General features: G+C 44.3%; 1 protein-coding gene across 1 annotated transcript; it reads right to left on the bottom strand.

Annotated features, from left to right (window-relative positions):
- Positions 1-31512: 31512 nt before the first annotated feature.
- MAT2B (methionine adenosyltransferase 2B) lies at positions 31513-45155 on the bottom strand. The gene is made up of 7 exons (XM_034779590.1): positions 44951-45155; positions 39503-39697; positions 38417-38531; positions 37788-37940; positions 36041-36234; positions 33933-34046; positions 31513-31857 (listed from the first exon to the last, which is right to left on the bottom strand). The coding sequence occupies exons 1-7, from the start codon at positions 45011-45013 to the stop codon at positions 31687-31689; spliced, it is 1005 nt and encodes a 334-aa protein (XP_034635481.1). The 5' UTR covers positions 45014-45155; the 3' UTR covers positions 31513-31686.
- Between the last annotated feature and the right edge of the window lie 26934 nt (positions 45156-72089).

Here is a 72089-nt window from a genome sequence, read left to right as displayed (position 1 = left end):
ACAACATGGTTTTACGAAGGGCAGATCGTGCCAAACGAATCTGATCTCCTTCTTTGAGAAAGTAACGGATTTATTAGATAAGGGAAATGCGGTGGACCTAATATACCTGGATTTCAGTAAAGCGTTTGATACTGTACCCCATGAGGAATTATTGGTTAAACTGAAAAACATGGGGATCGATATGAAAATCCAGAGGTGGATAGGAAATTGGTTAATGGGGAGAATGCAGCGGGTCGTATTAAAGGGTGAACTGTCAGGTTGGAGGGAGGTTACTAGTGGAGTGCCTCAAGGTTCGGTTTTGGGACCCATTTTATTTAATCTATTTATAACTGACCTCGGAACCGATTGCAGGAGTGGGCTGATAAAGTTTGCGGATGATACGAAGGTGGGAGGCGTTGTAAATTCGGAGGAGGATAGGGATATCCTGCAGGGAGACTTGAACGAGCTTGTGAATTGGAGTATCAGGAATAGGATGAAATTTAATAGTAAAAAGTGTAAGGTGATGCATTTGGGGATAACTAATAAAAATTTTAGTTACAAGATGGGGATGCATTGGTTAGAAGTAACGGAAGAGGAGAAGGACCTAGGGGTCCTAGTAGACCGCAGGATGACTATGAGTCGACAATGCAACGTGGCGGTGAAAAAAGCCAATGCTGTCTTGGGATGCATTAGGCGAGGTATATCTAGTAGGGATAAGGAGGTCCTGCTTCCATTGTACAAGGCGCTGGTGAGACCTCATTTGGAGTACTGTGTGCAGTTCTGGTCTCCCATGTTTAAAAAAGATGAACTCAAACTGGAACGGGTGCAGAGAAGGGCCACTAGGATGATCAGAGGAATGGAAAACCTGTCGTATGAAAAGAGACTAGAGGAGCTTGGGTTGTTTAGTCTGACAAAGCGAAGGCTGAGGGGGGATATGATTGCTATCTTTAAATATATTAGAGGGATTAATACGAGGGAGGGAGAAGAATTATTCCAGCTTAGTACTAATGTGGATACGAGAACGAATGGATATAAACTGGCCGTGGGGAGGTTCAGGCTTGAAATTAGACGAAGGTTTCTGACCGTCAGAGGGGTGAAATATTGGAACGGCCTTCCGAGGGAAACGGTGGGGGCGACGGACCTGTCTGGTTTTAAGATTAAGTTAGATAAATTTATGGAGGGAATGGTTTAATGGTAAAACATAGTAGTCAAGGAAAACCAAGAAATGGTAGGTAAATTGTATAATGGCTGACAGGGGTCAGGCTGGAGACTCTTGCCTATATGCTCGGGGTCTTACTGATCGCCATATTTGGGGTCGGGAAGGAATTTTCCTCCAGGGCAGATTGGCTGAGCCTCTGGAGGTTTTTCGCCTTCCTCCGCAGCATAGGGCAGGGATCTCTAGCAGGAGGGTTTCTGCCGATTGAAGTCACCTAAAACAGGATTGGGGACTTCAACAGCAGAGTCCAGGGAAGGGGTAGGGATGGTTTTATGGCCTGCAGCATGCAGGGGGTCAGACTAGATGATCATAATGGTCCCTTCTGACCTTAAAGTCTATGAGTCTATGAGTCTATGAGACAGATTAGTAATGTGTCTAAATATTTCGAATATATGATAAACCCCATCTCTGATGTAGTGCTTTCCAGCCACTGATCTCAAAGCACTTTACAAAGAAAGCTAAATATCACTCTCCCCCTTTTAATGATGGCAAAACAAAGAAATGAAGTGACTTGCTCAAGGTCCCACAATATGGCAGTGCCAAGAATAGAACCCACATCTTCTGACTCCCAGTCCAGTGCCTATCTACTAGGCCACACTAGCTCCCAAGACCAGTGTATAGTTTTTGTAAAAGGCATATGGATTATTATAAAGTCTCCTGCATCTCTCCTTCACAGCTGAATAATGCATATCCAGATTCAATGCCGCAAGAACCTGAGATATGAATGACAGGACTTATTAAATGGTGTCAAGCTTATATATATTATCTTGGTGACATTTCCCACTAACAGCTACATATTCCACAAGCATCATATCAAAGGGGAGATGAACATTCTACTCAGATTGTTAGCATGTGTCTATCAAGCCAGCAAATGAAGATAAATCGGCTACTCTGCCACTTCTATCAATATAAATACACAAAGAAATAATATACAATATAAATTTTTAACTATCTGTCTGGTTCTACCTGCAAACATCAAATTCCCTTGCGCTTCCATAAACAAAAAATACACTCAATGAAGTCTAACAAATGTGCCATCTGTTCTGGAGTAGCTGAGAAAACAAAACAGCTTGTCATGGGGCAACACTGGCCCCTGGTGGCACAAATAAAGAGTAACACCCTAGAATTGATAGGGAGCAGCAAAAGTTTGATTTTGAAAACTTGAGGCATTTCCATAAATATTATTATTTATTTGGATGTTCATGGTGCTTATGATCCCAGTCACAGACCATAGACCCACCATATCTGGCACTGTATAAACACAAAATACTGTATTTACAATCAGAAAACTTAACTTTAAGCAAATGCCACGTGAGTTGCTGTAAAAGTGAAATTGGCACAGACACAGCTTGTCGGTTTGTTCATTCATGATGCCTTCCTTCTATTTAATACAACCAACAAGGGTGGATTAGAGCATGGCACCTGTACTATATGGGTATTGTAGTGCTTGAGCCCAGATTCATCCCAGTGCAGAGACAAAGAAAGAGATGGGAAGTTGATGTGTCTCCCTACTCAGAGACTGCAGGAGTCCAGTGCAGAGTAGAGCGGCCCTTGAGGCTGGTCTAACTTGTGCACCTGTAACACTAGCACCTCTACAGCAAACCATGGGGTTCAGGTTCTCCCTAGCTACACTCCCCTCCTACTCACACTCCTCTAAGCTACTCCCAGCCCACTCCTGAATGCCTTTGCACCAGGGACTCCTGTGGTGCCAGCTCAGCCCCATGGCAAAGAGATGCTAGGGGAATAATGACTCTGGCCCATGGATCCCAGGAGTGGTGGCTGATCAGGTACAGAAAAGCTCATGGTGGTTTAGGCTGACTAAAAGATTCAAATTCTTATCGTGAAGAGGGCATTACAGGAACTTACAAACATATAACTAGAGCACTGCAGGAATTCCCGTGGCCTGGGAGTCATGGAAGTTACCCCAGGGCAATAGTGAGTGTATGTCTAGATTTTAAATTTTACTCCTCCAAAATCAAATGGTCATTAAATCTGGGAGTGTCGCTGGAAATCAGGAATAGTCATGGGTCAGGAAAGAGCCCTCAGGGCTTTTACTTGTAAGCATAGGATTTTTTAACTACCTTCTATTTCAATGTTTGGAGCCCATTTTCCCCATGCTAAAGCAATTTACCATAGAGGAGGAAAAGGCAGAGGCGTGGGGAAGGGGGCAGAAAACCCTTGGAAAGGTTAACCCAGGAAGGGACTGAAACTGTATGTGACCCCAGCTGCATAGAGAAGTAAAGGGGAAAAACCTGTTGCTGAGTTCCTGGTTCCTTCAGCATTGCACTCTTCCATGCGCAGTGCAAAGAAATGAAAAGCCAGGTTCCTGCAGGCTTGGTAACACTCCCGTATCCTCCTGGGTGGAGGAGCACTGAACACCTGGCAGAAACCTACTCACTGGTGCCATTTTGAACCCTGTGACTGAGTCTGGGAGGGTGAGGAGTTCAGCTCATTTATAAATGCACACAACCCCACCTGGTGGCAGAGGTATTGCACTGCTATCTTCCATTAGAACCAGGACCGGCTCTAGGCACCAGCAAAACAAACTGGTGCTTGGGGCGGCACATTTTTAGGGGCGGCATGGCCGGCGCCAGAATGCCGCCCCTGCCACCCCTAAAAATGTGCCCCGGCCGCCCTAGCTCACCTCCGCTGCTGCCGCCGCTCGCGCACCGATTCGCGCGCCGCTGCTCCCCCTCCCTCCCAGGCTCTCAAACCTGGAAGGGAGGGGGAGATCCCGAGCGGCCGCGGCATGCGAAACAGCTGATTCGCGTGCCGCTGCTCACCCTCCCTCCCAGGCTTGAGAGCCTGAGGGGAGGAGGCAGGGCTGGGGATTTGGGGAAGGGGCGGAGTTGAGGCGGGGCCGGGGGGTGGGGTAAGAAAAAACAGGGGAGGGTGGGGGCGGCCAAAATTGATTTTGCTTAGGGCGGCAAAAATCCTAGAGCCGGCCCTAATTAGAACAGAACAGAAGGTGCAAATCCAAGTTCTTTTTTTTCTTTTAGGGTTGCCAACTTTCTAATCACACAAAACTGAACACCCTTGCTGCACCCCCATGCCCCACCCCTTCTCCGATGCCCTGCCCCTTCTCTGAGGCTCTGCCCCCGCTCACTCCATCCCCCTCCCTCTGTCACTCACTCACTTTCACTGGGCTAGGGTAGGGGGTGCAGTGTGTGGGGGGGGTGAGGATTCTGGCTGGGGGTGAGGGCTCTGGGGAAGGGCCAGGGATGAGGGGTTTGGGGTGCATGAGAGGGCTCCAGGCTGGGGTACAGGGGGGTTGAGGATTCTGGCTGGGGGTGGAGCTGGGAATGAGGTCTTTGGAGTGCTTAGCCAGGGGTTTGGGGTGCAGTGGCATGCACTTACCGCAACTCTAAGGAAGCAGCCGCCAGGTCCCTGCGGCCCCTAGGTGCATGGGTGGCCAGGCAGCTCTGCGCAGTGCATACTGCCTTCACGCCCACAGGTACCACCCCCACAGCTCCCATTAGTTGCGGTTCCCAGCCAATGGGAGCTACAGAGCCAGTACTCAGGGCGGGGGCAGTATGCCAGTCCCTGGCTATCCCAGTGCCTAGGGACCGCAGGGACATGGTGGTCACTTCCGGGAGCAGAGCCACCCAGAGGATTCAGGGGGCCTGGGGTCTTCAGCGGCGGGGGCCCCCGCCGCCGAAGACCTGGAGCGGAAGAAGCTCCGGGGCCCCCGGAGTGAGTGAAGGACCCCGCTCCAGGGACCCCGAAAAACTCTCCTGGGGGCCCCTGTGGGGCCCGGGGCCTGGGGCAAATTGCCCCACTTTCCCCATCCCCACTGGGCGGCCTATCCGGGAGCAGCACAGAGCTAGGGCAGGTAGGGAGCCTGCCTTAGTCCCGGATCCCACTGCGCCACCAACCGGACTTTTAGCGCCCCAGTCAGCAGTGCCAACCGGAGCCCCCAGTGTCACTTTTCAACTGGGTGTTCTGGTCAAAAGCCGGATGCCTGGCAACCCTACTATCTTTCGTTTCATGCTTTGTTGTTTTGCTTTCTTTTTACTTGTTGAAGGTGTCGGTGCCCCCTGATGGCTAAGGGAGCATAGTGTTTATAATGGGAAATAAAAGTTGCAGCATTCTGATTACTTTAACCCACTACACTTCAAGTACTATCTGCTGCATTGAAATGTCATAAGAATTTAAGGGGATATTGTCTAGCAGATTAGGCCACGAATGCAGGGGCTAATCTATAGAAAAAAGACAGGCAGATGCATGTGGAGACAGAGCTCTAAAATCCAGTTTGAATAGAAATTTAATTTATTAAATTGAAAATACATACAAGAAAAAGCAGGTGCTGTTTGTGTTATTTAAACGTTCCCTTGCAATGCAGGAAGCCCAAATCAAACAGCACTGTTAGTGTGTGAGAACTAGAAAATGAGACTGTCTATATTCAAGAAGTTAATCTAACCAGTTTAATTTCCCTATCTCAGCTGGGAGATATTCAGGTTGTAAACAAGCCATGCAGTGCAAAAGGAAATCAAGTTTGTTGAAGTATGTCAGTCTAGTGGTCCTTCTCTCCCTCCACAGTAGCTCCGACTGAAGTCAAATTAGTTTGCCTTATGATGGAGACAGCATTGCTCGTGCTTAGGTCAGTAAACTCTTTAAGGTGGGGACCACCTTTTGTGTTCTGTGTTTGTACAGTCCCTAGCACAACGGGGTCGTGGTCCATGACTGCGGTCCTACATGCTATCACGCTACCAATAAATAGAATAATAATAAAAATTAATAACAGTGATAAGTAGGGTATGACCCAGAACCACTTATGCATATGCTTAACCTTATGCATTTGTGTAGTCCAGTTACTTAAATGGGACTACTCATATGCGTGTGTGTGTGTGTGCGTGTGTCATTTGGATAGTGACTGGAGTAATCCCAGGACAATACTGAAGTTATTTATATCCTGTGAAAAGGAGAACATGACTTCACAGTGGTGTTAGTAAGGCATATGGGACCAGATGCTCAGCTGATGTAAATCAGCATAGCTCCTTTAGAGTCTGGCCCAAAGGTGGTTTTGTTTGTTGGTGGGTTTTGCCCAGGTCCCTTTAAACATTTTCCACAATTCATATCAGGCATGTTGGTAATGCTATTGTTACATTGGGTTCTCATCGTCTCTACTTCTGTTAATCTCTTTGTAACTCATATTTATGGACTTTGAAAATTAGTCACATTTTGGTTGGCCTGGATAAAGAGATATTCCCCCCTTCCTCTGGTAATCCAGATAAATTATATCTACTCTCTCTGTCCTGTCTACTTCAAGAAACTAAGCACATTTATCTGGCCTAATCTTCCTTTCTGCACTGACTCCCCCTTAAGCAATTACATATATCTAAATGTTGTGTGTGCATAATTGCTCTCCAGGTATTTTCCACAGCTGAGATCAGATTTATGAGCATGCGGTGTTCTCAATCTTCCTTAGTCATTCTGCTATTAGATGCCCTACAGTGCCTGGTGCATTTCTTTGTTCCCTTAGTAAATTGTCAGTAAAATCAAAAATAAATTACTAAAAACTGAAAGCAGCCAGCCCCAACTACAGCAGAGGGCTCAGGCAGTAAAGCTGTCCAAATTCACTGCCCCCCCTGGACTCAGAGGGACCCACATGGGCACCAGGCCTAACAGTTTCTCTTCCACTCCATAGGAGGACCAGCAAGGAGGGTGGACTTTGGAGCACTCTAGTCCCTCCGAGCACTTCTGCAAAGCATTCAGCATCCCAGCTATGACCCAAGGGCTAAGTCAGGGTCTTTTACCACCCCTGCAGCCCCATTGGACCTTTCACAGCTTCCTGACATCATCATTCACTCAACTCTGAAGCCCGGATGCTGGATCTTTTGTCCTCTCTGTTTGTTGTATTGCCATGTTGTGGTTCTTCCTTCATCCCGCACCTCTCCAACCTTTTCTCACCACTCCTCTCCCATACCCACTGAGTATGCCTTCCCCAAACCAACACAACAAATAAAAACCCCAAATCCAGATCTCCATTTTAATAATAGAACTAAAAGAATGACGAAAAGCTGAGAGGAACATCCTGCTGGCCTTCCCACTGGCCCAACCAGCCCTGAGGGCCTAATGATTAAAGGGTCCTTGCTGGGTGCAGTTGGTGACTAGCCCAGGGGCAACTCCTGATATGTGTCTCCATTTGAGTCGGTAGGTGCCAAGAGACTCCTGAACTTTTTAGTGAAGACCTAGATATAGGCTCCAGGCCCTCCAAGCTCAGGTTCTCCTTTTGTGTGGACTGTGTGTTTATAACAAACTCCTGTCTTGTATGGATCTCTGCTACCACAGTGATGGACATCAACCTGCTAGTGTGAGGCCTGAAGACAGAGCTTCTAGATCTGTGAGCTGTGCTTGCACTTATCAGTAAAACCTCTTGGGTCTCATTGGGAAGCATCAGCTACCAAGCCAGGTTGTGGGAGCTGAGGAAATGCTATTATTTCTTCTTGCTGAAATAAGAGATATTTGTTCTCAGCAGCAGGCTGGCACCCAGTGTGTTCCCAGTTTTTAGGAGAATGCGGCACCGTGTAAAAACCCACCACTAATTGATTATCCTGTTTCTAATGAACAGATGAAACTATTAAGAAGGGGGGAGATTTTCAAAGGTACAAAGAGGTATTAGGCTTACAGCTCCCATTGACATCTGGGTGTTGGGTGCATAATTCTCCTTTGCACCTTTGAGAATCTCCTTTGAGATTCATGCTGGGTTACAATTAGCAGGAAGCATCACTGCCTGAAGCCACTGCTTCCCCCCTGTGGCATAGGCAGTTCTGCACAATACCTGTTGACTACAATTTGAGAATTAGCCTGATAGACACTCCAGCACTTGTTTCTACTGCCACCTTTGACTGTGCACATATTGACTATTCTTTGCATGTAGCAATTGTAGGACTGTTAATTTACTATTTATATGAATTAACTTTGATCGAAGGCAAGAGATCTCTTTTTGCTCTTATGTAGACAGATCCCCCACTTCTTCTCAATCCCCCATGAAATTAGAGCAAATAAAAGACCCCTCCATATTGGGACCCCTTTTAAAAAAAAATGTTTCTGTCCTTGCTCCACCAATCCTACCTCTGCATTGCCTACCTCTGGTTTCACAAAGCATGTGCTACCCAGAACATTTCCTTCCCTATTCCCATTAGAACAGTGACATTTGTCACTGTATCTTGTCAACTTTGTACCTTGTCAGCTTTTAATAGTTCTAATTGTCTGTCTGCCCCAGCATAATCATAAAACCTTTTAACATCTCACTCAATTTGGTTCCCAGAATTTGACTTTCTTCAGCCTGGCTCATGAATAATGGGCCAAACACATTCATTCATTCTGGCTTTTGGCAACATCAGCATCATCCATCTTCATCTTTCCCCAATGACTTCTCTCTAGCTGTTTGCTGCTTATAGATTTAAATTACCTTTCACTTCTTTCTTGATTTCCTTGGCTCTTTTAACTCTCCCCTCTCCACTGAGCACATCCATATCTCTAAAAAAGATCCCATTTTCTCCTTTCCCCATCAACATCTCAGTAGACCACCAGTGTCATGGTCATTATCCGCCCAGATATAGAGAAAGTGTTGGGGTCTTGCTGCTGAGCTGACCAATGCACGGCCAATACTATTGAGTCAACCTCCATTCCCTTGAGAGTGAGTTGCACTACTTTTGTGGCACTCGTACCCCCGCAGAACTAAGTGGCTATCACTGATAACAGAACCCAACTCTCCTTTTTAGCTTCTGCTTTTCCTTGGTTTCTAATAGACCCCTCCATATTGGGGTCTGAACTCCCTAATTCAGGACTTTTGAAAACTCTGGCCTGGCTTTCAAAGGTGCTGACCATTCTCAACATCCACTAAAGTCCCTGTTAGATGATGTTCAGCACCTCTGAAAATGAGGTCATATATTAGTTGGCTCCAAAAACGACCACAACAAAGTACAAAACAATCACGTAGTTGAGTCAACAGCAGAAACTGAACCTGGGACCTTCAGCTTCAAAGTACAGGTCTCATTTGTTTGGCTGAAGGAGAAATCCCCTGTACTAATAGCAGTAGTAGGAGCTTATCATTTACATGGATCAGCCACAAGAAGGAAAGAAAAACCTACTTAGCTAGCTTCTGGATGTGACACTGGCAGACCAGATGCCAGCTCTTACCCAGGCTGCAGGTAGCAGCTAAGAACTGACCGACTCAGAGCTGGACACCAGACCAGTATGTTAGTTTTGCTCAGAATAGGTATTAGTCTTATGATGTATTTAGAGTTTAGACTCTGTGAAATGCTTGTAAATTGCTGCATTCATTAATCTCACTTGTAATGTCTGTATTCCATGTTGTAAAAAAATATGTAAATTTTGCTTTATAACTTTGGAAATATTTGGAAACATTTGTTCTGAACTTGTGAGTCCAGACATGGGAATCATCCCCCTCCACCCATCCAGAAGGACTATCAAAATCAGATGGGCCATCAAGGAACATAGCAATACAAAGGGTTGGTTAATGGCCCTAGTGCACCTGGGAAATGCTACGTGCAAAGAAGCTCATCCTGTAGACTTGGAAGCTGAATGAAGGAAATCAAACAAAGTCACAGGAAAGTTTTCCATCTCTTTGCTATTTGAACTCTGACAGGGCTAGAGACACCAAACTGAAGCCAGAGTTTCCAGGGGTTACACTGAGAGACACTCTGAATTGACTCAGACTCAGGAGGAACAATCAAGATCATCTATAGCTACAACCCTGTCCGTCTTAGGCTTTAGATGGTAATTCATTTGTTTGTATATGTTTATTGTTTTAACCTATAAATAATTCTCTTATTTCTTTTTCTAAGTTAATAAACCTTTAGATAGTTTATTACAAGACTGGCTACTGGCATTGTCTTTGGTGTAAAAAATCTAGGGTACCAAATGATCTGAGAGAAGTGACTGGTCTCTTGGGACTGGAAGCAACCTGAATATGGTGTGATTCTTGGTGCAAGTGACCATTTGGCATAAAGTCCAGTTTGTCTGGGTGGCGAGATAGATTGGAGAGTCTGAGGGGAGACTGTCTGTGACTCCATGGTAAGACTGGTATAGTGATGCAGAAGTTCATAATGTTACTGGCTTTGTAAAATCAAACTATAGAACACACCAGCAGTTTGGGGGTGTCTGCCTTGTTTGGACAGTCGGCCCTGAGGTAGGCACTCACAGTTGTGAGTCACTCCAGACAGCGTGACACATCAGGTCCACAGCAATTCAAATTCTCTTTGATGAGCTAAATGAGGGGAAGGGGTTGGGAGAGGCTTTCTAATGGTGATCTGTACAGGGGTTTAAACTGCTGCAGACCTCGGAGAATTAGGGTGAACTCCTGGGGACAGAGAAAATGTGTAATACCTAGACCCAGGGTGTCTTTTTTCTCCTGTAGTGACTGACACACATGAAGGGATAAGTGTCTACTATTACCAGCAACTGGCTAAATGAGTTACTCCTTAGCTGAAATGGTAAAGGTCTGTGCTTTGGAGATTGGTAGATCACTTCCCCCTCACTGTATCCCCTGCTTCCTCACCCCAGTGATTTTTTTAAAGCCTGTGTGAGCACCTGCCTTTCCCAGGCTGCTCTACAACAAAGCCCACACCTCGGGTACAGTCAAGAACTCACCCCTTCCCACGACTTGTTTCATTAACAAAGAAATGAACTGTAATGTGAAATGCAGCTCAAGTCTTCTCAACAGGCTGCTCTTACTGCTGCTATTGCAGAATTGCTCAGCCCATGCCTAGATTCTCTTAACAGACCCACTCACCTTTGTTATATCAGGTGAGGTTGCCACCAGCTTCCCTGACACCACAATGCAAAGATATGGAAACTCCTCCTCCTCTTTTATCCCAATGTAAACCCTACTGAGTCCCATAGAACTACACTATTAAAACCCAATCTGAGAGAAGAATCAGGACCAATATTCATAGTCTTGCTCCTTCTCAAGAAACTTTCATGTTCTGATGAGACAAAAATTTATGCACATGCTTAACTGTATGCACAGTGAGTAATCTCAGTTAAATCAATGTAAAGGTAAGCACGTGCATAGTCTTTGCAGGATTGGGGACTAACACATTATTGAAATACAATAACTAAGTCCTGGAGCTACATGCTTTCTCTTTTCACAGTTCCCAAGTACAATTTCTGATGCTGACAAATCACCTGAAGCCTTACACAACAGTAATTATTTTGGGATGTTATTGTCATAAAACCACCAAATACTCCTCCAGAGCCCTTTCTTGGGTTATAAAGAAGCCAACTCAGGCAGAATTCTTTTCTCCAAGGTTTTTATTAAAAGCAAATTTAGGCAAATGTAAGTTGCAAAGTAAACACAACACTGAAAAGCCACAAGTTCCTCAGCCCAAGGCTACAACTCAGTGTCCCTCAAGAGTGTTAAACCTATCATTTGCTCTAGCTGTGAACTCCAAAATCTCATCAAAAACAGTAGACATAGTACCAGGCTGCATAGTGCCATCCTATTATGGTTGTGATCTCAACTTCTGTTACAATCAAATCCCTAGTGGTTCAAATGCATTTGTATGTTGTAGTGGTTGACGGTCAACTGAACACATTCATCCAAGACAGGGCCTAACTAAAAAATATGCCCAGTAAAAAAAATCACAGCCTTTGCTGTGATGCCAACAAAAACTCAAAAATTGTTAGGCAGCTGGTAAGCAAATACCAGAGCTGATCATACTGACTAATATTGTCTCATTGTTTCCTTCTACTCTTTGACATGTCTATCTGTATCCATTACTGTCTCTTGTCTTATACTTAGGGTATGTCTACACTACGAGAGTAGTTCGATTCTACTTAAATCGAATTTGTGGAACCGATATTACAAAGTCGAACGTGTGTATCCACACTAAGAACAGTAATTCGACTTTGTGAGTCCACACTAACGGGGCAAGCATTGACATTGGAATCGGTGCACTGTGGGCAGCTATCCCACAGTTCCCGCAGTCCCCACTGCCCATTGGAATTCTGGGTCGAGCCCCCAATGCCTGCTGGGGCAAAAAATGTGTCGAGGGTGGTTTTGGGTAACTGTCGTCATTCAACAGTCACTCCTGCCCTCCCTCCCTGAAAGCGCCGGCGGGCAATCAGTTCGCACACTTTTCTGGTGAGTGACAGCGCGGACGCCACAGCACTGTGAGCATGGAGCCCGCTGCGATCATCGCTGCAGTTATGGCCGTTGTCAACGCCTCGCACCTTATCGTCCACCTTTTTCAGAGTCAGATGCTGAGAAATCGGGCGAGGAGGCTACGGCGGCGTGGTGAGGACATTAAGTCTGAGAGGGGCACAGACCTCTCACAAAGCACGGGACCCCGCGCCGTGAACATCATGGTGGCAATGGGTCATGTTGATGCTGTGGAACGGCGATTCTGGGCCCGGGAAACAAGCACGGACTGGTGGGACCGCATAGTGCTGCAGATCAGGGATGAATCACAGTGGCTGCGAAACTTTAGGATGCATAAGGGAACTTTCCTGGAACTTTGTGAGTTGCTGTCCCCTGCCCTGAAGCGCAAGGACACCCGGATGCGAGCAGCCCTGACTGTCCAGAAGTAAGTGGCCATAGCCCTCTGGAAGCTTGCAATGCCAGACAGCTACCGGTCAGTTGCGAACCACCTTGGCATGGGCAAATCTACCGCGGTGGTTGCTGGGATGCAAGTAGCCAACGCAATCATTGAGCTACTGCTGTCAAAGGTAGTGACCCTGGGAAACATGCAGGTCATCATAGATGGGATTCCCAAACTGCAGTGGGGCTATAGATGGAACTCACATCCCTATCCTGGGACCGGACCACCAGGCCAGCCAGTACATTAACAGAAAGGGCTACTTTTCAATGGTGCTGCAAGCACTGGTGGACCATAGGGGACGTTTTACAAACATCAATGTCGGATGGCCGGGCAAGGTTCATGACGCTCGTGTTTTCAGGAACTCTGGTCTGTTTAGATGGCTGCAGGAAGGCATTTACTTCCTGGACCACAAAATAACTGTTGGGAATGTGGAGATGCCTATAGTGATCCTCGGGGACCCAGCCTACCCGCTAATGCCCTGGCTCATGAAGCCCTATACAGGCACCCTGGACAGTGAAAAGGAACTCTTCAACTACCATCTGAGCAAGTGCAGAATGGTGGTGGAGTGTGCTTTTGGACATCTCAAGGGGAGATGGAGAAGCTTACTGACTCGCTCTGATCTCAGCGAAACCAATATCCCCATTGTTATTGCAGCTTGCTGTGTGCTCCACAATCTCTGTGAGAGCAAGGGGGAGACCTTTATGGGAGGGTGGGACGTTGAGGCAAATAGCCTGGCTGCTGATTACGCCCAGCCAGACAGCCGTGCGATTAGAAGAGCCCAGCAGGATGCGCTGTGGATCCGGGAGGCTTTGAAAGCTAGGTTCCTCAGCGAGCAGGGTAACCTGTGACTATTACGTTTGTTTAAAGAGAAGCTGAACGTGCCCCCCGTTTCTTTACCCAGGTAATGTTGACTATCCTCTCCAGCTACATACCCCGTTCACCCCGTTCTCCACCTTCCAACACATGTTTAAAAATAAAATAAATGGAACTTTGTTAATGAACACCTTTTCTTTATTGCAGATTTCGCGGTAAAGTGTTGAAACTGGCAGACTGTGGTGGGGAGCGGGCGTAGTGGTGGAAAGAACGCTTCTAAACTTGAGGAATGACAGGCTCCTGCTCCTAGAGCGGTCCGCAGTGGTGGACTGGTTGTTTCAACGGAGCCTGCCACCCCTCCTTTTTGGGACTCTGTGTGTGGGGGCTATGTGACTTTGTGGCGGGGGAGGACGGTTACAGATCACCTGCTGCGTGGCTCTGTGATCCAGGCTAAGGACCACTGCATAAGATCTCTAACCGCCCTCCCCCGCCACAAAGTGACATAGCCCCCCCCCACACAGAACATGAAAACCATCTCCCAGACTGACCAGGGTGCCTAGTGACTGCAATGTGTGTGTGATCTTCTGCTGAACCTGCCCCCATGTCTGTACCCTGGTAAAGGTGACTGTCCTCTCCAATTACCAACCCCCTCCCCTCCTTCAAACACACTCTCCTCTAAAAGAACATGACGGAAACAGTAATGAACAGAAACGTATTTTTTATTAGCAACTACACAGTTAGGGGATGAAACTGGGACGGGGGCTTGGGTGAGGTGGGAAGGAAAGGACTTATCAAATTTTTGGGAATGAGAGCCTTCTGGTACTTGAGCAGTCTGCAGGGGTGGAGTGACAGTTTTCACGGCCCCTGCCGCCCCTCCTTCTTGGGACTTTGGGTGAGGGGGGTATGGGACTTTGTGGCGGGGGAGGGCGGTTAGAGATAGACTGCAGCGGGGCTCTGTCCTCCTGCCTCCGGTCCTGCAGAACAACCACAAGGCGCCGGAGTGTGTCCGTTTGCTCCCTCATTAGTCCAATCAGCGTTTGAGTCGCCTGCTGGTCTTCCTGCCGCCACCTCTCCTCCCGTTCACTGTGTGATCACTGGTATTGCGACATGTTCTCCCTCCACTGGGTCTGCTGGGCCGCCTTGGCTCGGGAGCAGCCCGTAAGTTCTGAGAACATGTCGTCCCGTGTCCTTTTCTTTCTCTGCCTAATCTGCGCCAGCCTCTGGGAGGGGGATGCCGCGGTAGGTTGTGAGACAGTCGCAGCTGTGAGGTGGGAAAAAGGGAGTGAATTCCTCACAAAGATACATTTTTGTGAACAATGAACATAGTCTTTCTCTGAACAAGACCATGCACAGCACCTATCACATGCGCACTCAGGACAAGGTCGAATTTTCTGCCTTCGCATTTAGTGCCTGGGGTCTTGCAGTGGAGATCAGACAAGTGGGGCAGGACAGCGGAATTCGGGTAGCAGGCTGACATGGTAAGCTGTAGACTTTTGGCTGCTTAAAACTTAAATTATAGCAGTGCCCTCCTTTCACGTTCAAAGCAATGCTCCTAGCATTGGCCAGTTCCTGCTGCCGGCAATCCCGCAAGCATGAACTCTGCCCCTGTCCCACCCCTCGCGGCCATCCCTGGGAAAGATCCCTGTATGCTGCCCCTCTCCCGCCTCCACCGCGTGGCTGTAAACCGCCAGTTACAGCTATGTAAAGGAACAAGCAAGCAGTCCCAATACTAACATTCCCCTAATTCAAAGCAGGTCACCATGAGCGACATCACTCTAATGAGGATTTCTGACACAGAGAAAGACAGCATGCTGCGTGAAAGCCAACAAAAACCAGGGCCATATGCCGCCATGCTCTGCAAGGCAATGACCCCAGAGTACTTGATGATAGCCTGGCGCGGAAAAGTTTCCTACCACGTAGGATGCAATAAGGCCACTCTCCCCAGGAACCTCATGCAAAGGCTTTCCAATTGTCCAGGAGAGCTTCGTGGAGATGTCCCATGAGGATTTCAGCTCTATCCCCGGACATATAAACTTTATTTTCCAGTAGCTGCACTGGAAAGGACTAAAAAGTAGAGCGCCTAGGGCAAACTAATCATGATAAACCGGACATTGTTAGATTCTTTTGCAGTAGTTGCACTGCCAAGGACTAAAACGTTAAGCGCCTAGGGCAAACTAATCATGAAAAACCCATTGTTGATATTCCTGTTCTGTTCAAAATACATATTTACATGTTTAAAACACTTACCGACTAATCCTTCCCCTGATTCAGGGTCCGGGTTAAAGCCTGGGGAGGTTTGGTAGGGGATCTCCGTGAGGGTGATGAAGAGATCCTGTCTGTTGGGGAAATCAGCATTGTAAGCGCTGTCAACTGCCTCGTCCTCCTCATCTCCTTCCTCATCTTCCCCGTCCGCTAACATCTCCGAGGAAGCGGCCATCGACAGTATCCCATCCTCAGAGTCCACGGTCAGTGGTGGGGTAGTGGTGGCGGCCGCACCTAGAATGGAATGCAGTGCCTCGTAGAAACGGCATGTCTGGGGCTGGGATCCGGAGCGTCTGTTTGACTCTTTGGTCTTCTGGTACCCTTGTCTCAGCTCCTTGATTTTCACATGGCACTGCATTGCATCCCGGCTGTATCCTCTTTCTGTCATGGCTTTTGAGATCTTCTCGTAGTTCTTCACATTCCGTTTCTTGCAGCGCAGCTCCAAAAGCACGGACTCATCACCCCACACAGCGATCAGATCCAAGACTTCCCGATCAGTCCATGCTGGGGCCCTCTTTTTATTCTGAGATTGCATGGTCACCTCTGCTGGAGAGCTCTGCATCGGTGCCAGTGCTGCTGAGCTCGCCACGATGTCCAAACAGGAAATGAGATTCAAACTGGCCAGACAGGAAAAGGAATTCAAATTTTTCCGGGGCTTTTCCTGTGTGGCTGGTCAGAGCATCCGAGCTCGGACTGCTGTCCAGAGCGTCAACAGAGTGGTGCACTGTGGGATAGCTCCTGGAGCTATTAGCGTCGAATTCCATCCATACCTACCCTAATTCGACATGGCCATGTCGAATTTAGTGCTACTCCCCTCGTCGGGGAGGAGTACAGAAATCGAATTAAAGAGACCTCTATGTCGAACTAAATAGCTTCGTTGTATGGACGGGTGCAGGGATAATTTGATTTAACACTGCTAAATTCGACATAACCTCCTAGTGTAGAGCAGGCCTTAGATTGTAAACTGTTTGGGCAGGGACAGCCATTTTATTCTGTTTGTACAGCACCTAACAGCAGGAACTGGTCCATGATTTAGGGCCCCTAGGAGCTATGATAATACACATAAATAATAATATAAACATCTGGACTTGAGATAATTATAGCAAATTGTAAAACAGAATAGTGGGTATTTTCTCCCATTGGATTTTTAGCTGACAATAGGCAAGTTAGCAAGAATCCTATTTGCTTCTTCTAGGCCTACTCTTCCATCAATAACTGGAGCTATTAATTTCTAGAATGGCATAAATGGGGCAGGGAGCTGGATTATAATCTGGCCCTGATTTATTTTCAGTGATTGGTAAATAGTACTTAAATTTGGTAGGATGCTAGTTTGGAAGATCTCACAGATCCATAACTCCTTAGCTGTTGAGGCCCAACAGGAGACAGACGTTTAAAACATGTACTGAGGACCTCACATTACCAGCACCTTTTGCAGCTTGCTTCTCTATCCATCCTCAGGCTATTCTCCCTTGTGGTCACCTGACCACAGAGTCTTCCAAAACACCTGATGGGAAAGGACAGCTTCATCCATGCCTTGTTGATTGAGGCACGTAAGACTCCAGCAACACTTTATCCTTCTCTGCATTTCCTGGGAGAATGAGGGAGTTTTGCTCTCTTTGGGACAGACTATGAGAAATTACCTAAATCAGTGTAAGAGTAAAGATTTTAAAAGCATCTAAGTGCCTTAGAAGCCTAAATCCCATTGACTTTCAGTAACACTTAGGCTCCTAAGTCCTTATGTCACTTTTGAAAATGGGATTTAAGCTCCTAAGAGTATGTCTGCACTGGAGCTGGAGGTATAATTCCCAACTCAGGTAGACATGCCCATGCTAGAGAGCTATAAATAGAAGTTCATGAGTGGGGGGAGGGGCTAGCGAACTGAGTATGTACTTAGGGTCCTAGGCTGGATCACACTTAGGGGGACTAGACCTTCCCTCTGCTCATGGTGGCACAGTTACACTTCTACTTTTAGCATATTAGCCAAGTTAGAGCTAGCCTGGGTACCTCGACCAGCTGGAAATTACACTTCCAGCTCTAGTGCAGAATACCCTAAATCACTTAGATGCTTTAAAAAAAAATATCCTAAGACTCCCATCCTCTTCTTAAACCAGAGGGAGAACTATAGTAAATCAAGAAACAATCAGTAGGATGTATTTAGATGAAACCTCTCCTGCAATAAAGTAGATAAGGAACATGCATCCAACGAAGTGAGTATTCACCCACGAAAGCTCATGCTCCAATACGTCTGTTAGTCTATAAGGTGCCACAGGACTCTTTGCTGCTTTTATAAGGAACTCTGTTACTGAATATTGGAAGGAAAATACATCACATTGCTAAAAAGCATCATCCACTTCGACCCTCTTGCTAAAACAGCATGAAGACACCATTTTCTTTCTGTGTCTCTGTGTCTAGCCCTGTTTATCAAGACCCTGTTCAGTGATTCTGTTTATCTCAAAAGGTTTTATGTCAGGCTGAGGTTGCATAATCATTTCCTCAAAGTACTGATCAGGCACATTCTCCACAGGAAATGAAATAGTCTCTGGTTCCTGATTCCAAATCCAGCATTTCCAAAGTCACTTTGTTTTTCAAAAGTCAAAGTGATTGAATTCTCATTTGCATGTCCATTGGCTATGGATGTTATAGCACATGATTTCACTCTGAGGTGCCGATACACAAAATGGTTCTAAGGCCTTGTCCACACACAAAAGTTATACTGTTTTACCTATACTGGTACCACACTACATTATATTAAAAACACTGGTATAGTTAGAGCAGAACAACTCCCTTCCCCACCAGTTTGCAGATGTATTAGTATAAAAGTGCGTATGCTGGTATTGCTATTCTTGTACAGCTATACTGGCACTCTTATACTGATATAACTACATTCACAGTCAGGTTTGCACTGGTATAACTTTCAGTTAAAAAAAAAATCATATACCATAAGCAAAATAGTTATACTAGATATAAAAACTGTGTGTACACCAGACCAAAGAGGTAGAAGGTATTTTCTCATTATAAATCCTTTACCAATTTTTTTTTTTTTTTTTTTGCTATTAAATATAGACAGATACCAAACTCTCTATCACACCCCAAATAATAAAAACATTAGAAACATAGAAGGAAGAGTGAAATAATGCTGGATTCATTTCTTTCCTGCATATAATGTTTTTCACAATCTCCGCTGCAAGAATTTTGATCATTTATAACAGAGAGTTAATGTAAGCCACCCTTATGTAAATCTAGGGCAGAACTGAGTGACAGAGCTTGAAACTAAGTACACCTGACAGGCAGCCACAGACCTGCCACAGTATACTTACCTGATGTGTGTTCTGTTTTCACTCAGTAAATACAATAGATTTAAATATCTGTTCTTGGACCTACATAGTAAAACACAAAAAGGCAGTGAATGTTTGGGGTGATCACAGCACAGCTGAGAGATGTTATGCACAGCTGGCTGAGTGATTTCAGCCCTCTGTGAAGTGTAATGATGCCTTAGGAAAGTATGGCCAGGAAAGTCTCATCATTAATGTGAAGTATTTTTAATGACATTTCTCTGTGCGCTGCCCCCACCCTGAGTGCCGGCTATGCAGCTCCCATTGGCCAGGAACCATGGCCAATGGGAGCTGTGGGGCAGCGCCTGTGGGCACGGGCAGCATGCTGACCCCCCTGGCCACTCCTGTGCCCAGCAGTAGGAGGGACAGCTAGCCAGTTCTGGGAGCCACCTGAGGTCAACACCTCCCAGATACTACAGCCTGAACTGCCTCCTGCACTCCAATGCCCTGTCTCAGCCCTGAGCCCTTTCCCGCACCCAAACTCACTCCCGCAGCCCGCACTCTCTCCCACACCCCAACCCCCTGCCCCAGCCCTGTGAAAATGAGCGAGTGAGCAAAGGTGGGGGAAAGCGAGCGATGGAGGGAGGGCGGATGAAGTGAGTGGGGGCAGGGCCTCAGAGAAGTGGCAGGGCACAGGCGTGACCTCAGGGAAGGGGTGGAGCAAGGGTGTTTGGTTTTCTGCAATCAGAAAGTAGGTAATCTATCATGACAGCCATCGCTTACAAAACCCTAAGACAGGAGTTTCTCTTTGGGCACATCTCCCGAGAACCCAAGCACGACACAGGCAATCAAAAGCTGCATAGCAAAGCCCACAGTGGACTTTATGGAGGATTCTGCTCTTTGTCCTTACCAGAATCTAGGGAGCTCTCTGTCTGAGGCTTTGTCTATGTAAACATACACACAGATATATACATTCGCTAAATCCTTCCAGTTACAGATGTAGATCTTTGTCTAAAAGTAGAGCTTTGCAGCATTTCCTAAAAGCAGTCTGACGTTTCAGTCTAATCTTCTCTGCGAGGTCATTACATAGCTAACCCCATCAGCTAAGAATGCTTTAGTGGTAGCTCTCATGTTTCATCCTGGGCTTTGTTATAGCTGCATTTTCTCAGAAGAACACAGCTGCTGTGGTGGTCATGGATGTAGTTGTCCCTGCCACAGCTGGAACCTAACCCATTCATAACTGAAAATCAGGACCAACGCTTTGAATGGGCCTCTCAGATCAGGAGCCAGTGGAGGAATCTACACCTGGGCATGGTGTGCTCAGTGTCCCCACCTGTTCAGGAGGGGGGGCTGCAGCATTGTGCACAAGCTGGTAGCCCACATGTCCTCACATATAGTCAGCTTCACCAATCCATCTAAAGGTGATGAATGCATGGATCATTGTTCTCAGATCCTTTTCCAAGAGGACTGAACAATTGAAAGTGGAAGAGGGCATATCTGCCAGTCTGCCCTTTCACAGACTTATACTCTCTTTAATGTGAAGCTAAGTGTCATCATCATCTTTTGAGAATCTCATTTTGCTTAGAAATCTCCCCCATAACACATGAGACTCAAGATAAGCCAAGAGCTGGCTTTGATCTGTAGCTGTATGGTGTCTAGCAACTTTCAAATATGTTTTTGGAAGGTGATTCTTAATAAAGCACTGAAATGAATTTTGTACCTGGGGCCAGATTTTCCTGTTTCATTTCCCATCCCATCTCCCCATAAGCCCCATTGTTTTACTGTGAAATAGAGAGATTAGAGCCATAAAATCAATTTAATTTCACTTTCAATATCCTATGGAGTATTTATTAAATTGGAACATGGAACTGCATCCAATTAAATTTTATTTTTGGAGTTTGTCAACAAAACTCTCACTAGATATGGAAGTTGGGGGCTGACACTGCTGGGAGTCTTTTTCAAACTTTAAGTTTCAGTTTTAGAAAACTAGCAACATTCCACCTCTCTCAGAAATCTATTGGCCATGAAGTTCAGCACTGCACAAAGGCCCATAGAGATTACATTGCTGGCAGTGAAATGCTACAGAACTTCTATTGGAAAGCAAAATGCTTTTAATGCTTCAGTGCTTTCCAAAATGGCCAAGAAATTTCCCCAAATGACTCACATCTGAAAAATGTCATATTTTTATTGAACTCACGGGTGCCCAACTTTCTGGGAAATTGGTAGTAGATATTGCTTCACGGCTTGGAGTCTGCTAGTCCAATAAGGAGCCTGTACCTTTGCTTGATGGTCTTTGAGTTTATCAGCTGCAGGCAGTGAACTGTGTCATTATTGGAACTGATTCATATTTCCTAAGTTATTTATGGCAAACTTTAATTGCAAAATGGACTCAAGTGAGGTGGTAACAACTTTGTGAAAGTTTATGTTGACCAGCAATGAACCACAAAGGACATCTGGCAGGGTTTGGAGAGACAAATCAAAGCCTTGTTATGCTCTCATTATCACACCTTGATCCTCTTTGCTAGAAAAAGTAATGCATGAAGGTAACGGTCTTGAAGCCCAGGAGCTGAAGGTACTTCTGAAAGTTATAAGAAGGATTCAGCAGCAGATCAAAAAAACTGCCTTTTCCGTGAAAATTCTGGAGTGCCTGCTTGGCAAGGGGTAGAATTCTGTGAGTAGCTGAATATGCATGTGTTGTGCAGATGGGTTGTATACAACAGTAAGTTAGATTCCACCTCCTCACCAGAATACATGGGCGGAGTTAAGAACTTGCATTTTAAAATAAATTATTTGAGAATCAGATCTTTCCTGCTGACAGCAAAATATCTATGAGCCTAAACCTACCCTCCCATGGAAAGGGTACAGGGGAGCCAGGAATCTGTGAGGAGGTACTCTCCTATTCCTGCATACCTTCACCTTGAGTTTAGAGGCCACAGAGGAGGTAAACGGTAAAGCCCCTCTTCAATGTGCTTCATGGGAATCTGCAGCCTGAAAAATAGTTTTGACCTCTGCTTTTTTCACCCTAGCTAACTGGATGCAAAAATGTCTGTCACCGAAAGGATGGTGCAGGCATGGAGTGCGAGTGATGGGGCTATTCACTTATCCATGACCTCAGGAGAGGAAGAATGCTATAGAGAATGGCTCCTCTCCAAAACTTTGGGGAGAACAAGCCCACAGATGAGCTTTTACAGGGTCCCAAAGAATGGGGTAGAAAATGCTGCAGCGGCAGAAGCTCCCCTCCGACATGATTTGCCTCAGAAACATCCTCTCCATTCACAGAAGTGAAGAGGACAACCCATTTTTCCACATTCTTTGCACTATTTCAGCTGTTTTTCTCCTCTGATTGTTGATACCACAGATTCCTGAACTCGAGCTACACTTGGCATAGAAAGAAAAGAGGAACTGGCGTTCCTATATATTGTTTAAATATGTAAAGAATGTTACTGATATATTTAGTGTAGAAAAACAAACAGACATTATGGATTTCCTATTTAAAGTATTAAGCACCTGCCAGTTCAAGGTCCCAGTCTTGATTGCAGTCTCCTGCTCTATTGTAATGCAAATTTAAATAGTAACTTTGGCATAAGCACTCCCCATCTAACTTGTTTTCAGTCATTTCTCATAGTCTCATTTTCTTTTTAGGCTGCAATTTTCAATGCTTAGGCCTTGCCTGAATGCAATTATTTTGTTAAATGGTTGAGCAAAGCCTGTTCTGTCTTTAATAGTGGTTTTTTTTTTTTTTCCAAACTCATTTTTCAGTTATAAAAAAATATTTTTTATGATCCTGCTAGAGTTTTTCAGTACCCAAAAGCCCAGATTTAAAGCTCAAGTTCAGCTGGGGAAGTAGCCCTTTTGAAGAATGCCTTTGAATGTTCCAGAGAAAGTTGTTTTATGAACCTTTGAAAGAAGTTCTACTGAAAATGGGCGCGGATTTGGAGAATCTGTCTCTGAACAGTTTATGAATTCTGTTTGCTTTTGGGGGCCTTTTACGTGCATCTGTGTCAGACTACTGTTTACATTTTGAATCTGGGGCTTATTTGTCCTCAGGTGTCCCTCCATGCTGGACTGGAAGTCCAAGAGGTAGTGCCACAGGACTAATAATAGAGAGTTTTTAAACATTGATAGTCCTCACCCTAGACAAAAGGCTGGCTCCGACCCATGAGAACTGATTGATTAGGGGAAAGGTGGTCTTAGAACAAAGGCACCTGGTAGGGTCTGTGCTCACCTGTTGAGGCTACTCAGGTCACAAGATAGGAGACTGGAAGGTTATAAAAGGGCAGGAGCTGGTCTAATAAGGTCTTCAGCCATTTCCACTAGCTCAAGCTGAAGAAAGCTACTGACGGAGCGTGATGTGGCAGTGTCCAGCAGGTAAAACTCAAATCAGATCTGTGACAGAACAGAACAGTTGATTTTGTCAGAGATTTTCCACTAGGCTCCTAGCCCATGTAGCTAAGGGAGGCTGTCACTCTGTTATAGCTCTTGTCACTTTATACTTTCACCCCAGCACTCTTTGCCTTGTTGGTGCCCCTGTCTCCTGCTCCTACTCTGGGTCTTCATGCCATTTTCCTGATGCTCCCAACATCTAAAGGTGCAGGTATCAAACTTTTTCTCAAAGGGATTTTAAAAAAAACAGACTAGCTGCTTTTATGTGAAAGGAGAAAAGTTTAGGCCAACATACATTTCATATTTGTAAGCAACTTTACTGTGGGCATAAGTGGTTTTATCCTACATGCTACAAAACATTGACTGGAGCCTTAGTAAGGACAGCAGTCTTGTTTATGATAAAGGCTGGGAAGAGCCTCAAGGTTTGTACCTGGAAGATGGTGAAATCCAGAGACTCCAAAGTGCCTTAAAAAAGTGAATAAATGTTCCAGTATAAAGGGAGAAACTGAGGCACAGAGAAGGTAAGCGACTTGCTGAAAGTTTCACAGTAAACCAATAACAAAGCCAGGAATAGAAACTAGACTATGCTGCTTTCTAAAACTAGATTTTCCTGTATACATGTATGGAAATAAAAAATCCATATGTGGACGATTTGAGGTTACTTTATCAAACAAGAACTGACCTTCCGCCCCAATGTTGAGATAACGTACAGGCTTGAAAAGTAACCCTATAGCTTATCCAGTGTTTCTGAACCTTTTCAGGGCAGTGAGTCCACCATCTTCTTGCGTGTGCTATTAAAGCATAAGTAAAAATATTTCAAGAGGCGGTGTGATGCGGTGGGACTCAGCCAGTAGGAGGTGCTGCAGTGTTATCGTGGGAATTAGCTCTGCACCTTCTTCAGGTGGTGTCTCGTACGCCAGCACCTCTGCTCCTGGATCCGAGTCATCCCAAGGACTGCGGCGTCCTCGTCAGGACACAGAGACACTTGGTTCTCCGCATTTCCGGGGGAACTACAGTCCATTGTCCAGCCACTTCCTTCAGACCTTGGCTACATTTGTAAGTTACAGCGCAATAAACCACCCACAGTGCTGTACCTCACTCCCCGTTCACACTGGCAAGGCACGTACAGCGCTGTATCTCCATGGCTCCACCTCCCCGAGAGGAATAAAGAGTATTGCGCTGCCGCTGCTGCGGCACCAGTGTGGCCGCCTAATGCGCTCTGATTAGCCTCCAGAAGTATTCAGCAGTATCCCACAATGCCTGTTCTAGCCACTCTGGTCAGTTCGAACTCTACTGCCCTGGCCTCAGGTGACCAACCATCAGACCCACCCTTTATATTCCCCGGGAATTTTAAAAATCCCCTTCCTGTTTGCTCAGCCAGGCGTGGAGTGCTATCAGCGAATCTTTCCAGGTGACCATGTCTCCTCGCGCCAAGTGAGCCCCTGTACGGGGCAATAGCGAGTTGCTGGACTTCATCAGTGTTTGGGGGGAGGAAGCTGTCCAGTCCCAGCTGAGCTCCAGCCGTAGGAATTACGATACCTTTGGGCAGATATCAAGGGCCATGATCGGAACACACTGCAGTGCAGGATTAAAGTGAAGGAGCTGCGGAGTGCCTACCGCAAAACCCTCGAGGCAAACGGCCGATTGGGTGCTCCCCCCGTGACCTGCCAATTCTACAAAGAGCTGGATGCGATACTTGGGAGTGACCCCACCTCCACTCTGAGCACCACCATGGACACTTCAGAGGGGAGGGAGGAGGAGGAATGCGGGAGTGAGGGTGCTGGGAGGAGACACCCCGGAATCCCTGGAGGCATGCTCTTCTCGAGCCAGGAGGAAGGTAGCCAGTCACAGCGGCCAGTACTTGGTGGAGGACAAGCAGAAGAGCAGGTTCCCGGTAAGCGGCTTTTTTTTTTTTTGGTGCGGGCTCTTTGGGAGAGGAGGATTAGGGCTCCTGAATGCCTAGAGGAGGAATAGCGCATTGATGTGGTCTATCACATCGCGGTAATCGGCCTCGGTAATCTCTTCGAAAGTCTCATCCAGAACGTGGGCAATGCGCTTGCGCAGATTTCTTGGAAGAGCCACCGTGGTCTTTGTCCCAGTCAGGCTAACGTGTCCATGCCACTGTGCTGCGAGGGGACCATTGCTGCACACAGGCAAGCTGCATATGGGCCAGGGAGGAAGCCGCATTGCAGTAGAAGACCCTCCCTTGCTTCCCAGGTCACCCTGAGCAGCAAAATATCTTCCAGGACAAACTGTGGAAAATGTTGGGACAGTGTTCAGTGTAGGTGCCCCCTGCAGCTGTTGGCTCTCCCTAAGGCACAGAAACCCAGAGGGCAGTACAGCAGCGAAACAATCAGTCCCCCTTACTCACCATTTTGGGGTTCCCGAGAGTTATGTGCGCTCTCTTTGGGAAGGGAAAATTATGCTATTGTGTAGACTATGCGCGCCCTCCTTAAGTGAGGGGGAATCATTACTCTGTCTGGTATAAACAATGCTGCCTCTGTTAAGTGTTGCATTTTGCCTTTACAGATGCAACCTTGAGATCTCAGCCGTCCGTGTTATCACCGGTTGAGAGACTGCAAAAACTCAGGAAGAGACCACGAAAAAGCAAAGACGACATGCTGCAAGAAGTGATGCATCAATCTCTTAAAGAGAATCAAAAAGCGCAGGAGTGGAGGGAGAACGAAAGCAGGATCCGCCAGGAAAATGCAGCGCACCGGCAGCGAAGAATGGAGCACCTGCAGCAAAGCACGGATCGACTGATAAGCATCACGGAGCGCCAAGCAAACTCTATCCAGGCGCTCGTCGCCATGCAGGTGGAGCACTACCGCGCCCGCCCCACACTCCCCGCAGCTCTTGTCCCAAAACTCTTTCCCTTGTGCCCCCATATCACTTCCAACCCACTTTCCCCAACATCCAGGTTCTTACCGCCCCAGCTGCCTCCAACACCTGTATCTTCACCACCCAGCCCTGAAAACTATGACCCTTACCTTCTGCACTCAACCCCCATCACCATGCAGTATAGCCATCTTGAAGTGCAGCACTCATTACACAGCACTCCAGCCAGGACATACGCAAATCTGTGATTGTACCGTTCCCCACCCCACCCCCTTGCCCTTTCTGATTCCCAAACAGTTGTGTTTCTTTTCAATGAATGGATTTTTGGGCTTTGAAAACATTCTTTATTATTGCATAAAAGTAAAAGATACCTTAGCCCAGGAAAGAAACAGGCACTGCAAATCAGCTTAGCAAACACAGATTCCTACTAACATTGTAACCACTGCACTTCACTCCCGTGCATGGCACCAGACATTACAGCTGGTTTTCAGCCTCAAATTGCTCCCTCAAGGCATCCCTAATCCTTGCAGCCCCGTGCTAAGCCCCTCTAATAGCCCTGCTCTCTGGCTGTGCAAATTCAGCCTCCATGTGTTGAACCTCGGAGGTCCATGCCTGACTGAATCTTTCACCCTTCCCTTCACAAATATTATGGAGGGTACAGCACGCGGATATAACCGCAGCGATGCTGTGTTTGGCCATGTCCAGCTTCCCATACAGAGATCGCCAGTGGCTCTTTAAACGGCCAAAAGCACACTCCACAGTCATTCGGCACTGGCTCAGCCTGTAGTTGAACCGTTCCTTGCTGCTGTCAAGGCTCCCTGTGTAGGATTTCATGAGCCACGGCATTTCGACTTCCCCTACTGTGATCTTCCACTCTGGGGAAAAAAGTCCCAGCCTGCAGCTTCCTGAACAGGCCAGTGTTCCGAAAGATGCGTGCATCATGCACCTTTCCGGGCCAGCCTGTGTTAATGTCAATGAAATGCCCACGGTGATCCACAAGCGCCTGGAGAACCATAGAGAAATACCCCATCCGATTAACGTACTCAGATACTAGGTGGAGTGGTGCCAGAATAGGAATATGCGTCCCATCTATTGCCCCTCCACAGTTAGGGAAACCCATTTGTGCAAAGCTATCCACAATGTCCTGAACGATACCCGGAGTCACGGTTCTTCTGAGCAGGATGTGATTAATGGCCCTGCAAACTTGCATCAACATGATTCCAACGGTCGACTTTCCCACTCAAAACTGGTTTGCGACCAATTGGTAGCTGTCTGGAGTTGCCAGCTTCCAGATTGCAATAGCCACCCACTTCTCCACTGGCAGGGCCGCTCTCACTCTCGTGTCCTTGCGCCGCAGGGTGGGGGCAAGCTCCTCACACAGTCCCATGAAAGTGGCTTTTCTCATCCGAAAGTTCTGCAGCCACTGCTCATCATCCCAGACTTGTATGACGATGTGATCCCACCACTTAGTGCTTGTTTCCCGAGCCCAAAAGCAGCGTTCCACGGTGCTGAGCATATCCGTGAATGCCACAAGCAATTTCGTGTTGTACACATTACGCGACTCGATATCATTGTTAGACTCCTCACTGTCACTTTGGATCTTAAGGAATAGCTCGACTGCCAAACGTGACGTGCTGGCGAGACTCATCAGCATACTCCTCAGTAATTCGGGCTCCATTTCCCACAGACCAAAACGGAACACAGATCGCGCTGCACAGAAACCGTTGAAAGATAGCGTTGAAAGATGGCGCCAAATGTGGATGGAAACACAGCGATTGCTGGGATGCGAAGCGATGTATCATGGGACGCTGGGACAGGACCCAGAATGCCCCGCACCCCCCGCCTCCTTCCCACAACCCACGACGCCAGAATGGGAAGAGGTGCTCTGTGGATAGCTGCCCATAATGCACCGCTCCCAATGCCGCTGCAAGTGCCGCAAATGTGGCCAGGACAGTGCGCTGTCAGCTGTCAGGGTGGACAGACTGCAGTGCTTTCCCTACTCAGCTGTACGAAGGAAGGTTTAACTTACAGTGCTGTATATCTGAAAGTGTAGCCATACCCTTAGTGGCAATCACAGCAAGTTGTCAAACTACTTCCTCAGTGGGGGCCGGCCCACTAATCCAGGTCCCAACCCAGGGATCCTGTAGATGGCAACCATGTGCTGTGTGCCCTCCAACCTTTCCATATTTTTCCCTGGGCCACTTCCTGTGGCCCCCAGCACTTCTTCGGCCTTACCTCAAGACTTCAGCCAGGAGCTCTCTCTCTTGCTCCCCTGGTCCTTGCTGGCAGCACTGCTCTGCCCAGGGTGCAGGCACACCTTCCTTCTGCTAGGAGCCTGGTCTTCTCCCCTCAACCTCCAGTCAGTTACTGAACTTTGCTCTGCCCTGCAGCCCTTCTTGTATTAGCCTGCCAGGCCACGATTGGCTATTCCTCTCAGCCCCTTTCAAATTGGTTGCTTCCAGCGCAGCCTCCCTAAGGCTGCTTTTAACCCCTTTTCTGCCAGGCAGGGGCAGCCGCCCCATCACAGGCTGACAAAATGCTTGACTGAAGGGTAAGAATATACAAGGAGTGACAATCTTTGCACTGGATTGTAGTAAAATTTTCAAAGCTTCATAAGCCTCTTATTGCCTTTCAGAATCCTCTGACGAATACTGCAACATTCTGCAATACCCTTGAAAAACCTTACTGCATTAAAGTTTAGTAGCAGTGGAGTCCATTCTATTAACAATGCACAGTTTATGTATTATTGTGGAGGTATATGTAACTTCTCTAAAAAGGAAACATGACCAAGGTAAACCCCTGGAAGTGTTCTGAGCTTCAAAGAACTATTTAAATAATGTCTCAGACATGAAAAACTTTTGGACACAAAATTAAGTGGGTTTCCTAGTAAGTCTCTAGATAAATGGCCAAAAAAAAAAAAGCCTTTTGAAATTACACCCTAAAAAGAGAACCAATGTCTGCTGATCACCTGTTGCAGGAGGACAAGCTCAGAGGCCCAAGCAGTAGAAAAAAAACAGACAGATCTGCACAAGATGGGTGCTTGTTCTGAGCTAACAGCTGTTATGAACTCATAGACCATAGAAAAATGCCCCCGTGGAATTGAAAGACTCACCTCCCAGAACCCTTGCTGGAGGTGTGATCTCTGTAGGTTCTTTTATTGTTTTAATATTTTCTATTTAAGGCTTTCACCTCAATAGTAAATATGCTTGCTTAGAAAAAGCTATGTGGTAACTTATAACTGTGGACAATTATGCTGTTTATAGCCTCTAAAGAGAAAGCAAAGTGTAGATGCAGATATAGGTCTCAACCCAAGAGTGGTGATGACTGAGGAGCTGGGACATAAAGTGGGTGCTCTTGCTGGAGCATGAGGGTGAAGGGGGCGAGGGCTGGAGGGGCAGGCTCTAAAAAGGGGCCAGGAATAAGCAGTTTGGGGTGCAGGAGGGTGCTCTGGGGCTATGGTGGGAAGAGAGGATTCCCCCCAGCTCTCTCCTCCCACAGCAGCACCTGGGCTGAGGGAGAAAGGCACCTCTCCCCGCCGCAGCAGTTGCGGAGCTGGAGCTACAGAACAGGCGCCCCTCTCCCGGCCGGTCTGGCCCAAGGGAGGGGCACCGCGGCTGGGTCTGGGCCGCCCCAGCAGCTTGGGGGCCAGGCTAGGTTGGGGCCGGGTGGTTCCCTGAGCGGCACTAAAAAGGCTGTTACGCAGCTGTCCAGCTTGCAGGAAACTTAGCACTCCACCCCCTCCCTTGGGGACTGTAGCCCATCAGTTGAGAAACATTTCTCTAGCCTATGGACTAAGGAGTTAAATTTACTTGAAGTACATCAACATGATTTTACCATTATTTCCTCCAGGGGATATGAACATTGTGAAGCGGGTTGTAACTAATTAAGATTTAGAAAAAATTCTTGAATCAACCACTGACGCTGATGCCAGCAACATATATTTATTGTCATTTTCAAGATATAACTTACTGTATACATATCAGGACTTCAGACTAAAACAAACAAGTTTATGATAAACTCTTAACTCACATCAGAGAAGAAATAAGAGGGACTGATTTTAAAGTTGGCCTGTAAAAGATTTTTAAAACTGGTGATCTTCCGCCTTTTTGATCCATAAAGGCCTGAAGGGTTTCCAGTTTTTTTCTATTTATTTTTGCCTCAAATCTAGAATATCAAATCCAGTTTTCTGTAGTCTCCCTGGAAGATCTCAGAACAGACATATTGTAAGCATCAAGATCTTACTGGTAGTTTGAATCTTTAAACAAGGACATTAGTATACATCAATCTCTGAAATGTTAACTGGGCACTGAATTCAAATAAGTGTTAAGAACAAAGTTTTGAATAGTCTAAGACTTGTTTGCGTTAGGGAGCTTACACTGTTGTAGTTACTGAGCAAACCCTTAATGTAGGCATTGCACCAGTAAGACACTTTCCGCATCAGTGTATGTGCCTACCTCAGGAGTTTTCACAGGAGAAACTATGTTGTTGTAGTCAAGTTTTTGACTTTCTTCCCCTCAATTGTTCTGTTTTCACTTTTACTCTTTTTTATGTCCTTGTTTTACACAGTGTTCCAGCCTATACAGGATCTGAGTTTCTAGTATAACAAACAGGAAAATGAATATACACTTCAAGCCTTTACACAAAGCAAAGGAGGGCCCAAGCCCATTTCCCTCTCTTCTTCCCCTCCCCTACACTTGGCAGGTCATCTTTAAAAAGAGACAAATGCATACAATGAACAAATATATGAAGCTGCAGGAGTTCCAAGATATAGAACATTGTGAAAATATATCTCAAGCATAAAAACTACACTCAGTAATTGCAAAAATAAAGTTTCACATTCTTTTAAACATTTTGATCCAAGCTCAAAGCAAATGAATATTAAACCTCAATGATTCTCGCTTTAAACCACATTAGTACAATAACTTTAAAATAAAAAAAAAAGTGGAATCTTTTTTGGTGATAAAGAAACTGGCCAGGTCCTTCAAAGGAGATACTGTACATATAGCAAAGACACTAAGCATCAACAGTATATTCCAGCCAAAAGGAAGTCTTCAGCTGACCTGTTTCATACTTAGCATCAAACGTTACTGAAGACTAAGAACCATAATTCACTAGGATCAGATATTAGGTTAGACCAGTACAAATAGAAGGAAAAACAAAACACTTTAAACAAGGTTCATTTTTTGCCACTGAGCTTTTTAGGCTAACAATTTCACTAGTGCAAGACCATATTTTTACCTGATTCAATGAAAGCTCATAAGTGTCACAATTTTTAAGAACACTCATACAAAACTATTTTTTTCCTTTTTTAAAAAAGTGCCACATACCATACTTTCATTAAAAAGTTTACAAATTAATGGAAGACAGTCTGTCTCCATCTCTTGTCAACAAGGAAAGGCCAAAGTGATTCTCTGATCCCAACTCGAAACGGAGTTCGTTGTCCTATTCCCAGCATCTCTAGCTTGGAGCAGTCGAGCTGAGCATTCCTCGGACGAAGAGCACCCACTACTGGGCTATCAGTAATCTTTAAAAAAAAAAAAAAAAAACACTATATACAGTTAAAAATGGAGGCTTTAAATAAGAATGAGTGCACACTATCATTTGTTGCTTTCAATAGGTTTGTTCCCTTCAGGAGAGAACCTACATAAGGAGTTCCTGCCACCTGAAATGCCCTTCCTTTCTCTCCATCTCAGACTTTATCTCAAATTAAAATCCATTTTCTCACTTACCTAAAATTTTTGAACAATGAAAGGCTAGGGAGACAAATTTTCATTTTGTAGAGCGTTTAGGGATGGCGTGTATTAACCAGCCTACAGAAAATCCCATTTTACTTGTACTCCTCGTGTGAATCCTCTTTATGACACGTGGAAGAATTCCCCTTCAGTTAGACAGCTACAGAATGAATCACACCTGTCTGAACTGGTAAAGAGTGAGCCATTTAATGTTTTTTCACACCATTGTCTCCTCTCTTCCATATCTTATCCCCACTCCTCTGACAATGGCCAGGAAATCAGTAGATGTGGATAACAGATGAGAAGTGCACATTCGTGGGATGAAAAATGCTTTAGGAGACCTGCTTCATCCACCAACAAAAAAGGCTGTTAAATATATGATCTCAGACCAACCTAGTTTTTTGAGTGTAAGGTGTCCATGTCTTTCTTCCATCAGTACTAACTTTACTAATTAACAATCCCTGAACTTGTGAGCTAAGTCTCACTTTACCTTTAAATATAAACCCTGGAAGTTAACAGCATCTCACTACTAACATATGTAGTAGATTTTTTTTTTTAAACAAGTCTGATCCCAAGTGCTAAGCATTTTCAACTTGCCCCTTTTCTTCAAATTTCTTCCTGTTTAGTTTAAATGTATATAAACTCAAATTTTTGAGTTTTTAAATCCACCATTCTAAATATCCATGGATATTTCTCAACAATGAAGACCTATTCAAATTCCATTCTCTGAAAAGAAATAATAGTAACTTAAACATTACGACAATACAAAGGAGATTACAAAATTTACTGTATCTTAATTTGAAGAGAGATTTTTTCATTAAAGGAAGACTAAGAGGCAAAAATTAGTTACAACTTCATTGATTACTAAGAGAAATTGCTCAGTTTACAAAAAATCTGCGAAACTAAGGTATGCGAAATTAAATCTATGACTGCTAATTACGTAGCTGGCTATTTGGTTATTATTCACTTTAAAAATATCAAAAGACTGCGTTAGTCAGCTGTATCCTAGAAGTACGTTATACACTAGACTTGCACATTTCTATAAGAATATACTGTACTTATGGGTAAGGTGATTTCTGATTGAAAAAATACATCTGTTATAGGAAATCAGAATCCAGTTAACCTAGCAGCTGTCAAGTATCAGGGGTAGCCGTGTTAGTCTGTATCTACAAAAACAACAAGGAGTCTGGTGGCACCTTAAAGACTAACAGATTTATTTGGGCATAAGCTTTCGTGGGTAACAATCTCACTTCTTCAGATGCATAGAGTGAAAGTTACAGATGCAGACATTATATACTGACACATAGAGAGAAGGGAGTTACTTCGCAAGTGGAGAACCAGTGTTGACAGGGCCAATTCAATCAGGGTGGATGTAGTCCACTCCCAATAACAATTTTCCTCTCCTGGAATTGACACCTCCTCATCTATTATTGGGAGTGGATTACATCCACCCTGACTGAATTGGCCCTGTCAACACTGGTTCTCCACTGGCAAAGTAACTCCCTTCTCTCCATGTGTCAGTATATAATGCCTGCATCTGTAACTTTCACTCTATGCATCTGAAGAAGTGAGGCTGTTACCCACGAAAGCTTATGCCCAAATAAATCTGTTAGTCTTTAAGGTGCCACCAGACTCCTTGTTGTTCTAGCAGCTGTCATTTCCTTGCAGTAGAAGATATCTGACAATGTTGTTGGCAATACATAATACTATACTGAGGATTTTTGGGACTCTTCCTATTGCAATACTAAGATGTAATTGTTCATACTATCAGGAGCAGTGGCTCACTTGTATTTTCAGTACAAGAAAGTGGCTCAAATGAAAGCATTCAGCAATTTCTATACTTTTGTATAGCCTCAACATTACTTACTGGTCTCAAGTGGCTGCTGGGAAGGTTGAAAGCATCTGCTATAGCACAGGCCATTTCATACTTGGTCATTTGTTCATTACCAGACCAGTGGAATGTTCCTTTTATTGATGGATCCTAGAAAGAAACAAGCACAGATGAAGGGTTAAGGCTGGCTCTTTTACAGAAACAGAATGTACAAGCCGACATTCAAACAAGATGATACCATCCTGAAAAACAAGTTAATAATTAATTGGAAATATATATTCATTCCAGAAATATTTAAGAGTAGAGACTGAGCAGATGTTTGGGAAGTGAAAAATGTAGCCCTTATAAAGCTATCAGTGGGACGGGCACAGTCCTGATACTACACATATTTGGCCTGACTTTTCAGAGACGCTGAATACGCTTGACTCAACTGTGCATGAATCGAATGCGCTCTTAAAGATGACACATGACATAAAAAGTTAAATGTATAGAAAAATCCATTCTAAGCCACTCATTTATCAAAATTCAAATAATGCAAGTGTGACAGACACCATGAACCCTCTTCTCACTCACATCAAATGAGGCGATGTAGAAGTACTCAGACTGAACAAAGGCATAACTATATATATATATGTGTGTGTGTGTGTGTGTGTTGACAAGTCAAATCCTGTCCACATAATATGGCTGGCTGTGCAGTATACCACACTTTGCGTCAATTTACTTGTCACCTCACACATACCGATTTCTGGGTAGTGACCGCCAAAGCTAATATTGCAAGACAATTTCAGTTTAGCATTTTCACATGTTTGCAGCTTGCTGAAAAGTTACAATTTTGCATTTCAACATGAATTTTTCCATGCATGGTTCCCATCAATACTTTTTTGGGGGGAAATTATGCCTGCCAGTTTTGAGTTAAATTGGAAAAATACACTTACCATTTTAAAAAATTCTAACTGCAGTTTTTAGAAGAGTGATGGCACTGGGATAGTTAGAAACAGCTGAAGGTTGAAAGATGGCTCTTGGACATGTAAGTAGCTCTCTGGAGAGCTGTACTTCTGCCGGGTTTGGGGGGGGGGGGGAGGAGGAGTGGAAAAACCAACTTATTTTGGTTTTGCAGAACTATGAGAGTTTGAAAACCATCCATTGAATATGTACAGTCTAGAAGTGCGCACAATGGACAGATTAACTGACTGTGCCTGCACAACTCTGAAGTGTGCACTCTGCATAAAGATTCTGGGCTGCTTCCTCTTAAACTGGGAGCTACTGCCTCCTGGCTAGCCCTCTGAACCCTTATTTCCCCTGAACTGTGTTTGTTTGAAATTGGGATCATTAGAGAAAATTCAGTTAATGCTTCCTGGATTTTGAGCCCCAAAATGCACTCCTGGGCCCAGCATGTTTGAAACTTGTTACAGGGGAGTGCTTCCCCAAGCTTCTCTTTGGCCTTCTTACCTTCTCAGCTGGAGTCTGTCTACAGCAGCTAAAAGTTATTACCAGGGTTATCTGCACATATGAATACCTTCTCCATGGTCCTACTCGGACAACTCTGCTGGAAGAGCTCTGTAGTGGCGGCTTAATGAGGACTGTATAAGAAGGTAACAAGATGGTAGAGAGCTCGTGCTTCATTTCAGAGAAATTGGAGCATTTACAGTTTCTCTGAAACCCCGACCTATCAATATCCACCCCCTTCTGTCTCTCTGCAGCTCCATCAAATATTTTATACCACACTCAGCACCACTGCATGAGTATCTTAAAGAACTGTGTCCACCATGAAGTCTAATCAACGTTGATCTTAAATTTTCTTCCCTTTGTGTTTTTTTGTACAATTTATTGCAGAAATACTACAGTGATGAACTGATGACTCGCATTTTTAGTCCTGGAGACGGTAAGATTCATGGTCATTATAATTTCTTGTGCGCAAACAGCTAAGAAAGCTGTGTGTCCTGCTCTCCCACTGTCATCCTTGCAACTTACAATGTCATCATTTCCCAAGTAGCACAACACTCATGGAGGGTCATGGACAGAGAAGCGGTTATTGAAGTAGCAGAGGCTCAGCCCAGTGTACTGAAAATTAGAACCAGAACCTTCAATTTGATACTGAACTGTACCACAGCAGGGAAAGGAAAATTAAAAACAAAATTTCTCACCAACATTCTCTTCTCTGATAGCTGCCGGCAAACACAGGCTACATCCTTGATGTTGGTGGGAAATCTCTGTTGCCAATGGTCCATATTGGCTGATTTGTTACTGAACTGCACTTTATCAAACATAACAGTCACAGCACTCTCTTCCAGATTTTCTACTTCCCCATATAAGATAGGAATTCTGAGCACTGCAGCACCTAAAGAGGAAAAATATATTTTTAAAGGGTTAAAAGGAAACTATGAATAGCTAGGACCTAATGAACCCTTGAGAATAACTCTAAGACAATTTCAAAATGTGAATAAAAATTGTTTTAGACATTTGGTAAACATTACATATATTCAGACACCTAAAAGAAAACCAGTATTAACTGTGATTGTGTACGGTCTGCTGTCATCTCATTTTTAGTCAATATGAAGTTTTCAAATTTCATATAGAACTGAGAACATTTATATACAGTAAATTAGAGTTGCTAAAATTACACCAAAAAACATCCATTCCTTTTTGTATAAAGCAGACATTTATATAGCTAATACCTGTTATTCAAAGTGTTTATAATGCCAGTGAGCTGTACTGTTAATGGACAAGGAGAGACACCTAAAAGGTGAATACCCAAGACTTGCAGAGAAAAGACAAGGACAATATAAAAAGAATGAGAGGGGGAAAAAAGGCATCTCACAAGGGAACCATGGTGGGGAGTAGGAGGGGATGGGGGACAATATTAGAGAGAAAGTGAGAAATTAGTCAACAGAGGGAATTAAATTAACTCAAGTGGCTACTTTAAAAAAAAATCATCATCAAAGAAAATATGTAAATTTAGGCAATTAGGAAGTGAAGATCATCATAATATAAGTTGCTGAGACAGTATAAGAGATTTTTTCATTAACGAACACTTGCAAAGCGTGACTATATACAAGACTGCTGCCTGGATGATATACTCCCTAAGATAGCAAGGGAATTACCATTTGCTTTGACACTCTGTTTTGACAGGTTATCAAAACTGAGACAGTGAAGAAAGAACAAAGAACCATTTTGGGTTGTTGGGTTTTTTTGTTTTTTTAAAAGGAAGCAAAGTGATCTCTCACTGCTTCAAACAAACAAACAAAAATCTAAGAAAAGCCACTAAAAACCTAATTGTAAATAGAAGTATTCACAATACAAATATATAAATATCTTGCAACACAAACTTGATTGGTTTCTTTTATTATAGAATTACAAACTTAATAGAGTGATCCATGTACTATTTGCATTTTAGTAAAACAATTGATTCGATGTATTATGATATCTTACTCAAAATCAACTTAAATCTGCTTACATAGGAATACTGCTACAGACTGATTACTGACTGAAAGACCATAACCAAAGGGTTATGAAACACAGCAAAGTACTGAGTTGGGAAAGGTGTCTAGTGTTGGGTCCAGTTTTACCTTCATTACCAATCCAGAAGAGGGAGCAAACAGCATCTTAATAAAATTCAGAGATGATACTAAATTGGGAGGTTTTGCAAACACTATTAGGATAGAAATAATACAAAGGCAGCTACGGAGTTCAGGAACATCAGCAAAGAAAATTAGATTCCACCGGTAGGAAAGAGAAAACAATCCCACAGGGACAGGAAGTTAGATTAGATGTTCTAATAGGTCTTTTTCAAATCTAGATTCTATGATTTTATTAATTTAATATGACCTACTAGCTCATCTGTAACAAAGTGAGAAGAAAAAAACTTCAATTGTATTTAAATTGTATTCTTACCTTCATTATTTTCAAGGACTGCCTTTTCTCCTTCTAATTTAGTTTTACCATAAAGATTTAGGGGATTTGGTGCATCACTCTCTTTATACGGAGGATTTGTTCCATCAAACACATAGTCTGTACTAATGTAGATCAGAAATGCTCCAACTCCAGCTAAGATAAAAGATTGGGGGGGGGGGGGGNTAATGTAGATCAGAAATGCTCCAACTCCAGCTAAGATAAAAGATTGGGGGGGGGGGGGGAATAAAGAAAACTTACTATGAGCCTTTAGAGAGAAAGGGGGGAAATTGCTATTCATTGCACCTAAAGACATTTGTACTCTATTTCAAATTCACTATAATTCATACTTTCAGTACAAAACTACAGTCATGGATGGAAAAAAAATGCATGTTCTAGATTCAATACTATCCCCTTTGCCTTCTCACCCCTTCATTCCCTCACTTTGTCACTTTGCTAATCCTCCACACATACACTTGTTGTCTTCACCTACATAAGCTAGATAGAAAGCTTGTTGAGGCAATGATGGATCTTGGCTGTTTAAGTGTGAAGTGTTATGCATACTTATGCCACTGTATAAATTAATGCAGTATCCTGGCAAAAAAAATGAATCCATCTCATTGTCTCTTTACCTGCTTCTTTTGCTAAGTTCCCTGAAGCAGTCACATTGAGCTGAGAAACAGCATCTGCTTGACTTTCTACAACATCTGGTCTTCTCTCAGCAGCACAATGCACTATCACATGAGGCTGAAAATTAAAGACTCAATTTTAATGAGAAACAAAATAAAAAAATAGCAATTGTGCCCTCAACATAGAAACCAAGTCTGTCATCTACAGAGAAACTAAATAGTATTATAATTTAATTGTGGCACTGCTCCACAACAATCATCATTTATTGTGAAATCTCAAAGATCTCTCTTTCCTTTGGAAATGCAATAGAATAAAGCTGCCTTAAGATTTTACAATAAATATCTAAGAATCTCATTCAGTAATTTTGTAGTCATGACCCTCAATAATATCTATCTTACAGCAAGGAGTTTTGTTCTCATCTGAGTGTTAAAGAGGATATGGGTTAGACTCAATACCCAATCATCCACAATGGTAATTAAACAATGCTAACCAAATTAGATTTAAATGGTATTCATGCAGAATTCATAAATGATTTGCTTGGCAGGTGTAGACCAGGCACAAGAGGTTTATAATTCTTTTCTAGGCTAGGTCCCTATTTATTCTAGAATAAGTGTTTAAAAAAGTTATTCCCTGGAAGCTGTGAAACAGCTTGGAAGTTTGTGAAACACAGCACTGACTGTTACAAGGAGATTTCTGCCATGACAGAAACAAGATATACAAATAATTATTCTGTATCTTTAGTGCAATGAAACCTTATTGTAACATTGCAGTGTCTCCATACAAATCATTACAGAAATGTAACAGCTTTTTATTTAACTACCAAATGTGTGTGTTTACACTGACTTGTTGTTGATTTTGTATCTAGGGATATTACACAAACACAGAGTAGTCACTGTACAAATTAGGGGAACAACAAAACTGCCATCTTCTTCCAAACTACTACCTCAGAGGATTTTGGAGTGCCACTGGGATCATATGAGCTAAATGATGTAAGGCACCTTAAACTTATTTGTTTAACGAAGGATACACATAGTCTCCAGTGCAATATGGCAAGTTGTCTGCTTCTTCTTGCCTTCCAGTAATCTTACCTGAAAATCCTGGATAATGTCATGAACCTCAACAGAATTCAGAAGATTAATCCGTTCAAATTTGGGTCGAGCTCTACTGTATCCACAGCCAACTGCATGCCAATTGTTTTCATTAAATTCTTTGTACACAGCTCTGCCAAGAAGCCCAGTAGCTCCTGTAATCAGAACACGTCTATTGGGAATATCAACATCTTCCTGGGTGGGGAAAAAAAAAAAAAAGAACACACATTTTTATTTCTTTCCATTATACTTAATGTCTCAGTTAACGTTTTATTATTTGGATGCAACCATAATCAGTGCGAATGAGTGTGAGCATATTATTCCTGAAAAACATTCAGGTTTGCTTTCTTCACTGTTTTCAAAAATGTAATGATTAAGTGATACATGGAGCCCTATAAAGCTTTGTAAAATGTAAATACTTGAAAGCACAGGATAATGTTACAGCAGCAAATATAGATACACATTTCAGAGATCTGAACTGCAAAGCTTCATTCATAAACTTATGTCAGCAGAGGTGAACAAAGAATGAAAAAATATCAAAAACAAAGGGTCAGATATTTAAGGGAGCTCATAATTCAGTAGCTCCATTGCACAACAGGAACTGCTGGGTGATGAGTGCTTCTGAAGATCTGGCTCTGAATGTTTCATTGAAAAAGTTGTGAACTAATCCTGCAATGAGCTCCTTTTGGGCAGCCTCTGTACCCAGGAAAAGTTCCAGTCACTACAAAAGGATTCTGCAGAGGTATTCCCATGAGGCACTCACTGCAGAATTGAGATGTAAATTGAATATTTCAGGCACATAATTAATAAAATACTCACACAATTCATGTTTAGTTGAACAAGATGTGTCAGAAAAATGCTTTGATTATTCAACCTGCTCCAAATGTCCATGTGGTATACTAAAGCATACTTCAGTGCTTAACAAGATTACGTACAGATAAACTTATATAAATTACATTCAAAATGGAGAGTGCAAGAATCTTTAATAATGAAAAGTGACTAGTAACCGCAATATAGGGGTTGTGAGCTGCTTCCCCTATAATTATAAGCAAAAATATGGTATTCTTAAATTTAGTCCAATAACTGGATGATGTTTTAGAGAATCATTCTGAATTTACAAGTCAAAAATTGGATGCTCATTTAAATTTGCACTAGAAACGGAGAACACATCAGATGAAATCTAAACAAAATGATCATCTTTAACAGTTTAAGTAGATGCAATTTGTATTCTGTTACTCTACTTAGCACAAATGAGTAAGCAAGTTTACAACCAGGAAACCATTTCAAACAGACTTGGATAAACAATCATGGGTCTTTTCAGCTTGCCAGCAGATAGCAAACATCTGCCATAGTTTCAGAACAAATGTATTCTAAGTATGAAATAGATCAGATTTTCCAACCTCTATACATAACCCATCCACAATAAGCATTGCATTGATTCTTTATTGAATGCCTCCCTGAAGCAACAATGTTTGCTCTGCAAGCAGATCCAGTGGCTGCCTTTGCTGGTGTTCATGGTTTTGTGTGTCAGTAGCAGCACTGACAGGGTGAACAGAACCAATGGAAGTAACAAGTCTTGTCAATTGTAAGGTTCCTTGGGAAATCAGCTACAGAGGTACTGGAGCGGTCTTTCTGCAGACTCAGAATGACAACACCCTATCTGAACCCATTTAGAAGTTTTTCCTTTAAAACCAGAAGATATGGAAGCTTAAATCCTAACTCCTGGTTTTGCTCCACATTCCCCTTTCTGTAAGAAAAGATTCCTGTTTGCTCCTGTATTTCTCTAGCTAAAGGGGCAGGGGTGAATATTATACATCTCTACCCCAACATAACGCTGTCCTCGGGAGCCAAAAAATCTTACCACGTTATAGGTGAAACCACATTATATCGAACTTGCTTTGATCCGCTGGAGTGAGCATCCCACCCCCCCCCCCCCCCCGGAGCACTGCTTTACCACATTATATCCAAATGTGTGTTATATTGGGTCGCGTTATATCGGGGTAGAGGTGTATATTCAAGTTATGTCTGGCAACTGCTGTGCCTAGGTAACTTAAACTGCACAGGTCTGCTAACTCTTTTTTGAGCTTGTTAAAATTACCAATCCCATTTTATATCAAATTACAAGAGGGTGGATACTTTGACTTTAATATTAAAACTGTGACATGACTGTTGAATGTCAGCCTGAGTTTTACTGTAGTCCTGCCTGATAAGAGGATACATCCAAAAAGCTAGTTATGGCTATGAAGGTTTCCGATAAGATTTCTCTCTATACGACTTAAGTTAAAAATATAAAACAACATAAAGAGTAGTCTGTAATGGTTTGAGTGTCATTCCGTTACACACAAATTTTATCAAATTAACAGATTCAAGTTACTGTTCAAGGAAGCCTCACTGTTGCCAGGATTTCCAGGCACTCTTTATAATTGAGAAGCAGTCACTTGCATTCAAACACTTCCAAATATGAATATAAAAGTTCCATTACCAGCTAATTTGCAACTGTACCCACTATTTGAGTGGTAGAATAAAGCACTGTACAGATATGTCTCACTCTTCTAGAAGTTCAGTGTTCACTGAGGATATAGGCAAAGGAAGTTTTGAAGCACGAACTAGGATGTTAACCTGAGTTATTGAACAGTAAAGTCTGAAATAAGATCAAAAGAACTTTAATCAGAGATCTCTCTTTCAGATAAAAAGAAAAGAATGAATATGCAATGACACCAAAAGCTGAGAAACAGATTATTTTAAAAGACAACATTCCTCTGTAGACACTACTTGAATGTAATTTGAGAGTATGAGTTTTCAAAAAAGATGGAAAGTTTCAGCTTTCACCTTGAAACTGTTATAAAAATATTTTAGATGAAATCTAGACTACATAAGGAGTTATGAGCTTGACAGCATGATAACAATGATGCAATCCAACTGTTAAAATCCTTTAAATTTCAAACCTAATATAATTTAGTGATGACAACACACAGTAATTGGCTATGAATTGGCAACCAATGCAGTTTTGGGCTGTACTATGCACATAAAATATCAGAATTGGGAAGTCACCATCAAGACTATCCCCAGAATAATCCAGTTAGTTTTGGACACCCTCAACAACAAAAATGAAAGGGAATACAGAAAAGAGTAAAAGTGATTAAAAGACTGATATATTTGAATTGTAAAGACTGAAAAGTGAACATATCTAAACATTTGACTAGAGCAGGGAAGGGCAAACTACGGCCAGCGGGCCGGATCTAGCCCATCAGGGCTTTCAATCTGGCCCGCGGGATTGTCAGCCCTGTGGCACAGCAGGGCTAAAGCAGGCTCCCTGCCTGCCCTGACTCCAAGCCGCTCCCGGAAGAGGCAGGCACCATGCCCCTGAGGGGAAGGGAGAGGGTGCGCAGAGGGCTCCATGCTCTGCTCTTGCCCGCAGGCACAACCCCCTGCAGCTCCTGTTGGCTGGGAACGGGGAACCGCAGCCAATGGGAGCTTCGGGATTGGTACCCTCAAGCGAGGGCAGGGTGGAGCCGCCTGCCCCACCCCATCCACAGGAGTCACTGCCAGACATGCCGGCCACTTCTGGGAGCAGCGTGGCGCCAGGGCAGGCAGGGAGCCTGCCTTAGCCCCACTGTGTGCCGCTGCCACCTCAGAGCTGCTCTAGGTAAGTGGCTCCAGGCTGGAGCCCGCACCCCAACCCCCTGCCCTGAGCCCCCTCCCACACTCTGCACCCCAGCTCCCTGCCCTGTGTCCCCTCCTGCACCCCACGCCCCTACCCTGAGCCCCTTCCTACACACCACACCCCCCTGCCCTAACCCTACACTCATGGCCCAGGATACAATTTCCCTACCCATATGTGGCCCTCGGGCCAAAAAGTTTGCCCACCACTGGATTAGAAGGAAATTTAATCTCTCACTTATTTACCAAAATTTTGAAAAACACTTCTAACAGTATTTAAAAAATACAATGCAAATATTAAAGACAAAAGACACCTATAATCAGTAGTAAAAACGTTGCTACAACATGACTATAAAACAAAATTATGAGAAAATTAGTCATTAACCTATGTTCCATCAATCAATGAAAACCTACAGGACCAAATAGGCACAGGTGGATTTTCCAAAGCAGCAAATTCAAATAAGAGGCCTGCACTAGAAACATTCTTCTGCAAAGTAAAAGCATTCCTTAGGTTCTTCACTGTTGTGATGGAATAAAAAGGTAGACGGGTCCCAGATCATTTAAGTATATGAAGCTTGTAAATTCTCTCAAGCTAAAGAAAAAGATATGACCACAACCGTTATCTAGCAAGTTACTAGGAGTCAGAATTTCTAAATTCTAATCCCAGGCCAATGTCTCCAGCAAAGTTCGGGGGACTCAAATGATGTAACTGGTGCCCTTAGACTATTCGGAAAAAAAAAATTCTGACACAAAATCTGAGCCACTTGTACAAGCGGCAAGAGCTTTTTGTATGCCATGTCTACCTTTAGATGTTTGCAAAGTTATGGGTGATGTGGTTATACAGAAAATATCTTGTGAACAATGACTCCCGTTCTTTGTCAGTAGATAAGAATGGAGTCTTAGACCATCACAAAAAGAGTGCTATTGTTCCCTCCGGAGGCGAACATCTGGATGAGGCACAAGCCTGATTTATTAAAATCAAATTAAAGAGCATATACAACAGAAGTGGTAGTAATGGATCTCACTAAATGTAACATTATCTTCAAGTAAATGGAATACATACTTTTAGATAATGCAGAAAGAGATTACTCCCCCAGGAACAGGAAGCTGAAGAAACCTTTTCATCAGTTTATCTGATAACAGTTTCATAAATAACTACCTCTTACCACCCAGAAATCTAATTAGACTTGTTTTCCTGCATTATGTGCAGTGATGTTTATAATGCGGTACTGATGAGCGCTGCTGTCTGGCTATGTTTGGTGTAGGGCTACATAAGACATGGCAGCAGGGGACGAGGGGATTCATTGTGCAGTGGGCTGCTTGTTTGGGGCGCTAGGTGACCCTGGCTGGCCTGGGGAGCTGGGGTGGGGCTGGGCAGGCCCGCTGATGAGCGCGCAGGCTACTTCGGAGCCGGGTCTCCAGTCAGAGTCATGCCACAAGGGGGTAGTTGTCCCGCTCCCCGAGCCCTGCTGCTGGGGTGGGGGCAAACAGCGCCACCCGACCCAGCCGGGAGCTTGCCCGAGGCGGTGCCGACGCAAGGCGATGGCTCTACGGGGTGATGGCCTATAGGGGGAGGGGGACTAGAAACAGGCCGCAGGTGCCGCCCGCGGGGGAGGGGTCTGGCGAGTCGGTCAGGGTGGCTAGAGCCCCCGCCAGGGGTTGCTACGGGACAGGCTGATCCTCCCCCGCCACTGCCCCCGGGAGGCGCGGGGAGCCGGCCTAAGCCCCACCCCCCGGCCGCTCTACGCGCCCTGCCCCAGCGCTCGGACCGCCACGGCACCCGCTCACCTCCACCAGCTCGCACTGCCCCGGCATGAAGCGGATCTTGAGCTCCTTCTCCCGGCCAACCATCCCCGCCGGCCTCGGCCTCCGCCTCCCGCTGCGCCACTGATCCCCTCACTCCGAGTGCGGCCAACGGCCGCTTCCGAGCTCACTGCGCAGCTCGGCAGCTGATTGGTTCCTCAGCCGGGAGCGATGGGGTGTACGTGAAGCACGCAAGGCTCCATCCCGCCAACTCATTGGCTCCGCTCTCAGCCGGCGCACGCGCGGGGCTCAGTTACGAGCCCATTGGCCGGCGGGGGCCTCACAGGCACACAACGCTTCTTAAAGGGGCAGCAGCCTTATTACGCTTGTTTTGACTAGTAGGAGAAGGTAGGGGAACTAGCCCAGCTCTGCTGCTCCCCACTGTGGGTGCAGTGACAGCGTGGGACTCGGCTGCAGCTGGTGCCGCCTAGGCCACACTTAGATCAGACTAGGATGACCAGACGTCCCGATTTTATAGGGACAGTCCTGATATTTGGGATATTTTCTAGAGGCCTATTATCCCCCACCCTCTGTCCTGATTTTTCACACTTGCTATCTGGTCACCCTAGATCAGACTGAGTTGGCTGGTGCTAGCTACACCCTGGTCTAGACAAGCCCAGCGGCAGGGGGAGGTGCTGGTGGGGCCCGGGTCAAGCCCTCCATCTGCTGGGCTGAGGGCATCGGGGTCAACAGGGCTGGTCCCTGGACCTGGGCAGGCTCCAGCACCGTGCCAGAGCTCAGCCCCCTCTGCTAACTAAGGCAGTCCCATCCGCACTCGTTTTCAGTGTGCTGGGGTAGGGGTGTGGGAGGGGCTGAGGGCTCCATCTGGGGGTGCGGGCTCTGGGGTGGGGCTGGGGATGAGGGGTTTGGGATGGGGGGTAATTAGACCCTATATAAGAAAAAGACCCCAAAATTGGGACTGTCCCTGTAAAATCGGGACATCTGGTCACCCTAGGTGAGGCAGAGAGGTTCAGGATGTGGGAGGGAGCTCTGGGCTGCGGCAGGTGGTTAGGGTGCAAGGGGGTGAGGGTTCTGTGTGGGGGTGCAGGCTCTGACATGGGGCTGGGGATTAGGGATTTAGGGTGCAGGAGTGGGCTTTAGATGTGGGGGTGCAGGCTCTGACATGGGGCTGGGGATTAGGGATTTAGGGTGCAGGAGGGGGCTTTGGATTAGGGTGGGATAGAGAGGTTCAGAGTGTGGGAGGGGGCTGGGTGCAGGGGGAGGGCTTCATCTGGGGTGGGGCCAGGGATGAGGGTTTTGGGGTGTAGGAGGGGACTCTGGGTTTGGGGACAGGGCTCAGGGTTACCTTCAGCGACTCCCAGTCAGCGGGGCAGCTAAGGCAGACTTTGTGCCTGTCCTGACTCCACGCTGTGCCCTGGAAGCAGCCAGCTGCAGTTAGGCTCCTAGGCGGAGGTACAGCAAGAGGCTCTGCATACTGCTCTTGCCTGCAGGCACCACCCCCGCAGCTCCCATTGGCCACAGTTTCCAGCCAATGGGAGTGTAGAGCTAGTGCTCAGGGTGGGGGCAGCACATGGAGCCCCATGGCGTCTGTCCGCCTCCCCGACCCACACGTAGGAGCCCGCTTTGCTGGCCGCTTCTGGGATGCAGCGCGGAGCCAGGACTGGTAGGTATTAGCCTGCCTTAGCTCCCCAGTAGCACTGATTGGACTTTTAATGGCCCGGTTGGCGGTACTGACCGGAACTGCCAGGGTCCCGAGATGTTCCAATAAAAAACCCGACACCTGGTCACCCTACCCCCTGCCTAGCCCTGGGTGGAGGGAATGTAGCCAGTTTGAGGTGCGCAGTGGCAGAGACTACCTGTCTCCTCCCAGCCACAGGGGTTGTTTGGATACTGCAGCTCCATTAACCCTCTACAGCAGCTGTTTTCAAACTGGGTCAGGACCCCCTTTCAATGGGGTCATCAGGACTGGCATTAGATTTGCTGGGGCACGGGGCCAACGCCTGAGCCTCACCATCCAGGGCCCAAGCCCAAGCCACACTGCCCGGGGCCCAAGGGCTTCAACCCTGGCTGTCAGGGCTCAGATTACTGGTGCCCCCTGCCTGGGGCTGAAGTCCTTCAGTTTTGGCTCCCTGACCAAGGCAGTGGAGCTCAGGCTTTGGCACCCCAGTCCAGGGTGGCGGGGCTCAGATGGGCTAGTGCTTCAGTCCCCCATCCTGGGGTCACGTAGTATTTTTTGTTGTCAGAAAGGGGTCACGGTGCAATGGAGTTTGGGAACTGCTGCTCTACAGTACTTCAAGTGTCCTGGGGGTTTCTGAGGCCCCAGTCCATCGCAGCTTGTGCTGTGATAGTACATCTGCTGCCTTGCACATGGAGCTGTTATCCTAATGCTACTTTCAAACCACTCTCAAGCTGCATACAGATTGGCGGTGCCATCCCTGATACCTGGAATCCCAGGAACAAAATTCTCCTATCAAAATAGTGGCTGAACAATTAGAGTCTTTGGCACTGGTTTTCTAAAATCATAGTGCCCAATTATGAGGATTTCAGAGATGGCCAGTGTCCTTAAATTATAACTATACCCGTGCTTCAATGAAGAAGAATCTCTGAATGTAACTAGAATCACTTAACTCACTTATGCACAGAACTCGGCCTTTTATATGAAATTCAATTAAAATATATTAAATATTTTAAAATATTAAGTGTGTTAAGATTGGAAAGTGAGGCTATAAAAAAAAATCAGGAAGTGTCAAAATTAAGGTTGCCTGTGTAACCTTCACTCTGCCTCCTTATGTGAATAAATATGTGACTTAAGCGATGTAATTTTTCCCCCACAGGACCTTGAATCCGTGTAAGGCAAGGCTATTTAGTGCATTAGGCTGGGGTACCTATTTTGCTATTTCTAGACTGGAAAAGTTACCCATTCTTGACAGTAAAAAGATACTGAATCAGTGTGGAAGCTGGTTGTTCCTTGTCTACATTTTAGCTGAACTATGTGATGTTCACCTGCACCCGTTGCTGATACTCATCGGGAATGGACTAGTGAAGACCGAGCCAAAAAGGAAAAACAGTAACAATTTTTCTTTACAAAAAAAGATAGTGATGACTCTTCAGCATATCACTATTGTTGCATCCATGGTAGACCTGATTAATGTTAATAGCAGTATTGCCAACTTCAAGCATTCAAAAATTATCAGGCCTCCAACAGTCATAAAACTGGCTTAAAAATCATGACTTTTTTTTCCCCATTATACCATTTGTTTATTTTTTATTTGCTTTCTGGTTTTTGAGCATTTAGGCCAGTGTGGATTTGATTTAAATCAAATTGATTTAAATCACTAGTCAGGAAGACTTGATTTAATCATGGATTTCTACATAAAAGTGCATTCTTGTTGGTTGTTATAACCTTAATACATATCTTCACAACTCAGAGATAGATACATTTTTAAAGTTCGAAATTTTGAAAACTTTTCAGATTAGTTTTACAGCTATATCAGAAAATGACTGACTGGTTATTTCATTTACCAAAGGTAATTGAAGCAGATATTTATGAAGTCACTGGGAGGTGAACTATCTCCAGTTCAACAGGTTAATCATTAATATTTGGAGGATTTTCTTGCCATGCTGTATTAGGAGGAGAACATCACCAGACAGACATTTAAATTGTTTTATTTAACTAAAACAACAACGTTATGTATTCTGTAGTTTTTTCTTCAACAGCAAACAAATAATATTTTAACAAAACAAGCATATGAATTTTTGACTTAAGTTAAACATTCAAGTTTTTAAAATCAGGTTTGTTTTTGTTAAAATTGTTTTTAATGAAAATAGTTAAATGAAGTATTTAAAAAACAAAAATTAAATCGACTATGTCAGCTAGGTCAACCTGAGAAACTTAAAATATTGGCTTCTGCAGCTAACTCAGTCATCTTCACTTCATTTTCCTGTTTGTTCATAATCTGGAAAAGAAAAACAAGCCATCCTGCTTTTTCAGGTCCCAAACGGTTTCTCAATTTGGAATGAATTAGTCCAAAGGAAGAAAATATTCTTTCTACATTGGCAGAAGAACCTATTGCTGTTAAAAGTGAGATTATCACTTCAACAATTTCTGAATCCAAAAGTTTAAGTGACTTCCACCAGTTCATTGGTGTGACTTTCTTTAAAACTTCATCAGCAAACATATATTCCTTGAATGGTTCACCCTTAGCTCTGAAGTTTATTATAATTGGCATTATGGAGGGATGATTGCTGGATGTCCATGTCATAGCCAACTCCTCTTCTTCAGCAGTTAAGGTTTGACCCTGGTACCAAGTATTGAGAATATTTGCAAGAAAATGAGCTGGAGATGGTGCTTGTCCCATTCGTTTTTTTTAATGCTTGTAATTTAACTCTGACATTGCATATTTCTCTTTTTAAGATCTCACTCAGTTCCTTTCAAATTTCAACAGTGTCAGCAATAAAACAGCTATTTCCTTGCATTTTGTTCAAGGCTACAGAAATAGGCTTTGGGGTACTCAGCATGTGTTCAACATTTCTCTTAAGCCCAATGTGGAGACATTTGGCTGTGACAGAGCCATCTATTTTTTCATGATTTTGTTCACAAACCATCATCAGATTAGAGCAGTTCTTGATATAGTGCTCAAAACAGTCCACTACTGAGTTCCATCGCACATCTTGTGGGAGAGTTAGCTTGGTTCCTCCCACTTTTTTCAGAGCAGCTGCTGCAAAGTGGTTGTTATGGAAGTATATTGCAATTTCAACATTAGCCTTTATTTCTGGAACACTGATATCTTTAGCTAGGAGGTGCATCAAATGAGACTGCAACTGTATGTTATTAGCTTGGGACTCTCTTCTAAATAATTTCTTCTCATCTTGGATACATTTGCAGCATTGTCTGTGACCAAGCTGCATACTAAAAATTTGAATTTTTCTTCACAGCTTGTTATAACTTTTACTGCTACTTCTTGTAAGCATTCTGCTGTGTGTGCATTTCCTGGTGTATCAATTGTTTCTTCAAGGAAGACATTCCCTTCTTCTGTTGTCAGACAAGCACATACAACAGAATCATTGTGGACATTGCTCCACCCATCAAGACTCAAGTTGACAATTTTACCCTCTAGGCCTTTTGTACACTGCTCAATTTCTCTTTCATACACTTTATCCAGCAATTTGCCTGCGACATTTGCTCTGTTGGGTGGACTGTATCCTGGTCTTAATGATTAAACTGTGTTAATGAAGTGTGGGTTCTCAATTATATGGAAAGGAGAGTTTGGTTGCATAAACAAACCGGGCAATTTTTTTCATCAATTACCTCTTTTTGTAATCTGCTGATTCTTATCACAAATTTATCTATGGTTGTTTCTGGATATACTGTGGCTATGTGACATACATTATCACTTGCATCTGAAGAAGTGAGGTTCTGACCCACGAAAGCTTATGCTCCCAGTACTTCTGTTAGTCTCAAAGGTGCCACAGGACCCTCTGTTGCTTTTTACATTATCATTGGTAGACAACTCTGAAACTATAAAAAATGATGGTGATCTTGAAGGTGGATAGTCTTCAGAATCCTGTATGTTGAGGATGGATTCTCCTAACCAAAATAAGTCAATGCAGTTATTTAATTATTATCTTACTGCTCATTTAGTATTACTCATTGCAGGTGAAATTGTAAAAGGAAGATCTGCCTATTTCAGGTATATATATTTTTATCACAATGGCATCTAAAATTATAATACCATAGAACAACTACTACATTTTTTTGCTCAAACATGAGAATTCAAGAATAGTCCAGAAGGAAGACAGCCAGTCCTTAAGAAAGAAGTATGAAATAAAAAAAGTTTACCAACCTGAAGATCCTGCATGTTCAGACATGTTTCTTTCATCATCTTCCTTCTCAGGAGGAAGCTGCGTTGAACACTTCTCATGATGTTGTTTCATTTGGGCAACCAGGCCTTGCATCTCTTTGTTGCACTGTTTGCCTTGTGGAAGCAGAGATGCACACATGCCTGTCTTACCCACAGATAGAGGAACTTCATTAAAATATTCCCAAACTGGGTCTCTTTTACAGCCTGCTGCCATTATAGGTTTTCCCTTCTAGTGAGAGAATGGTATGGTGGATCTCAAATCAATGAAGGCTACATGCAGACCTCAAGACTTCTGGAATATTCTGCTCAAAGTTTCACTTTTGTTTCTACTGCCCGTCCCTCCCGTCTCACATTTATCTCCAGACTTCTCCTTGTCCAGATCTATTCTGCCCCCAACTATCTTCTTCTATTCATTGAACTTTTACAAACTTTGCACTTTTAGAGAGAGGTAAGGGATTGTGTACACAAATTTGCAGAGAGACAAGAGGGTTGAGGTCTGTTATTTCTCACCTCTATATATTATTTATTTAAAAACATTTTTGCTGTTAACAAGCATGTTATCTCTGGAGACACAAGTCCACAGTTTGAGAACTGCAAAGCTAAGCATTTCTGATGGTATCTTCTAGACTGAGCACTGAGTCCCATTGGGTAGATAAAAAGATTAACCTAAATAATCTATACAGAAGCCCCTGGAACTCCATAAGATTGGGTCCCTAATCCATGAACTATTGGAACTCACTTACAAAACTTTTTTTAAACATTACATGAATATATTGTCTCCTACTATAGAATTAAAATTTATAATCCCTATTTCATGATGAGATATCTTTGAGATATAATGTATCTTAATTAAAACTATCTTTAGATAGGGTTTTTCCTCAAAAAGCATTTTATCAACAAAATCCAATTTAAATAAAAAAAATCAGATTTAAATTAAAAATCATTTTTTAAAAAAATCATTGATTTTTATCCACCCTGATTTAGTCACATTTTAAAGCTTCCTTCAGCAACCAGAAAGTCTAGAAACTAACTTTAAAAAAATGTAAAATATTCACAGAAAAACAACTCCAGGAGTAGTGTTTTAAGAAAAACACAAAATATAATAAGACTCATATTAAAATTAAGAGAGTTGGCACCATTGTAGAGGCCCCATCTCTGTTGACTTTACAAGTAATAAATAAAAGTGACATTCCTAGTGAGCGAGAGTGAGAAGAAAATATCGGTTGAGGTTTAGCCACTCTGCTGTAGATGACAATTCTGAAGCCTGACTCCAAAGGAATAGATGGGACGTGTAATATTTGGAGCTTGTTATTCTTGGATTACACTGAATAATCTTTCACTGCAAACTAGACTCATGATAGTTTTTCTAGCAAAGACAGGGCTTGAGTCTCTCCCAAGCCAATGAATTTAAGTTAATTTTAAATGTGTGTTCCTGTTTGTCTTCCCAAGTGTACCTGTTTATGACTTTCTAATGCTGGTAAGTATGAATTCTGTAGTCAGAATTCTTTCTAGAATTCACTGGAAGTAGTATCGTTGCCTTCACTTCGCTTCTACTTGTTTATATCAGAAACTGTTTGTATCCACAGTGGCTCCAACTGCAGAAATTAGCTCTCCACAGGAAACAGCTGGCCATTCTCCTCTTAGTACAAATGTGGGAGGGACAAGGATTGGTGCCACTCTATTCAGATAGTACAAATTAATCAGCCTCCAGACTCTGAACTAGATAAGGAACAGATTAGTTCTTTCCTGCTCGTAAACAAAAGTAGATTTAATTGTAAGACAGCACGATCACTCTTCTCAAGCAAATACAGCCCCATCAAACAAGACTCCTGGTCTCTACTGAAACAAGGACTAGGAGTAGAAAGTCAGATTCTACAGCTGCTGAGCTCCTTCAATTCTCAGTGTTTCCAGTGGGAGTTGAGGGTGTCTATGACCAACACCTTGAAGATGGGCTCAACATACAGTGTTTCACAAATCCAGTTAAATAAATGTGATCTGTGCACATATGCTACCATTCTGAAAATCATCATCAAAATTAGTGTAACATTCCTACCAAACACCAGGAGTGGGGAGGGGAATTACCCTTTTGGATTTATTTAAAAAAAAAACAAAAAACACAATTAGGTTCCTTTACTATCCACTAGAGTTGGATAGGAAACTGTTTTCCCATCCCATGAGAAATTTAAAGATTGAAATTTTACCTAATCCAAATCAGGATGAAAATTTGCAGTTTCAAAGATATTCACAAACCAATAAGCAAAAAAAAAAAAAGGATTAGGTCAACAAACATTTTGTTTGGATTATTTTGAAAAGTTTCATTTTGATTTTAACCTTTAAAAATTGAATCTTTTTAGTGTAAAACATTTTAAAACAAAAAAAGTCATTTTGAACCAGAAAATTAAACTTTTCATTTTGAAAACGTCAAAATGGAATGTTTTAGCAATTTCTAAACTTTTTTTTTTTTTTCAAATATTTCTCTACTTGGGAGGTTAATTGAAGTAGATACACCTATACCTCGATATAACACTGTCCTCAGGAGCCAAAAAATCTTACCGCGTTATAGGTGAAACCGCGTTATATCGAACTTGCTTTGATCCACTGGAGTGCACAGCCTTGCCCCCCTCTCCCCCCCCGGAGCACCGCTTTACCACATTATATCCGAATTCATGTTATATCGGGTCACGTTATATCGGGGTAGAGGTATACTTTCCCATAAGCAATTTCAGTTTCGATGAAGTGACATTTCCTGACAAAAAATGTTTTGTTAGAAAATGCTTGACATTCTACTATTTACAGGCATGCATTCAGTTTTATGAATTTATAGGTTTGGTTGTATCATTTGCTTTTGCATAGTTAAGCAAAAATAAACTGATAGTCACATGGTCTTAGTATTTCTGAAGGTAAGTATTCAGTTGTATTGCCTCGACATCACCCAGCAAATCCCAGGAATAATTGTTCATTATAACAAACAGACATTAAAGATACTTTTTTGGCATAGGGAAGTTTAAAACCTTATAGAATGGATGAAGGTCAGTTGCTCTCTATCCCAAAATTTACAACCGAGAAAAACTCTTTTACTGAATTCCATGATAAATAGTAAATAATGTTCTGTTTTCTATCGCTCTTAGGAAAAATTCTATCCAGGTGTGTAGATAATTGGGTTCTGTGCTTTATAGAAGTTGTGAAACTTGGATCCTGGTCATTTGGAAAAAAATCTATTGGTTATTTTTAATATTTATTTTTCTCATGTTATAATTTATGTTACTGAGTAACTTTGATAAGAATGTTTAACCCAGTTTAAATCATAATTATATTCTTTTGTAGAGTTCTAAATTTCAGTGAAGTCAATGAGACTACTCATTTGTGTAAAATTAAACATGTATGTACGTGTTTTTAGGATCAAGGCCTACAGTTATATAATAAAAAGAGGTCTTGGAATTCCAGGCCAGCATACAACTATTAATAACTCATTTCACATCTAAGAAAAACCATCCACACATTTCTTGTAAACATTTGATGCTTGATACAAATAAAGTATAGCTCTCTACTTACAATTATGAACGAAAAATAATTTAAACAAATCAAGTAAGGAAACAAACTTTAGAAGTAATTATCACTTTTGCTAAAACAATTGAGAAAACCCTGAAATAAGCAAAATGTATTGCACATCACTGACACAATTTCCATCATATTCTCTGAGGGTAATGTAGTGTTTTTCTCATGACTGCTATATTATGAGCCGACATATATAAGCGATCATTGTTACAACCGTCCTTAGACCACATTACAATGACAAGGTGGCACAAAAATAATTATTTATATAAATTATATTAAAAAAACAAATTAAATCTTAAATTATGATAGCTTTTGTGAGAACAACTTTGAAATGAAAGACGTATTTGTATTGCTATCACATGACACTTCTGGCACTCACAAAAGCCTAAGTCCCTGGTCCTGCACATACTTATGCATGTGCTTAAGTTTAGTATACACATAGTAGTAAAGCTAAGGATGTGTATAAATGCTTGCAGGATGGAGGTCAAAGACAATCTTTTGGCTACACTCACACAAATCATGTCTTCACCTACTATTACTTCAGCAAATAACAAATCTGCTGATCTAATCAAATCTAGGGAGGAAAAATAGCTGATGTTTTAGGAACTAACACAAACCTGAAAAGCAAAAGACAAGCTGAGGGGGGAAAAAAGAAAGAAAGCTATACAAAATTGAATAGAAATATATAGATAAGAATAATTTTGGGGGAAAGTTGTTGATTCTATAATCTGAATTGATCCAGGGATACAGTATTTATTTATTGTAAACTGTTGACAACTTGACATTGAAATTTAAAATAAAAAAAAATAAGTGTGTACAAAAGCAACCTCAAGATTTTCTACAGTCACCTTCTCCCTCATGATTGCTACAGCACTTCCATTATTTTTCTTAAAATTTAGAATCCACATACATGCAATTGCTTTATATATTTTTTTAAATAAAAAAAGTAATTTAGTGGATCATATACAACTTTTAAGCCCCTTTGTAAACTCTTCTGTATAATACAAGACAATAAATACTACAAAACAACAGGAGTTTAATACATTTTTCATTAGAGGAAGTCTTTTGGGGGATTTAAGTTTTCTAAACATTGAAAACTTAAAGAACAAAAGTTGAAATCCTTGATTAATGATTAAGTATTATTATTATTATTATTACAAACTTATTGTGATCCAGGAAGCAGTAACACTGAATAGGTGTTAAATTGAGGGTTAAGCTGGTATATTAGTCTGATATTTTTATGGGCATTTTCATTATCAATATACTACAATGATATTACAATGTAACTAATTTTATCTGTAACTAATAATTGATCTTTAAAAAGCATAGAAGGATAAAGAATCCTGAAATCATACTTATTTTGTAATGTGCACAGAATTTTAGTAACTTTTACATAAATCTAATCTGTATTTCCTACCAGTTTACATCATTGTATGTGTGCTTGCATACTATGATCAGATGGAACATCAGAATCAGTGTAATTGACATTCAGTTACAATGTAATTTACAAAATAGTCACCCAGAGGTACAGCAAACAAGATATAGCTGGTCAACTTGCTCTTTCAATTTATCTTTGGATCACTTGATGATGACCTGTTCTGTTCATTCTCTCTGGGGCAACTGGCTTTGGCCACTGTCAAAAGAAAGGACACAGGGCTAGATGGACCTTTGGTCTGATCCAGTATGGCCGTTTTTATGGTACTCTGACAGACAGGGCAGTTAAAAAAGTCTCTCTCTCCCTCATTGACCATCCCCTACCCCCCAGGTTTCAGCAATACATGAAAGTATTTTGCTCATCTTCTTAATAAATATATAGAGCCTTACCTGTTCCATTTCCATCAGTATTTCAGGCATGGTCCCAAATACACAGAACAAATTATCAGGCTTGCAAACTGTCAGAATACTGCCTCTCTCCTTTGTCTGCCTTTGCCTGCAGAGAGCACACGGATTGGGATAAGTGATAGCTCATTTGACCTTTGAAATAAAAATGTTATTTCCAGTCCCAGATCATGTGTGACTCTCAACCCTCTATTAAAGATATCCTTGATTCCCTGTGGCAAAAAATTAAGATGCACAGTGAGAACTTAAATTTTGATTTCATCAAAGCCAGTATGAGATAGCAGAACCATTTTATGTACAGAAATTATTCCAGGAAATAGCTTGCTGTTGAGATCTTATGCAATTTCCCTTTTGTAGGAAACAGTAGGTGTGTCTAAATTGGTTAGGTAGTTAATTCTTGTTGCTAATCTCTTACATGTAACCATAAATATCACATATATGTCACTACAGTACAATTAAGTTGCAGGACATGTCAAAAATCTCATTTGTTTTCAAGCTATGTATTTATATCAATAAATTGTGCAGATACTATACTATGGAAATAAGCAATTCCTATGTTAATAGGCAAAATATTTAAAATATATATTAGTTTTATACTACTGAAAACTGTTTTTTTTCCTGCTAATTAATCATTTTAAAGATTTGTTCAATGAAGTTACCTTTAACTAGGGGTATGTCTATGCTACGAAATTAGGTTGATTGTATAGAAGTCGATTTTTTAGAAATCGATTTTATACAGTCGATTGTGTGTGTCCCCACTAAGTGCATTAAGTCGGCGGAGTGCGTCCACAGTACTGAGGCTAGTGTCGACTTTTGGAGTGCTGCACTGTGGTAGCTATCTCACAGTTCCCGCAGTCTCTGCTGCCCATTGGAATTCTGGGTTGAGCTCCCAATGCCTGATGTGGCAAAAACATTGTCACGGGTGGTTTTGGGCACATGTCATCAGACCCCCCGCCCTCCCTCGTTTCTCACCTTTTTTCCTGGGTTACCCATGTAGACGACATATCACGGCAAGCATGAAGCCCGCTCAGCTCACCGTCACCGTACGTCTCCTGGGTGCTGCTGGCAGACGTGGTACTGCATTGCTACACAGCAGCAGCTCCTTGCCTTCACGGCAGCAGACGGTGCAGTACGACTGCTAGCTGTCATCGTCATATCCTGGGTGCTCAATGAGGTCAGTCAGGAGTGCCTGAGCAGACATGTGTGCTCCTGGCAGACCTTGGTGAGGTCGGTTGGGGCGCCTGGACATAAATGGGAGTGACTCCAGGTCATTCTCTTTTTTAAGTTTCGTCTCATGGAGATTCAGTCCTGCCTGGAATATCATGCAAGCTGGAGGCTTCTGCCTCAGCCTGCTCTCCCAGCCTAGGGCACTGTGCGGTCGCACCTACCCCAGCCTACCCCTTGCTCCCATGACTCGTGAAGCCTGGACAGTAGTAAGGAGCAGTTCAACTATAGGCTGAGCAAGTGCAGAATGGTGGTAGAATGTGCATTTGGATGTTTGCTGGTGCAGTATACTGACTCGGTTAGACCTCAGCGAAACCAATATTCCCATCGTTATTACTGCTTGCTGTGTGCTCCACAATATCTGTGAGAGTAAGGGGGAAGATGTTTATGGTGGGGTGGGAGGTTGAGGCAAATCGCCTGGCTGCTGATTACACGCAGCCAGACACCAGGGTGGCTAGAAGAGCACAGCAGGGCGTGGTGCGCATCAGAGAAGCTTTGAAAACCAGTTTCATGACTGGCCAGGCTACGGTGTGAAAGTTCTGTTTGTTTTTCCTTGATGAAAACCCGCCCCCTTGGTTCACTCTACTTCCCTGTAAGCCAACCGCCCTCCCCGCCCCCCCCTTTGATCACCGCTTGCAGAGGCAATAAAGTCATTGTTGTTTCAAATTCATGCATTCTTTATTAATTCATCACACAAATGGGGGGATAACTGCCAAGGTAGCCCAGGAGGGGTGATGGAGGAGGGGAGGAGGGAAGGACAAGACCACACTGCACTTCAAAACTTATTGAATGCCAGCTTTCTGTTGCTTGGGCAGCCTTCTGGGGTGGAGTGGAGTTCTGATAGCACAGATTCCTCTCCCCATACAGCGATCAGATCCAGTACCTCCCGTTCAGTCCATGCTGGAGCTCTTTTGAGATTCTGGGACTCCATGGTCACCTCTGCTGATGAGATCTGCATGATCACCTCTGAGCTCGCCACACTGGCCAAAGAGAAAATGAAATTCAAAAGTTCGAGGGGCTTTTCCTATCTACCTGGCCAGTGCATCTGAGTTGAGAGTGCTGTCCAGAGTGGTCACAATGGAGCACTCTGGGATAGCTCCTGGAGGCCAATACGATCGAATTGCATCCACGCTACCCCAAATTCGACCCAGCAGGGTCAATTTCAGCGCTAATCCTCTCATCAGGGAGGAGTACAGAAATTGATTTTAAGAGCCTTTTAAGTCGACAAAAATGGCTTTGTTGTGTGGCCGGGAGCATGGTTAAATCGATCTAACGCTGCTAAATTCAACCTAAACTCATAGCGTAGACCAGGGCTAAGTCCCTTTGTCACATGCAGCACTACACTAGCAACAGGAATCCTTAGATTGTACACTGTTCAGCCCCCAAGTCCACTCCTCTTCATTCCCACCTCCCTTCAATACCTTATTTTTATATTCAGTTCAGTTCACTTTGGGCTATTTTTTCAATATGCAGCAGCATTATTTTTTTTTAAATAAAAATTGAAGCAGAAGCACCAGATTGGGTCTGTGATGGAGTTCTAGGGCTTATACGAGGAATTGGGTCAGGCACAGTGTTATTCAGCTGATTGTGTGGCCATTGTGATGTGGTCAACCAGTCAGATTGCACACCAAAAGATTTTACAGGTGCAAGAAGCCACCTTTACTCTTCCTCCAGCACCAGTCTCATCAAGAGCAGCTTAGCTGGAGCACAGGATTTGGCCTATCATTCATCTGAGCTTTCAGAAAACTTTTGTCAAAGGGCCAAATTTTTAAAGGTATTTAAGCACCTAAAGGTACAGATTAGTGCCTAGTGGGATTTTCAAAAGTGCTTAAGAGCCTTTGAAATCGATGGCACGTAGGTGCTTTTGAAAATCCCATTTGGTGTCTAGCTGCATTTTAGGTGCCTAAATACCTTTTAAAATGCGCCCCAACATCTTTCACAAGAGGCTAGTAAGGGAAAAGTCTGAATAGAACTCACTTGTTCAGGTTTCATTTGCATGGCTTCTCCATGGTCATAAACCTGCTAGTTTTCTGGCTGTCCATAACAAGTAGAAAAATTTAAAACCCAGCTTTCTTCTTTGAGTAGTGTCATTGTAGGTGCTCCACTTTAGGTGTTGGTGCATCCCTGCACCACAGATCGGAGATTTTCAATAGCAGTGCTTGGTCAGGACACGCGTCATCTCATGGTGCTGTTGGCACCTCATGTAGTGCGCTCCCAACACAACTCTTCTGTTCCCTCTTAATTGTCCTCAGCTGCAGACGAAGCTCAGTGGCAGTGCTGCCTCTTTGTTTTTTCTCTCTATAGAAAGAGATAGATTAGCTGTAGTTTAGTAAATTATTAATTAGTGATACCACTTACCGGCAAACGAGCTGACAGAAAGTACTTTGTCCCAGCTAAGAGGATGGACTTTCTCTTCTCTTATCCACAACCCAATTCCCTAGTTCTGGAAGCTGCCAATCACCGCAGCAAACAATTCCAGTCCAGGTATACTCATCGGCTACACTCCAATTCAGGGTAGCCAATTACTCTGCCCTTCTAGCCAAGTACAATTTTGATAACTACGGTAACCTGCAAGAATTCCTTGAGGTCTTAACAGAGGAAAAACACCCTCAACTCAATGCTATCATGACAGAGGGGCAACTAATTGCCTGTACAGCCCTACAGGTTTCAATGGACATACCGGACAGTGCTGTGAGAATGACGGCGACAGCTGTCATAATGCACAGGGCCTTGTGGTTGCAGTTGTCTGGGATCCCAAAAGAGCTCCGACTCAAGGCAGAGGATCTACCTTGTGGAGAAAAGTTTCTCCCTAAAAACTGACGACGTTCTTCACTTGATGAAGAACTCTTGGGCCACTCTATGCACTTTAGGCATATAGACACCACCAAAACAAACAATGTCGATATCAACCATACCAAAAAGGTAGAGACACCTCTTTCCATCGCCCACAATAATGGCCAGAACAGAAATAAATAACACTCACAAGACATAGGGCTCTCCAAACTCAGTCCTTGTCTTTGCAACTATCTACCACCAAGCCAGAGTTTTGAAGTCTTGGTCAAGGGCATGAACAACCTTCCCCACAATACAGCACTGTTAGATACTCCTACCCAACCTTATGGTCACTGCCTGCACCCATTCTATCATGCCTGGGCAGCAATAACAATGGACCAAGGAGTACTGGAGATTATAAAATTGGGTTACGCCATCCCTTTCCCGTCCCTCTTCAGGGACGCCTCTCATGAGCACCTTTTACAGCAAGAAGTGAACTATCTTCTACAATTGGGTGCTATGGAACAAGTTCCAACTCAATACAAAGGGAAGGGCTTTTTCGCCCATTATTTTCTCACCACAAAGAAAAATGGTGGATGGAGACCAGAAGCTCAACAAATTTGTGAGGAATCACAGATTCAAAATGGTCACACTGGCCACTATCATCCTAGCGCTTGACAAGGGGGACTGGTTTTCAGCCCTCAACCTCCAAGATGCTTATTTTCATATTACCATACATCCGGCTCTCACATGATGATTTCTAAGATTCATAGTGGGCCTCAATCACTATCAGTGATACATGACAGTGTCCTCCAAGCGATATTCCAAGAATGGGGCTTTCCATCAGTAGATCTGTGTAGGTCAGCAACGAACCACGAGTGCCCACTTTTCTGCTCCAGAGAGGGAATACCACCCCAATCCCTAGGGGATGCCTTCCTCAACACGTGGGACACAGCACTCATGTACGCATTCCCACCGATGCCTCTAATCCCATGAGTCATTCACAAGTTACAGACCAACAGGGCCATATTATACTGATTGTTCCAACGTGGCCCAGACAGACTCGCTTCCCTTACCTGATGTGCTTGGCAGTTTGTGCCCACGAGTTCTCCCCTTGAGGGCGGACCTCCTCTCACAGAACAAAGGCCAGACTCCCCACCCAAATCTGGAGAAACTTCACCTCAAAGAATGTCTTGTACATGGTTCCAACGCAACAAATTAGCCTGTTCAGAAAGAGTGAAACAGGTGTTATTAAATAGCAGGAGATCCACCACTCACCATACCTACCTCCAAAAATGGAAGAGATTTTCACTATGGTGCCAAAAAAAAAATTTAACTGCAGTCACGGTGCCTTTACCGATCATACTGGAACTCAAAGAATCGGATTTATCTATAAGCTCAAAGTACACGTAGCGGCTATTACAGCCTTTCACCACAAGGTGGAGGGAACATCAGTTTTCTCTCACCCAACCACTAGACCAGGGGTGGGCAAACTTTTTGGCCTGAGGGCCACATCAGGGAATAGAAATTGTTTGGCGGGCCATGAATACTCACAAAATTGGGGTTGGGGGTGCGGGCTCTGGGGTGGGGCTGGGGAGAAGTTTGGGGTTTAGGAGAATGCTCTGGGCTGGGTTTGGAGGGTGGAAGGGGATCAGGACTGGGGCAGGGGTACAGGTTCCAGCTGGGGGTGTTGTTGTACTTAAAGTACTGCACAGGATCTTTTCAGGGGGAATAAGGCAGAACACCACATTTATTAGTAATACATGTATTCATTAACACTATATTATATGCATATAATATATTACACTTACACTCACACACACACACACACACACACACACACAAACAAACCCATTCCGTCTTGTTGTTACCAATTAGTTGCTCCCCTTAACTGCACTGGCCAGGTGAGTTAGATGGGGGAGGGGGTGGAGCCGGGCTTCTGCCGATCCGGATCGATGCTCCCATGTTGACAAGACGAGACCCGGGGTCCTCTGCAAGACACCTCACTTTTATAGCAGCTTTCCTCTTATGCAAATCTATACCAGATTCAAACTCTGTGTCTGTGTCCATTGGTCCTTTGTGCTGCTTTCTTTTGAGTGTTGTCCCAATGCTGCAAAGAGGGTGTTTCCAAAAGAAGGTGCTTGCTTCTAACCCCCGAGGCCGTCCGTATGTCTGCTTGTCTTTAATGAGCCCACTTGACACGTTTTATTGTCCTTGGGTTTGGCTCCCAGCCCCTCTCCAACAGTTGAGGCTGTCTGGAGGTGCTGCCTTTCATGCCTTGCTCATCCACACCTCATTCATTCAACAGGGCAATTGATTAAGAGTGGGGGGGGAGCTCTTGTTCTACTGCTAGCAAAAAGAAATTTTTCTTCTATCTTATTCTATCCTTAGGGGCTATAATATTATACCAAGGGCAATGCAAAGTTTCTAAATGAGGCTTTGATACAAAGTTCCATGAAAACAGAGGTCACACGTGGGTAGACCCACCACAAGGTTATATGAAGAGGCACAATGTAAAGTCATATGAAAATTGTCAGAGATTTATCTACATTGTGGGACTGGGGATGAGAGGTTTGGGGTTCAGGAGGGTGCTCCAGGCTGGGATCAAGGTGGTTGGAGAGTGGGAAGGGGATCAGGGCTGGGACAGGTGGTTGGGGCATGGGGAAAGGCTCAGGGGTGCAGGCTCTGAGTGGCGCTTACCTCAAGCAGCTCCAGGAAGCAGTGGCATGTCCCTTCTCTGGCTCCTACCCAGAGGTGCGGCCAAGCGGCCCTGCATGCTGCCTCATCAGCACGCACCGCCCTTGCAGCTCCCATTGGAGCGCTTAAGATCTGGAGCGGGGCCATGCCGCAGCTTCCGGGAGCCGCGTAGTGCGGCCCTGACCCTGCGCCCAGCTGGAGCACCAGAGCAGGGCCGAGCCACATGTGGTGCGGTCTGCGCCCCGGCTGGAGTGCTGAAGTGGGGCCGAGTCACGTGGTGCGACCCGTGACCTAGCATCCTGGCCAGAGCACCGGAGTGGGGCCGTGCCACATGGTGCGGTCCCCCGACCCAGCGCCCCGGCTGGAGCGCCGGAGCGGCCCCATACCCAGCCGGAGCACCAGAAGGGGCCGAGCCACGTGGTGCAGCCTCTGATCCGGTGCCCCAGCTGGAGCGCTGAAGTGGGGCCGAGCTGTGTGGTGTGGCCCACGACCCAGCAGGGCCGCCTGGGGGTGGGGCAAGTGGGGCAATTTGCCCCAGGTCCCACAGGGGCCCCCACAAAAATATAGTATTCTGTAGTATTGCAACTTTTTTTTATGGAAGGGGCCCCCGAAATTGCTTTGCCCTGGGTCCCCTGAATCCTCTGGGCAGCCCTGCGACCCAGCGCCCTGGCCAGAGCACCGGAGCTGGGCCATGCTACGTGGTGCAGCCCTCCACACAGTGCCCCAGCTGGAGCTCACGGGCTGGCTTAAAATGGGATGTGGGCCGGATTCGGCCCGCGGGCCATAGTTTGCCCACCCCTGCAATGGACACTTCCTTATTGGAATACAGAACATGTACCCGGAAGTCTGACAACCTAGCTCCTCATGGGACTTGAAAAATCTTGTAGTCAAATGCCTCACCAGAGCATCTTTTGAACCATTCGTGACTTTTTCACTCCTTCATATTACTATGAAAGTCATGGTTTTGGTAGCAATCACCTCAGCTAGACGAGTCAGCAAAATCACAGCACCTATGGCTGAGCCTCCTTACACCGTGTTTGCTAAAGACAAGATCATGTTGCTGCCACATCCAATTTTTTTTTACCTAAAGTAGCGACATCTTTCCATGTAAACCAAACCATACCTCTCTCCACATTTTACTCAAAAAACCCCGTGGTGATTCACAAGACGCCATCCTACGTACACTTGATGCCAGACAACCCATAACGTTCTATTTAGACAGAACCAAACCCTTCTGGAAATCCCCAAGACTGTTTATTTCCACAACAGAACGCTCCAAGGGCTGTGCAATATCGACCCAGAGACTAAATGGATCTCTACTTGTATCCAACTTTGCTACCAGTTACACAAGGAACCTCCACCAGGCATCTGATCCCATTCATGCCGTGTCTCCATCTATAGCCTTTCTGAACAATGTCCCTCTAATAGATACATGCAGGGCTGCCACATGGGCATAAGAGGACACTTTTGCAAAACATTATGCCATCACTCAATGCTGTATGTCAGACGCTCCACTAGGCCTGACTGTGCTCTCGGCCACAACACATACAACTCCGAAGTCCCTACCATCCACAGTAGGGCGCTGCTCTACAGACACCTAAAGTGGAGCTCCCACAGGGACACTACTCGAAGAAGTTACTCACCCTGTGCAGTAATGATGGTTCTTCGAGATGTGTGTCCCTGTGGGTGCTCCATTACCTACCCTCCTCCCCTCTACTTTGGAGTTCGTTCATCGAGTTCTGCAGTAGAGAAGGAACTGAAGGGTCGTGTCATGCGTGCACTACATGAGGTGTCAATGGCACTGCAAGATGACCACTGCACATGTGCGCCCCGACCAACCACTGCTACCAAAAATCTCTGATCTGCAGTGCAGGGACGCACCGACATGCAAAATGGAGCGCCCACAGGGACACACATCTCGAAGAATCATCATTACTTCACAAGGTAAGTAACTTCCTCTTTTAGGCCAGTATGTATTATACAGGGCACAAACCCACTATTTGCAGATTACTATGAAAGAGTGTTTAAAAGTATTTTCCTATTTATCATTTAAAAAGCCTTAGTAACTTTATCATTTCAAACAGTTTCTCAAATATCAAAACTGGAACAATAAACTTACATTTCCAGAGGTACATAGGTCTTTACAGAATTAAGACCAAGTCCTTGTTGTATACTCTAAATCAGGGTTTCTCAAACTTTATTGTACTGTGACCCCTTCAGACAACAAAAATTACTACACAACCCGGAGAAGGGGGACTGAAGACCGAGCCCCTCCACCACAGGCGGAGGGGCCAAAGCCAAAGCATGAGCCCTGCGGGGGGGGTTGGGGGAACGGAAGCACAAAGCCAAAGCTCGAGGGCTTCAGCCCTGGGCAGGTGGGGACTGTAACCAGAGCCCCACTACCCCAGACTGAAGCTCTCAGACTTCGGCTCCAGCTCTAGGTGGTGGGGCTTGGATTTTTGGCTTCAGCCCCAGGCCCCAGTTAATGACAGCCCTGCCGACTCCATTGAAACAGGGTCCCGACCCACAGTTTGAGAACTGCTGCTCTAAATTAGAGATATAAAAGAAGGTTGCACAGTGAGAGGTGGAGGTGGGAGGGGGAAGCTACAATGATCACAAAGATAACGATGTTGTTCCAAAGGCTAGTGCACCTATTTGGGAGGGTTATTAATTTAGTTTAAATACTTAAGGCTTATTTTATAATCTTTCTGGAGTGTTTTAAGAAAATGCTTGGCACACAAAGCTAGAATGGGGGCTATATGAAAACAGTATGTAGGTGGGAATGGGAGAAGAGAATTCTGTTTACTTTTCTAACAATTATCTGTGAAATGCAGCACAAAAAGTAAAACTAATCCTTTTCCCCCCATTTGTTCATAGTTTCACTTTCAGATTCTGATGGAGGGAGGAGAGAGAGAAAAAAGGGGCTTTTTATAAAAAGATTTTTAAAATATCATTACAGTGTTTTAACTAGATTCTGACTCTAGGAAAAGATAAGATATACCTTTAAATTGTCCTAGGCCTTTAAGGTTGTTCTTGGATGCCAATATTGCAGTGGGATAGGATTTGGAAGATCATGTGGTTCATATAAATGTGTTACATGCTTATCCGTGTTATGTGTGTCAGTATAACAAAGCCCTTGATTATAAATTCCTCATGAAATAAGTTGTGCACAACTGGTTGGTAGTCTGTGGTAATTTAATCTTTCAGAGGTTTCTGTCTGCTTTTTGGAGGTAGTGTGGGGAAAAAGAGAAAGTTACTCACCTTGAATGATGCTCACTCCTGGGTCCAGGTAAAACTCCCCCCTCCTTAAGGTTTTGACCCATGAGGTGGTCTAGGTCTTATAATACCACTCATGACCCATATAGTATTTTCTCTTTCCTAATATTTCAATGATTGTTCCTCCAAAAGAATGAGGGGCAGGATGAAACTCTTGGAAAAAGTCAGTTCTGGATGATGAGCATTAGATAGAAGTTAAGAGGCAGCACCTATCTAAGCCAAGCACAAGAGAAAAAGATATATCAAAATCTATTCGAGGGGTGGTAGGCCGGATAGAGAATTTCACAAGAGGATCTCGTCAGCTCAGCCAAAAAAGGCAAATAGTTGAGTAAGAGAGAGCCATTTTTAAAGATAGTATTTGCATAGTTTCTTTCTCTCCAGCAGTAATAGGGTTACCATATTTCCACAAGCAAAAAAGAGGACACAGGGGGGGGGGGAGCCCCGCTCTAGCCCCGCCCCATCCACTCCCTCCCACTTCCCACCCCCTGATTGCCCCCCTCAGAACCCCCAACCCCACCCGCTCCTTGTCCCCTGACTGCCCCCTCCTGGGACCCCTGCCACTAACTGCCCCCTAGGACCCCACCACCTATCTAAGCCGCCCTGCTTCTTGTCCCCTGACTGCCCCCTCCTGAGAACCCCCCACCCTCACTGCCCCCCTACGAAGCTACCTGTCCCCTGACTGCCCCGACCCTTACCCACACCCCCACCCCATATTCACACCCCTACCCCCAGACAGACCCCGGGACTCCCATGCCCTATCCAACTGCTCCCCGCCCCCTGACAGGACCCGCAGAACTCCCAACCCATCCAACCCCCTCTGCTACCTGCCTGCCTCGATCCCTCTCCACACCCCTGCCCCCAACAGCCCCCCCAGAACTCCAGACCCATCTAACCCCCCCGCTCCCTGTCCCTGACTGTCCCCCTGACAGCCCGCCCAGAACCCCAGACCCATCTAACCCCCCCTGCTCCCTGTCCCTGACTGTCCCAACCCCTCTCCACACCCCTGCCCCCCTGACTGCCCCCCCCAAACTCCCGACCCATCCAACCCCCCCTCCCTGTCCCCTGACCAGGGCCGGCTTTAAAGAGCCCAGGAATTGGGCTGCGCTCTGGCTGCAGGGGCTGGGGGGAGCCGGGAAGGGGCTTTGGCTGCCCAGTGGCGCTTGGCCGCCGCTTTTCTGTCTATAAATAGCTGACCGGGGGGAAATCCCAGACATTTTTAGATTTTTAAAAATCCCCCCCGGACGGCTATTTATAGACCGAAAAGCCGGACATGTCCAGAGAAATCCGGATATATGGTAGCCCTAAGCAGTAAGAATCCTCAGTAGAGTTCTCAAGATATACAAAAACTGCAACAAGCAGCAAAGGTTAAGGTCACTGGCCAGAGTGCTAATTAGAGGTTTTTTTCTGTAGTCCATTTATTCACCTCACATGCAGGGGCTGAAGATAGTATTTATACTTGGTAGGAGGAGGCATGTGATAGGCAGTAGAGAGCCTGCTCACACTCTGCCCCACTACTGTTGTCTTCCAGGGTAAAACACATCCCTTTGGGAGTTCCGTGAATCTTGTGGAAAGGAACAAAGAACCTGGTGTATGAATCCCAGAGATGGTAGTGTGGTGCAGAGGCCTGTAGTCTAACTGTCCAAGCTAACCGAAGCCAAACTCAGCCTGTTACTTACAATTGTTGATAAAAGTCAGCAGCACTCAAAAAACAAAGACTTACTGGATTATCTAGGTTAAAAGAACTGGGATAAGGGTTCTTCCAGGCTCCTCCCAACCGTCACAGGAGGATGGGTGGACCAGAAGGAGTGAGATTGAGCATTATGGCTGTCACTTCCATGGTGCCCTAGAACCCCAGGATCCAGTGACACCACTGGGGCTTCACTGGTCTGATCCTGAAAGGTGTCCTTACCCAACTAGGCCAGAGGGAACAGATGACATTGGCACTCCAGGTACTTCTGCTAAATCCTGAATACCTGCAATGTGAGGTTTGGGTTCCTTCTCTTACACATGAAGGGTTTATTTTTTTTCCCCCTTTCCCCAATTTCCCTTTTGCCTCTGTCTCAGAGCCTGGCTTAGCCAGCTGTGTCAACTTCATCTTTTGCAACAGAACTGGGAGTCTGTGAGGCAGCTAAAGACAATGCCTCACCCAGCCCACCTCTGGTACAAGTTTGTCAGGTCTCAGAGTGGCTAAAAAGAGTGTTATCCCCATTAAAAAGCACCATACCGCTAAATGGAATAAGGAATATTGTTAAAATAAAAGCCTTATTTAGTACTTGTTTGCAATGTTGTTGTAGATGTGTTGGTCCAAGGATATGAGAGAGACATGAAAGTTGAGGCAATATCTTTTATTAGACCAATTTTTGTTGGTGAAAGAGACAAGCTTTTGAGCTCAATAAAGCTGTTCTACAGGTCTGGGGATTAGTGGGAAAAGTAATCAGAATGTCATAGCTAAATACAAGGTGGATCAGATTATTAATTGTAAGGCGTTAAAGTGAATGTTTAGAATGAAATATACATGAGTTAAGAGGCAAGGTACTGTACATCTGGGGTCAGGCTTGGGTTATGGGGGGGTTACAGGTATCGTTTGCAAGGATGTAAAGATCCATACATATTGCATAACCTGCATAGACCCAGATTGGGGTGTAAGAGTTTTTAAAGTGTCAGTGGATAAGTGGGCTTGGGTACGCCACCCATGGAATGAAGAAGGAGTCCAAGTCAGTATCAGTGTTGCAGATAAGTACATGGGTGGGGTACCCTTGGTCTGTCAGGGAAGGAAGTGGGTTATTTCCCTGGTCGTCGGTCTCGGTTACTCAGTGTGGTATTGACTGTGTCCTGTGACGTGTTCTGTATAAATGTCTCTGGACAACCTGATAGCGTCAGACACCATGAGCTGTCTCATGAGCCGGGAATAGCGTCGACCAACTCCGCGTGCTCTCAGAACCGGCTCGTTGTGGGGGGTCCCAGGAGCCCAGGGCTCCCACGATCAGGGCGTGTATCTGGACCTCGTAGCCCTGGGCTCTCAGGGTCTTGGCCAGCGTGTTGCAAGAACCCATTCAAAATGAAGTGGGCCCTTAACACCTCCTCAGTCAGGACAGAGTTAGTGGGTTGCAGATTTCTGTAATGAGATATTAAACTAGTGTTTCTACTGAGTCTATGATTTTTGTCTAGCAGAATTAATTTAAATTTTGAAGCCCATTCTTTGAAGGTGTTGTACAGGTTTCCTTGGGAAGCTTTCAGGATTCATGGCTCCTACACATGGCTGTGTTGTCAGGATTATGGATCATTGGCCACAGATTTTTGCATCCGTTGTTATGGCAATGTCTGGTGCCACTTAACACCATTGTGATGTTGTGCAGTCTATATGGTTTTATAAAAGCATGATAATAAGTAAATATAACATAACTGGGATAGTTTTATAAAGATTTGATAAGTGAATATAATGTAATTGGGATATGCTTCGTGCAAAAGGTCTCTTGTAAGGTATCATTACAAAGCTTATAATCTACTGAGTGTGATCATCCTAGTTGTAGAAATGTACCACTCTTCTATCTAAAACTAGAAATATAAAATACAACTCTAAGGGCCTATTGTAATTATGTAAAGTGTGGGCCATTAATGATGGTTTGGAATCTTGATGACTCCCATTAACCAGGACCATTGTCTGCAGATGGCTGTGTTTACCTGTTAGTCTTCCTGTATAGGTGTGTGCTGGTAAGTGAGTAATGAAGTTTTGCAGTGATATGTGATTATGTCACCTGAACTGGAATCTATCTTTAACCTGGTGCTTTTCTGGGAGGAGGGAGAGGGGGGGAAACCCAGAGGGACAAAGATTAGACATAGATTTGCGCATTTTATTTTATTTTGCTTGGTGACTTACTTTGTTCTGTCTGTTACTACTTGGAACCACTTAAATGCTACTGTCTGTATTTAATAAAATCACTTTTTATTTAGTAATTTACTCAGAGTATGTATTAATACCTGGGGAAGCAAACAGCTGTACCTCTCTCTCTCTATCAGTGTTATAGAGGGCGAACAATTTAGGAGTTTGCCCTGCATAAGCTTTATGCAGGGTAAAACAGATTTATTTAGGTTTAGACCCCATTGGGAGTTGGGCATCTGAGTGCTAAAGACAAGCACACTTCTGTGAGCTGTTTTCAGGAAAACTTGCAGCTTTGCGGCAAGTGATTCCGATCCTGGGTCTGTGTTGGAGCAGATGGGAGTGTCTGGCTCAGCAAGACAGGGTGCTGGAGTCCTGAGCTGGCAGGGAAAACAGAAGCAGGGGTAGTCTTTGCACATTGGGTGGCAGCTCCCAAAGGGGTTTCTGTGATCCAACCTGTCACAACCATCATATCCTGAGAGGACCTGCTTCAATACAGAAAATACCCACTGACCACACACGCAGAGATAGCACAGAATGAGGTACACCACACGTGCATAAAATGCCCCAACAACTACGATGTGGGTGAAACTATACAATCCCTATGCTTTTGAATTAACTCTCATGCAAAAAAACACACCACCTTTCATTTCTGCATGACCTGTTCACTTTGCAAAATGAAGACTTCATAGCTGACCACTCAGTCCTTGTATATAGTGCCATACTGGAACCCATACAGAGTATCAACACTTGCAACCCATACTTGATGGGGACCCCATCCAGAAATAAATCTTTCCGGTATTCTGGACTTCAAACAATTTCCCAGCCTCACTAAGTTCATCATGAGAAGCAAGCTCCCCACAGATTGGGATACATCAACTCAAAAGTGGTACCACACCCTGCCAGAACAATAGATGCAAAACCTGTAGCACAGGGGTCGGCAACCTCTGGCACGCGGCTCGCCAGGGTAAGCACACTGGCGGGCCGGGCCAGTTTGTTTACCTGTCACATCCGCAGGTTCAGCCCATCGCGGCTCCCACTGACCGCCATTCACTGCTCCAGGTCCATGGGGGCTGCGGGAAGTGGCGCAGGCCAAGGGATGTGCTGGCCATGGCTTCCTGCTGCCCCCATCGGCCTGGAGCAGTGAACCGCGGCCAGTGGGAGCCGCGATGGGCTGAACCTGCGGACGTGGCAGGTAAACTGGCCCAGCCTGCCAGGGTGCTTACCCTGGCGAGCCGCGTGCCAGAGGTTGCTGACCCCTGCTGTAGCATAATGTCATTGTAGCAATGACCAACAGAAGTTGGTCCAATAAAATATATTACCTCACCCTCCTTGTCTTAATTAATGTTATCACATTCCAGGGTGCAATCCAGATTAGTGAGGAGTTGTGTCACCACTAGCTCTGTAACCGTAGATGCCTCACAATGCTTTTCTGCCCTAGCTCCCAACCTGGGCCACTCTCAAACAGCCACACACCAGTCATGCTCTGGCTTCCAGCAGCCTTAGTTACTACTTGCAGAGTGACCTCCAGCACAATCCCAGTCTAGAATTTTCCACAAAATGTGTTTTCTGCACTGTCCAGCCCGTCCTGGATAGGAGATAGAGGTCTGTTGCTCCTGTAAGGGGTCAGTGTACAACAGTTTGCTACTTTAACTGGAGATAACCAATTCAGTTTAAACAGAACACTGGATTATTCATAGATTCTAGGATTGGAAGGGACCTCGAGAGGTCATTGAGTCCAGTCCCCTGCCCTCATGGCAGGACCAAATACTGTCTAGACCTAGACCTTCCCTGATAGACATTTATCTAACCTATTCTTAAATATCTCCAGAGATGGAGATTCCACAACATCCCTAGGCAATTTATTCCAGTGTTTAACCACCCTGACAGTTAAGTACTTTTTCCTAATGTCCAACCTAAACCTCCCTTGCTGCAGTTTAAGTTTAGTTTTATTTAAATAAACTTGTTTTATTTTTTTTAAACTAAAGATTTTAAGTGAGTACAAGTATAAGCCATTAAAAAAAGTTAGCAATGATTACAGGATAAACACTTGCTAGTAACT

Source organism: Trachemys scripta, chromosome 8, assembly GCF_013100865.1.
Source record: "Trachemys scripta elegans isolate TJP31775 chromosome 8, CAS_Tse_1.0, whole genome shotgun sequence".
NCBI classification, from domain to species: domain Eukaryota; kingdom Metazoa; phylum Chordata; order Testudines; family Emydidae; genus Trachemys; species Trachemys scripta.
The sequence above is the reverse complement of the archived record's forward strand: the minus strand, read 5'-3'. Positions and strand labels throughout refer to the sequence as shown.

Excerpts from the sequence above, each read along its gene's own strand:
- MAT2B (XM_034779590.1), bottom strand. The coding sequence starts at position 45,013 with ATGGTTGGCCGGGAGAAGGAGCTCAAGATCCGCTTCATGCCGGGGCAG. Across the intron at positions 38,532-39,502 it reads ACATTATCCAGGATTTTCAG|CCTCATGTGATAGTGCATTG; the intron begins GTAAGATTACTG and ends TTTAATTTTCAG. Across the intron at positions 37,941-38,416 it reads GAACTTAGCAAAAGAAGCAG|CTGGAGTTGGAGCATTTCTG; the intron begins GTAAAGAGACAA and ends CTTTTATCTTAG.